General features: G+C 36.2%; 5 protein-coding genes and 1 pseudogene across 12 annotated transcripts; 3 read left to right on the top strand and 3 right to left on the bottom strand.

The window, feature by feature from the left end:
- Positions 1-3243: 3243 nt before the first annotated feature.
- On the bottom strand, positions 3244-7543 carry LOC113732315 (uncharacterized). Of its 5 annotated transcripts, none has more exons than XM_072080275.1 (6): positions 7155-7543; positions 4717-6142; positions 4324-4601; positions 4129-4247; positions 3724-4021; positions 3244-3602 (listed from the first exon to the last, which is right to left on the bottom strand). In XM_072080275.1, the coding sequence occupies exons 2-6, from the start codon at positions 5076-5078 to the stop codon at positions 3406-3408; spliced, it is 1254 nt and encodes a 417-aa protein (XP_071936376.1). In that variant the 5' UTR covers positions 5079-6142; positions 7155-7543; the 3' UTR covers positions 3244-3405. The 5 variants fall into 5 exon arrangements, with proteins under 5 accessions (XP_071936376.1, XP_071936377.1, XP_071936378.1 ...); XM_072080276.1 differs by having other exon boundaries at positions 4717-5069; XM_072080277.1 differs by having other exon boundaries at positions 4717-4792.
- LOC113728901 (uncharacterized) lies at positions 5166-6135 on the bottom strand. The gene is made up of 2 exons (XM_072077513.1): positions 5536-6135; positions 5166-5444 (listed from the first exon to the last, which is right to left on the bottom strand). Exons 1-2 carry the CDS (start codon positions 6133-6135, stop codon positions 5166-5168), a joined length of 879 nt encoding a protein of 292 aa, XP_071933614.1.
- A 20572-nt stretch (positions 7544-28115) lies between the features above and the next one.
- On the top strand, positions 28116-37272 carry LOC113732311 (phenylacetaldehyde reductase). Of its 4 annotated transcripts, none has more exons than XM_027258010.2 (7): positions 28116-28403; positions 29585-31286; positions 32473-32642; positions 34386-34574; positions 35342-35504; positions 36266-36452; positions 36923-37272. In XM_027258010.2, the coding sequence occupies exons 2-7, from the start codon at positions 31163-31165 to the stop codon at positions 37071-37073; spliced, it is 984 nt and encodes a 327-aa protein (XP_027113811.2). In that variant the 5' UTR covers positions 28116-28403; positions 29585-31162; the 3' UTR covers positions 37074-37272. The 4 variants fall into 4 exon arrangements, with proteins under 4 accessions (XP_027113811.2, XP_027113812.2, XP_071936380.1 ...); XM_072080279.1 differs by having other exon boundaries at positions 28131-28403; positions 36926-37272; XM_072080281.1 differs by lacking the exon at positions 28116-28403 and adding an exon at positions 34321-34348 and having other exon boundaries at positions 29871-31286; positions 34492-34574.
- A 2572-nt stretch (positions 37273-39844) lies between these two features.
- LOC140036203 (uncharacterized) lies at positions 39845-40624 on the top strand. Its single transcript, XM_072077512.1, has 3 exons — positions 39845-40006; positions 40115-40267; positions 40388-40624. The coding sequence occupies exons 1-3, from the start codon at positions 39845-39847 to the stop codon at positions 40622-40624; spliced, it is 552 nt and encodes a 183-aa protein (XP_071933613.1).
- A 9246-nt stretch (positions 40625-49870) lies between these two features.
- On the top strand, positions 49871-53529 carry LOC113732307 (cinnamoyl-CoA reductase 1-like; annotated as a pseudogene).
- A 4945-nt stretch (positions 53530-58474) lies between these two features.
- On the bottom strand, positions 58475-59423 carry LOC140036202 (zinc finger BED domain-containing protein RICESLEEPER 2-like). The gene is made up of 3 exons (XM_072077511.1): positions 59189-59423; positions 58849-59132; positions 58475-58711 (listed from the first exon to the last, which is right to left on the bottom strand). The coding sequence occupies exons 1-3, from the start codon at positions 59421-59423 to the stop codon at positions 58475-58477; spliced, it is 756 nt and encodes a 251-aa protein (XP_071933612.1).
- Positions 59424-72089: the final 12666 nt, after the last annotated feature.

Here is a 72089-nt window from a genome sequence, read left to right as displayed (position 1 = left end):
CCAAATGTAATCGACTAGACTTTTGACAGTTGTATATTTTGGAAATTTGATGTATTTTGGAACTCTTGGTGTAAGTTTGAATGTTATTTATGGAAGTGACTTATCTTTCTTACTTTATCTTGTCTTGATAGCTAGTATTGTAATAAGTTTGAACGGAAATTGTACCGAATCCTGGCAAGAGTTGGGCAGGCGTCCCGTGGATATCTTTTGGTTCGTCTTAGGGAGAAGTGGGGGCGTCACAATACTTACTTTCCTCTAAATAAACATCTAAATCTGATTTTTCTGGTGGAGCCCTGTTAATTTCACTCACATGCATGTGCAACTTTTCTTTACCAGTTAAAATGACAGGTCCAGTCATTTTCTGTTTCTTACTAAAAGAACTAGAACCTTCATTTTGTTTCCCTTTTACAACCTGCCTCTGTTGTTGTTCAGAATGGGAAACAATGTGACAATCAACATATTCATTGTAAAGCTCATAAAGAGTGTCTCTAATTTCAGCCACGAATCTAGGAGCTGCATCCTCACCATAAATCACCGGAAAAGCATGATTAATAAGAAATATTTTGTATCTCGGATCCAAAATTGCACCCAAAGATAGCAGCACATTACTTTTCCCCCAATACTTATCAAATTTAGCAGACATACTTCCAGCCATAGCCCGAATATGCTAAAAAGGGTCAAGAGCTTTTTCATTTAAAAGCTCTTTAATCCTATAGAGCTCCACAAGAAAATGTTAGCTGTTGGATACTCGGACCCGGAAATCATATCAATGATTTCATGAAATATTCCTAGAAATTTGCACACTTCTTCCACTTTCATCCACTCAAAATCAGTAGGAACATAGTGAAATCCGGGGTCAATGTCTGCATATCTTGGAAAAATATCCTTGAACTCTAAACCCGAAACTAACATCAAATAGGTGCTATTCCACCTTGTTGGACAGTCCAAAATTAGCTTTCTAGAGGGCAACTGAAACTGTTTTTTAATTTTGGCAAATTCAAGAAGCCTAGATTCAGAATTGTTCAAGTACTTTATCCCTTCTCTAACAACATCAATCACACCACCAAGTTGACCAAGACCATTTTGCACTAAGAGATTAAGTATATGTGCACAACATCTAACATGAAAATTTTTTCTCCAATACTTAATCTTTTTTTTAGAGAAAAATCCTCTCTAAATCTCCTAATGCACACATCATTGTATGAAGCATTATCAACAGTTATGCTAAAAACCTTATTCTCAATCTCCCAATCAATAAAGCACTTACTTAGAGTATCAGCTATAATAACTCCAGTATGAGGAGGAGGAACATTGCAAAAATTCAACAAATATTTTTGTAGCACCCAATCAAAATCAACAAAATGACCAGTCACAACCATATATTGAATTTTTTGACCAGATGTCCACAAATCTGTGGCAATACTAATCCTACCAGCACCTTTCAACAATGATTTCAGCTTCCTTTTTTCAATTGTATAAGTACTAATGCAATCTTTCTTAACAATCTGCCGATTAATCCTTTTATAAAATAGAGAAGTTGCTTTCATGAATTTGTTGAAAACTACATGATCCATTATAGAAAAGGGGTACTCATGTGCAAGAATCATGTGTGATGCAAGTTCTCTTACCTTGGCATGATCATACAAGAAATTTGTGATGGAAGTGATACAATTACTTGGGCCTTCGATGAATGACAGCACTTGTTGCTTTTGTTTGCTTTGCTCTCCAATGACTATTTTTCTTTGTAAGCAAGAATCAAGTGTCTCTTGTGCTGAGATGTGGCTCCGGTTGCACTCTTGACAAAAAGTCCCTTGCAATTGTTGCACTTCACTTTGACCGTCCCATTATCTAGCACTATTGTTGTCATTTCATCCCATATACTAGATTTCTTCTTCCTTTGTTTTTTCTCAAAAGGACCAGCTCCTTCATCTCCATCTCTTGCTGTCCTCTTTCATTGCCCTCATTTTCTATCATTTCTATCTCTTCTTCACTCATCTCATCAGCTCTTTCTTTGTTGTAGTTCAATTGTTCCACGTCTTCATTGTTTTGCTTCATCACAGGACTTGATGATGAATCTTGAAATGAGTTGAATGGAGAGTTGTACATTCCTTAGTCAAAACACATTTAATAACCAATACAGATTCTGATTAGCTAAAACAGAAATTTCGAATAACATTTCTAAGAAATAAGGTACAAAAGTAATAAAACAGATTCCAAGAAATAATGCCCACTTCAAGCCAGTTTTAACATTTCTTTAACTTGTTCCTATCTCAATTCTCAAGCTTGCACTCAGATTAATGAAATAACAGTGAAAAACTCTTAAAATGGTAATCCAAACAAAAAGTTAGTTTTGCTGAAATGAAGAAACTAAAATGAAGAAAGTTTTGCCTTGCAGAATCTTCTAGGTTGAAAAATGCTTTCACTGTCAAGCTTAAACAAAAGTGCAAAACATGAAGAAATATCACATGCTAAAGAAAAGAAGATGACTAGCTTTATTAAAGTTTTGTCCATTGTTTGTTATATGGCTAGCGCTGTTAAAGTTCTGTCACTTATGGTTGACTATTACATCTTTTCCAGGTACTACGAAGAGAGACAATATTGAGCTGATACGTACTTTTTAGTGTTCATTAATCAATAAGAAGTTGCAGATCGTGAAAGCTATCATTTCATTGCTAGAAACTGGCATTTTCATTGTCCAAGAAGTTTGCAGCTCATCAAAGCTGTAATTGATTTCTGAAAATTGGCATTTTCATGGTCCATGATGCATGCCTACTTGCCCTTCCTGGTAGTATAACTGTACTTATCAAGGTTTGTAAAATCGGGATCCCACGTCGGATCGATTTTAGTTTCACAGAATCGGATCGTAGGATCGTAAGATCCTACCAAAAACTCCTAAATTTACTAAATTAATGAATTTGAAATTCATATATCATTTTGTACATCCTAAAAGATATCAAATAAATAAGTTACTCATAAATATATAGTATTTTTTACTTACTATCTGACAAGTAATAAAGAAGAGAATGTAAACCTGTTATCTGTCATGATTTCAAATCTTAAAATCAAATGCTTCACAGTTTACACAATCATAATTTCAAATATAAAATAATCATCAACCTTCACAAATACTAAAAAGCAAAACATCCAAAAAGATTTTCAAGATCAAAATTAACTACTAGAATGTCATCTGTCATGTTTAAACAAACATGAAAAAATAAAAAATAAAATAGCAACAATTCATCATTTTCAAGTATCATAATAATTCAGAAATACATTAATTTATAACCAATCATTTTCATCGTTTGAATCAAATTCATTATTCCCATAATCCATATTATCAAAATCATTATTTTCCCAATCATCTTCACCATCCCAATTCTCTTGGAATTCATCTTCGGCATTATCTTAATCACCATCCAAATTAGTATCATCCAAATCATTAGTTCCCATTTGAAGATCAGTTTCGGGAACCATATCAAGATAATCATCATCTTGGCGGTCGAATTCAGTTGAAGGCCCATCATCCTCATCAATAACATGAATCTCTTTCATTTTATTAACTTGTCTTCGACGGACATGGGTTTGACGATCTTCATGATCATCTAAATAAACAAACAATAATAATGAAAGTTACCAAAAACAAGAGAACTTGAAAAATAAAACTATAAAAACAAAAAAAAGGATAAACTTTATACTTAAATTGGAAGAAAGAAAGAAACTTACAAACTCTCTGCACATTTCTTGTAAGTATTTCAATTTCATCATCTTCATTTCCCTCTTCATCTGAAGTGTCACATTTGGGATTGTCATCTAGAACTCGTAACCAGCTATTTTCTCTTGGAAGAGTTGGATTTTCTCTCTCTGTCACCCATTCATCATCTGAAGGCAAATTCTCAAAAGGAATTTCTTCAATAACACGTTGCCTTTGCCTTTGTCTCTCTCTCAACTTCAAGTTGTACATCACAAACACAAGGTCATTCATTCGTTTTTGAGCCAAACGGTTTCTTCTCTTAGAATGTACCTATTGAAATTGAAAGAACTTATACAGTTATACTACGAACTTAAATTCAAATGCTAAACAAAATATTATACTAAATGAGATATTATATTATATGAAAACATTATTACCAATTCAAATGCGCTCCAATTTCGCTCACATCCAGAAGAGCTACAAGTTAAACTGAGAATTCGAATGGCAAAATTTTTCAACTCTGGACACTCATCGCCATAAGATTCCCACCAATCAGCTGTAGGAAATTAAAATAAATAACAAATTAGTAAAGGTTTTAAAAATAAAAACACAAAGTTCAACTAGTAACTAACCAGGAGATTTCTTGTTTCTTGTTAGTACAGCATTTTCATGACCAAATAATCCATTTGCATGTCGAAAATCATCTAATTGCAAATCAATCTTCACCCTTTCACCAGATTCGGGAACCATCTTAGCAATGCAATCATAAAGGCCACGTTTTATATTTGCATCCGACTGAAAATCTGGACTATATTGAAATTGAGGATTCAAATAATAACCCGTGGCATGTAAAGGATGACTCAATTGATCTTCCCATCTTTTATCAATGATAGCAAATGCCGATTCAAATCTAGCACATAAACATGAGTTTGGTTAAAAAAATAACTAAAAAAATTCATTCTACTATCCAACACAGAAATTATAAATGAACTCATAATTAATATGACAATTTATTTAAAATTCACCTCTTTCGAATATTGTTCACATTTTGTTTGATTTCTTCTTTTGCCTGATCAATAGCTTTATAGAGAAAGCCCATGGCTGGTTTTTCATCAGAATCAACCATCCTCAATACTTTGATAAGAGGCGAAGCTATCTTTAAACATAACTCCACATTTGGCCAAAATTGTTGATTATCAAAAATGATGCTCTCAATTTTTTTCCCCTTGTTTCTCCTAGCATACATGCTTGTTTTCTTTTTATCCGAACAGAAAAAGTTAAACAAATTCCCTTTCAGCTCGCTAAGACGTCTCATGGTCAAGTATGAAGTAGCAAAACGAGTAACTCCAGGTCTAATCAACTCCTTGCCATTAGTGAACTGTTTCATCCAATTAATAACTGTACCCCATGAATAAATATATGTAACCACTGATTTCGCTTTTTGTATAGTAACTTTGTGGAGAGAATCAAACTTTTAAAAATCTTCTAACATTAGATCAATACAATGAGCAGCACAAGGGGTCCAAAACAATCTTTTTCTCTTTTCCATCAATATTTTTCCAGCTGCCTTATAATTAGAAGCATTATCGGTGATGACCTGCACAACATTATCCTCTCCAATTTTTTCCACAATACCATCTAACAATTCAAATAATTTTTGAGCTGTTTTTGAAATATCAGTGGTATCTACCGAAGATAAGAACACAGTACCAGCTGGACTATTCACAAGAAAATTGTTCATTGTTCTCTTTCTCTGATCAGACCATCCATCGGACATAATAGTATAGCCAATTTTTTTTCCACTCTTTTTTGTACATATTGAGCAAATTCAATGTCTCTTGCACCTCTTTTTTCAAAAAGGTCACTCTCATTTCATGGTATGAAGGTGGTTTAAATCCTTTTCCATATTCTCCCAATTTCCTAATCATTAAAGGAAACAATGGGCTATTTACAGCATTAAATGGAACGGCACTTGTATAGAACCACCTAGCCATTATTTGACAAACTTCATCTCTATCTTGTTTCTTCCATTTCTCATTTATGGTTGTTTGTCTCACATTCAACCCCCCAGATTTTCTCACAACAAAGTTGTCCATAGAACATTTTTTAGCCTGCTGCTTAACTTCACCTTCTTCTTCTTTTAAATCATACATGGTACTAACCCTTTGTTTTTTTTTCCTTGATTCCTCAGAACTTGCACTTAGTAAATCAAACATTTGGGTTCTAACATCTTCAGGAACGCTAGGACATGGTTCAACATTTGTATGTGTACAAGCTAAATGATGCTTAAGCCTATACACACCACCAGCTCGAGTAATTCCACAGTATTTACACTGAAATTGTTTTTTATTAGAATCAATTTCAATTCCATGATCCCACCCGGGATCCAATCGAGCACCCGGTGCATTTTTTCTACTTTGTTTCTTTGAAGCGGATGAAGACATTTAAGCACTGCCAAATATATTAGAATATTCATAAAAAACCAAGAAATTCAGACCAGACCAGCACTTGATAAAAGAAAATAAAGCTAGCATTCAAAAAATAAGCCAGACCAGACCAGCACAAGAAATTCAGTCTTATTACCAATGATTTTTGCAAGGCCGAGTGCAAATCCAATGAAAACATAGGTAAAGGACATAACAGCAGCAACAATAGAAGTTTAGAAATTAATGCTTGAACAGCAAACATTTGTATTTGTGTGAATTTTTCTGGAAAATAAAACTTTGCTATGCGTCCTACCAGAAAAGGGAATTCTTTTATGTGTCCTTAGTGATCCTTCATACCCTGTACTGATGTCTAGATCAGTACAGAGTTCTTATAGTACATGAAGCATCTTTGGGATCACAACTTAATATAGCTTAGTCAAAGGAATAACCTGGACTAGAGTAGAACAGAAAAACAATCCTGTGAAAACAGATTATTAAGGAGTCATGTAACAGAAAGAAAAATTATCAACTGACATGTTTTACTGTAAAGATAACAGTTGAAAAATCAACTGTCCAACTGCTGCAAAATGCATGACAAAATGGGAAGATTTAAACGATGTTATATTAAATAATTTTATGAGTTCTCATTAATTCATTATTACAAAATAATAATACTCCTAACTTTGATTTCTTCAACAAGTTCAATGGGAAGATTTATGTGGTAGCAGAGTCTCGATTATCAGAGCTTCCTATGGAGAAGGCAAAAAAAAGTGTACCTAATGGACCCGTTAATGATTCTGAGAGCACAAATCCTAAGACAAAGTGCTGGTGCTTCAGAACCGTCAATAATTTTCAAGCAAGAAAACCAAAATTTCACAAATCCTAATGGACCCGTTAATAATTCCCTTCAACTTCAACTCAATTCAATCAAAAGCAATATATGTTCAAATACCAAGAAAACCAAATACAAATCACAACTTTATCAATCACTATCTCCCCAAGTATCAATTTTTAAGCAAGAAAATAACCACACTCACATATGACTTTAATTGAAGTGCTGGTGCTTGAGCTTCAGTGTGGTGGCAGGCTGGCAGCACGAAAATTGGAGAAGAACGGGTGCTGGAGCTTCAAGCTTTGAAGCTTGAAACGGCCAAAATCCAGCGGCAACAGAGGATTTCGTAGCTTGATATTCTTACCGAAGCAATGGCTGCTGGAGCTTGAAGCTTTAAAGCTTGAAGCCTTGAAGCTGTCGGCTGTAGCTTGTGGGTTCTTGGTAGAAGCCGCAGCAATTTGTCTTGTTAGTACTTGGTCTTGGTAAGAGCTGTAGCCGAAGCTTGAGATGGTTTGATGGTTTAAATTAGGGATTTGATTTGGGCAGCGGAGAGGAGAAGAGAAATGACAAAGGTCTGCTTGAGGAGAAGATGAAGAAGACCGAAGCTTTTTGACGGAACCTTTTGACTTTGAGGCAAAATTTGTTAAAACATTGCAACTAAGGCCTGCAATTTCTTGATAAACTACAAGCCTACCCCAAATGTTGATTTTTACTTGCAAAATGAACCTTGTATTTCACAAATTAGCCCTTTTTTGTGGGATCGAAGTAGGATCGTAGGATCGTACGATCCTATGCGATCCTACCGATCCTACCTTGATCCTACGTAGATTCAAGGAGTTTGCGATTCTAAGTGCGATCCGGATCGATTTTGCCTTTCCAGATCGTAGGATCGTACGATCCTACGATCCGGATCGCAATTTTAACAACCATGGTACTTATCAGAAGTATCATAGCAGACGGTTTAGAATGCCATTTTAAGACGACTGGTGGAAACTTTTGCAATTCGCAAGCTCTTTCGAGGAAATTTATGGACATCAATAGAGAAAGTTACATTTTAACCAGGAAGAGTTAAATGTATGGGAATTGAATACTTTGGCTTTCTTTTAACAAAATGTTTGGTATCATCAACAGTCAGTTCTATAACATGGATTAGAAAATGTAGAAATCAAAGAGCACAGAGACAAAAAGTGATGTTTCCTTCTTTATTTTCTTAGAGACACAAGTTTAATCGCAGCAACTATTCCATGGTCTGAACGAAATGAAACATCAAACCCCGCTTCAAGTGTCGAAGGAAGGTAACGCAGTAGTGATGCACGTAATCGCATAAAAGAATATGTGAGCATTTCAGGCGAAATTTGACACTTATGCAACAATCCAGAACAATGGGTAAAAAAAAGGCTATTTAACTGGTAAAAGACATGCTATTTGAAGCCAAAAATCCACTAAGCGGTCCCTAAGCAATCCGTGCAGGTGAAATTCGGGATAAAACACAGAGATAAAACACAAGAAGCCAACAGGATACGGGGAAGCCATACGGGATACGGGGCTATCCACCATTAACCAAAACCCACACAACCTCTTAAAACCAAAATAAATTGCAAAAATTGAGAAGAAATGGTTACCAGATTATGCAGCGAATCGGGATATGGTAGAAGCCCCTGGCTTTACCGAGGTGGCTCCGTATGGCGTTGCTCACGGATTCACGAGAAGTGGATTGAATGATGGTGGTGAGATGGTGGACGGATTGGTGATGGAGGTGAGATGAATGGATTGGTGAGTCAGTGACGGTGGTGAGAATGGAGGGTGCGGCTGCGGCTGTGGAACGGGAAAATGAAAGATCGAAAGAGGAAAGAAAAAATTAGGGATTGCGCCTGGTGGTGAGATAGTGGACGGATAGATGATGGTCCTGATGGAGGTGAGATAATGGATGAATTGGTGAATGGTGAGTCGGTGACGGTGGTGAAAATGGAGGGTGTGGGTGTGCGACTGTGGCTACGGCTGTGGAACGGGAGAAAATAAGACCAAAAGAGGAAAGAAAAATTAGGGCTACAAACGAGAGAATGACTTAGGTTAGCGTACCACATACACAATGAAATGACGTTAATGCCCCTACTCTTCGAACCTACCGAGCATAGCTCGGCTCGTGTATTAAACGAATATTGAGTAAAGTTCGAGCTCGGATCGTTTCTCTCTGTAAACAAGCCGAGCCGAGCCCTTATCGAGCTGGGTCGAGCTCGGCTCGCGAGCTACCCGGTTCGATTAACAGCTCTAGTTACCTATAAATCAGGTTAATAGAAAATATAGAAAATTAAAAAAAAATATCTAAATTTTCCGATTCATCTCCTCCCTTACTCTCAGCATCCTTCTCCCTCCTCCCCATCCTATTCATAGTTCCTTTATTTTGCCATACATACAAGTCAAATAATGTCAATTCGGTGCTGCACAAATACAGTGTAATGTCAATTCAGTGCTTGAGTATTTATTTGTTGATTGGATTGTTTTTGTGTAATTTTTGTAAAATTTGATGCTAAATTTTGAGGAGAAAATTGAAAATTGGATTTTGCAAGTTCAAGTTGCTATTTTATGATTATTAAGATTTGTTTTGGGTAGGGGTGGGTACAGGTCAAGTAGTACTCGTTCTATGCTTCATTTGGCTGACTAGACCCGTACCTTGCAAGACAGCTATCTTCTGATCTTTAACCATCCCGTATATGAGTGGGTTTCCATTAAAGTAGGGTTGAGTCAACAGATATCTGCATCACGCTGGTTATCATTTAATTTTTTTTAAAAATAATTTATAGTAATTTAATTTTGTATTTTGAATATTCATCTAAAACTTAATAAAGATTTTTTCTCAATAAAAAAATGAACATGCAAAGAGAATACGAGAAAAGAAAATTAAAAGAATTCAAAATCAATGAAAATTCAAATAAATAATACCTCTTTCCAAATATATGTTCTACATTAATTAAACTGTTTCCTTAAAAAAAAAAAAGAAATCATGACATCTATAAATGAATCTTATAAATAAACTTTAATTTTTCATATTTATAATGTATTTTGTTTAATGAAATTACTTATTTACCTCCAAAAGTATTATTTTGTAATATGTGTGTAAAAATAAAAAATATATATGTGGGAAGAATCGGGTTCCCACGGATTCTTAATCAGGTGACTCCAACTAACACCGCATACAAGTAATTATCCAACTTTCTTTTGACTCGATCAAATAATACACACCGGAACCCTATTTGTTGAATCGAATCGAATCGGATGTGGCAGATTTTTGGATTAACAGGTATTTTTGCCCAACCCTAGTTTCAGGTGTCTTCAAAATTGTTTTAAAGGGGTTAATTAGATGCCCCAAAGGCAAAGTGAGTGTTGGTTGATGAATTTGTTTGGGCATATGATCGAGTTTGAGAAAAGCCCATAGCAGAAGGCAATCCCGAAAGTTTCAAATTTTCGAATCAGAATTTCAATTATGACCTTATTTTTGTATCGTCAAAGGGTTTAAACTGAAGAAAAATGATGCCATAATCATGACTCAAGCGAATAAAATGAGTGTTGGGCAAAAATTGATCTTGAAAAGAAGTGTTAGATGGTGGTTGAAGATAGGCAACTAGTGTTCGTGTTACGAGGTGTTTACTCTTGATAGCCAAACATGCACGTAATGGCACTGGTAAGTCGCATTACCAGTCAGCCCTCACACTCATACTTGTGCACAAGTATTCAACGTAGAACACTCAGACAAAACAAAGGAACAACACGCACAAGTTAAAGCCAAGCGGCCAACCTTGTATTTCACAATAGAGATTACAAGGACAATTCTACAAACACTTAGCGTGCAGAACATCTAAGGATGTTTCTTAGTATCTGCCCTTAGTCTCTGCCTAGCCATTTATTTATAGGCATTGTTACGGTTGACAAGACCCAACCATTGGTCCAATCCAAATGTACATGAGTTAGGAAATCGATAAGAACGTGTCTGAGTTGGCTGGTAACCTTTCGCAACTTCAACAACGGCTAGCAACTGCCAGACAGTCCCAACGTTCGTCTTTCCGAGCACAGGCAACGGTCGCACGATTTCGCGCGCCCAGCTTCCCACCATTTGCTACGTTTCGTGCCCAACTTGCTCCAACACCTAGCAACTTTGTCACCACGGTTCCAAATGCTTGGAACCATCTGAAATAACCCACAAAGTCTAGTCGTACCACGCCCTTGGCCCCCGGCCTTGACTTGGCTTAGTCACAGTTATTCCTCTATATAGTAGTCCTGGCTAAAAACTTCGGACCATTAGTAGAGACACCTCTCATTCCCCCACTAACTTAGAGACATCTTCTATCCCTGAAACTTTCCCAAACCCATACATAGGCATGAAAAATATCATCAAACATGTGTCCAAACTTTTCTCGACCCATTTATCTTCGGCCTTCCAACTTGACCATGATTGGCCGAAATCTGCCACGGTCGTGCACTTTTCGTTTGGACCGCACCCTAAGGGGCTAATAAACCACCCCACCTAAAGAGGTTGACACCCTCGTCAACTTGGTTTGCTTTCGCACGTTCTTCAAGTACTCAGCAATCTTATCTTGAAACTGTCACAAGGTAACATTCCATTCCCAAGTAGCATCTAATTTTGTTTCACCGTTCCAATGGATCAGATAGTTTGTCCATCTATTCTTTTTTCTTTGTCCCATCATTCTGTAATCCAGCACAGCCTTCACATCTTTCTGAAATTTCTTACGAATCACTGGCGGGGCACACTTTGCTTGCCTCCGTCCTCCATCCATCGCGTCTTGGTAAAAGGGTTTCAGAAAACTCACATGGAAGGTCAGGTGGATCTTGAGCTTGTCAAGTGGTTTCAAACGATAAGCTATATGACCCACCTTCTTGATTACCTTAAATGGTCTATTGTACTCAGGGATGATCCCACGATGGACTGTCTTGTTATTTACTTTCTTTCAAATCTGGGGAGTCAGTTGGAACTCTAAGTCCGATCTATGTTGGTTTGCGTACTTCTTCATGCGTTGTTGTATCATCAACAAACTATCTCTTGAAGAGCAACTTCAGGTGGAGTCAGAGGTTGTTGCCTATTCATTAACTCAAATGGACTCAACTTAGTTGCGAATGACTTGTGCAGGTTGTAGTAAAACTATGCAGCATCCAGCAACTCCAACCAATTTTTCTAACTTGTCGTCACGTAATGCCTTAAGTGTTCTTCTAACAAGGTATTGATCGTCTCCGTTTGTCCGTCGGTCTAAGAATATGCGGCAGTTGAGAACTTCAATTTGAAACCTAGCAACCTGAACATCACGGTTCAAAATCTACCTATGAATCTCATGTCCCTGTCACTTATGATATCTTTGGGTAATCCGAAATACATCATAACATGTTTGAAAATAACTCAACGACAACATCAACCGAGCACTCCTTTGGTGTACCAACAAACACAGCATACTTAGAAAATCTGTCAATAATTACAAAGACAAAAGCCATACCATCGACCTTAGAGAATCTCGAAATGAAGTCCATAGAAACTAATTGCCATGGTCGATCAGAGATTGGCAAAGGCTGCAACAAGCCTGACTCCTTCTTCCTCTCCACCTTGTCTTGGTGACAAACAAGATAAGTTTTCACGTATGCTTCAATATCCTCTTCCATCTTTGGCCAATAGAAGCTACGCGACAGTAATGCCCGCATTCGTTCAACTCCAGAATAACCAGTCCAAGAAGCATCGTGAGTCTCTCGTAGTAACTTTCGCCTAAGTCCCCCTCCTGCTGGAACATATGCTTGACCACTATTGGCAAAGAGTAAGTCATCCTCCAGCCAATAACGACGAACTTTGACTTCACGAACACCAAGTTTTGATAAACTGGGTCACTCGGGGACTCCCACTTAATCTTGTCCCCGAAGTCCGTCTCAACAGTACTAAGCACAACAATGTATTCTTTGACATACTTTCTACTAAGTACGTCGACCACTGCATTCTCCCTTCCTAACTTATGAATCCAGTCAAAGTCAAACTCAGCCAGAAACTCTTGCCAACGAGCTTGCTTTGGGGTCAACTCTCTCTGTGTCTTGAAGTAAATATTGTCCATGTTATTAGTCACCACCACAAACTTGGTTCCTAATAGATAGTGCTTCCATATCTTGAGGCAATGCACAACAACTGTCATTTATTTCTCATGCGTACTATATCTTTGCTCGCATTCTTTCAGCTTTTTAGTTTCAAATGCAATCGGGTGCTTCTCCTGCATAAGTACTCCTCCAATCGCACGATCTGAAGCATCAGTATGCACTTCAAAAGCTTTCGAAAGTTGCAACACTGGCACAGAAGCAACCGCTTTCTTCAGCATTCTGAATGCATCTTCGCACTCATAATCTCACAGCCACAGTCTATCCTTCTTTAGTAGGTCATCTTTGAGTATCCCTGGATGAAGTGCCTGTAGTAGTTGGCCAAACTAAGGAATGACTTTAGTTATGCGACTTTCTGGGGTGCAAGCTAGTCAAGGATCGCCTCAACCTTTCTGTGATCCATCTGGATCCGACCATTGTTCAATACATGGCCAAGAAAAATGATTTGCTCCCTGCAAAACTCACACTTTTCTTGCTTTACATGGAGTTCGCATTCCCTCAACTTGCAGAATACTACCCTCTGATCTATGTGGTCCTTCAAGGATTTCGAATACACAATAATATCATCTAAGTACACTATGACAAACTTATCAAGAAAATCGTACAAGACATCATTCATTAGTCCACAAAAGGTAGCAGGTGCATTCGTCAAACTGAATGGCATAACGAGAAATTCAAAGGAATTATAGCACGTCACTACCGTCGTCTTTTCCTCATCTCCTGGGGCTATTCAGACTTGCCAGTACCCAGACCGCAAATCAATTTTAGTGTAAAATCGTGCCATCACTAGCTCGTCGAACAAGTTGTACACATTTGGGATGGGTACTTGTTTTTTATCGTGATCTTATTCAAGGCACAATAGTCTACACAGAACCTCAGCGTTCCGTCAGCCTTCTTCTGGAATAACACTGGAGTACTGTACGGATACTTTGACGGTCTCAGCGCTTGGCTATCTAGCAATTCATTAAGTTGGTATCGCAACTCAGCCAACTCTATCGGGGACATGCGATAAGAAGTTTGGGTAGGTGGTTGGGCTCTTGGAACCTACTCGATCTTGTGTTCCACAGCACAGGATGGAGGAAGCTATCTCGAAAACTCTGCAGGCATGATATATGTAAACTTCTCTAGAACATGGGCCATGGCGTTGGGTACTTCCTGGTACATGTTAGGTTTGGTTTCCACCAATGCAGCAATATGCACAACTTCACCACGCCTCAGAAGATATGACTCAATCTCTATCGTTGATACCATGTTCTTTTGTTGATTGTTCTTTTGTTTCTGCAACTTTACTGCAGGAACAAAGCCTGGACTCTAGCCATCATTCACCATGACGCCATCCAAGTGCGGAATTGGATAGATCCTATTTGCAACTATGAAATCTTTGTCTAGAATCAAGTCAAAATCATCCATTGACTTGCCATGAAATTGCACCAACCCTTCCATGGCCCCAACTCCAATTCTACAGTCGCCATGCCTAGCACTGGCTTGATTTTAGAGTTTACGGCCTTCAATTTTGAAACCCAAGTCTTTCAACTGTAACCGGAACCGACTCACCACTTTTTCCATCATAGAACTATATGATGCTCCCGTTTCAACCATCGCCAATATATGGTTACCATTCAATGTAACTTGCACATACATCAAACCATTGTAAAGAGTACGGACATTAGTATCTGTGATGGCGTTCAAGAATTACATGGGGTTGACCCGTGCATCCTGGACCTCCAACTGGTCACTATTGCCTTCTGCCACCAAGGCACTAATGTTCTGGTCCTTTTTATTGGATAATTGCGAGTTAAGTGTGGTCTTCCACAGGTATAGCAGCCATCCTTTTTAGGGTTGGATGTTTGCTTCTTCTTAGAAGAGGAAACACCGCTAGTTTCGGTCGTTGTCACTGTCTGTTTCTTTTTATTCTTCTTTGAGAATTGACCACCTTTCGAGCCCTTAGCCTTATCCTTGCCCTTCTTTTTTTTTCACTTTTGGATCCTATGGACTTGAAGTCTATCAACTTCTCGACAGTAGCAAGTGATTGAGACACGGTCTGAACATTTTGTCACTGCAACTCCATCTGTACCCACGGTTGAAGTCCATGGATGAAGATGTAGAGTCTGTCTTCCTCAGACATTTCCCTTACATCTAACATCAAGGCTTGGAACTCTGTAAGTACTCGTGTATGCTCTTATTCTGCTTCAAGTTTCACAATACACCTCTAACTTTTCATGAAACATTCGTGGGAAGGAATTGTTTCTTCAATTCCTCCTTCAGTACTTCTCAAGTGCCGATCTTGGATTTGGTAGATCTGATTGCACTGTTCTCCACCATAACTTTACATCACCACTAAGGTACATTGATGCAATTGATACCTTTTCTACTTCAGGAATGTCAATAGCCTTGAAGTACTACTCGACAATCCCACAGAAAGTTTTCCAAATACTTAGAACTCCTACTACCTTGGTACGGTTTCGGATCTAGGACTTTCACTTTTCCCTTCGAAGATTTTTGAAAGGTCTGTGTGTTACAAGAGCCGACTGCCTTCTTTAACACATTGATCTTCGATTGTAAAGTCACGATCTTTGTATGGGACGAAGTCATTTCATTCCTTAGTATCTCAACATCTCCAACGAAAGAAACTGTCTGCTTGGTTTCATCCATCTGTGCAGTCAGGGTGTTGATCATCTCTCTAGTCTGCAATAGAACTTCTATGACGTTGAAGCCTTCTGGGCCATCTCCCAGACACTGCATCAAGTCCTCAAATGCAAATTCCTAACATTGCAACCATTCCTAGCATTGCAATAGAATTCCTGTGTCCAACCATCATTAACCAACAAAACACATAACAAAAGCACAGTCTAATAGATCAAAGCCGTGCTTTGATACCAAACTATTACGAGGTGTTTACGCTTGCTAGCCTAACAAGCATGTAATGACATTGATAAGCCGCGCTTCCAGTCAGCCCTTACATTGACACTTGCATACAAGTATTCAACTTAGAATACTTAGGCAAAAACAAAGGAACAACATGCACAAGTTACAACCAAACGGCCAACCTTGTATTTCACTATAGAGATTACAAGGACAATTCTACAAACATTTGGCGTGCAGAACATCTAAGGGTGTTTCTCACTATCTACCTTTAGACCTTACCTAGCCATTTATTTATATGCATTGTTATAGTTGACAAGACCCAACCGTTGGTCCGACCCGAATGTACATGAAGTCAGGAAACCGATAAGAACGTGTCTGAGTTGACTGATAACCATCCGCAACTCCAGCAAACGACTAGCAACTGCCAGACAGTCCCAACGTTCATCTTTGGAGCGCATAGGCAATGGTCACACAGTTTCGCGCACCCAGCTTCTCGCCATTTGCTTAGTTCCGTGCCCAACTTGCCCCAACACTTAGCAACTTAGGCACCACGGCTCCAAATGCTTGGAACCATCCGAAATAACCCATAAAACCTTAGCCCCCAGCCCTTGGTATTGACTTGGCTTAGTTATAGTTATCCCTCTCTATAGTAGTCCTAGCTAAAAATTTCGGACCGCTAGTAGAGACACCCCTCATTTCCCCACTAATTTAGAGACATTTCCTAGCCTTGAAACTTTTCCAAACCCATACATAGGTATGGAATACATCATCAAACACATGTCCAAGTTTTTCCCCACCAGTTCACCTTCAGCCTTCCAACTTGACCATGACTGACCGAAATCTACCACGGTTGCGCGCGTTCCATCTAGAACGCGTCCTAAGGGGCTGACAGTTCACCATTGCAACTGTGAGGATCAGGGAAGATGATTAATTTTTAAAATTATATTTTAACCCACTAAACTTTTGGCCAAGTTTTACTTTGACCTAAATTGTGGTCAATCATTACACCTTAACCTCAAAACTCAAGACTCCATTTGGACTAACTGCTTTTGGGGTATCTTTTAAAAACTTTACGGTAACTATATATATAAATAACTTGTATTATAGATGTTTTTGGGGGGTTTTTTAAAAGTATTTTTAGGGCTTTTTAAAATACATTTTTGGGATATTTTTATAATTTACAACTTTTTTGGGGTATTTTTAAAAAATTTTACGCCACCCACCACCACCACTCACCGCCATCACCCCCTCCCTCCTCTCTCTTGTCTCTCCCTCTTTTTTCCCTCTCTTTCTCCCTTTCTTTCTCCCCTTCCTCTTCCTTCTCCCTCCTCTTTCTTCTCCTTTTCTCCCCCGTCCCTCTCGTTTCCGACCCTCAAACCCCTCTCCTAATCGTGGATGGTAACCGCGACTCCATCTGAGACCTCAGCTGTGACCTTCTTGGTTGCAACCAGAAGCCACTAGTCGCGGCTTCTAGCTGCAACCTTTCTGGTCACGACCAAGAAGCCCACAGTCAGTAGAGGGAAGGGGGGATTAGGGGGTGGGGAAAGGGAAGGGAGAAGGGAGGAAAGACAAGGGAGAGGAGGAAGGAGAAAGGAGAAGGAGAATAAGAGGAAGGAGGGAGGAGAGAAAGGGAGAAAAAGAGAGAGAGAGGAGAGAGGAAGGAGGGTCATGGGTGTGGGGGTGATGGCGGTGGTAGTGGACAGTGATGGGTAGTGGTGGTGGTTGTAGTGGGTAGTGTGGGGAAGAAGAATTAGGGAAATTTTTTAATTATTTTTTTAATGTATTTGAGATATGTTGTATTTTTAAATTATTTTTGAGGTTATTTTTAAAGTTTATCACTGTAGACTTGAACAACAAAAATAGTTTTTTCAAAATACTGTTGAATCCAATTGGATTCCAATTTAATCAATTTTATAAATATTGAGGTATCCGAGTAATAATAATAATGTCCCACATTGTATTCAACCGTTTTTGGATATGTTTACATCAAAATAACATAATTGGTTGTCATGAATAATGACAAACCAAAAAGTCATATAAACAAATTGACAGCTACTATAATATTATTTCTTCTTAATTTAAGAATTTACTCTTTGTCGTGTAAATATATTTCATTTATTTATGGGAATATCCCATGCATATAATTTATTACCTATACATCATTGTTAGTTGGAAGTTAAATGTATGATAGTTTTTTCTTTTTGTAGTGTAAGTGAGAGAATTCAAACTCGGAAAAAAATGTGTACGCTAGATAAGTTAGCTATGTTCACAATTCTCTCAATATTTGCCGCCGATTTTATGTCTTCACTCCAAGATAGTTTAATTTAGCTAACAAAAGTCAGTACACGGGCCAAAATTTCAAGGCTAGTAAGATATTTTCCTTTCACTATTGCAAGAATTTACCCGTATACACATTAAGTACTTTACAAGTTTTTGAGGGAATATCTCTATTCGCATTATTTAGTATTTAGGGGGATTCTATAGTCATTTTTAGTTATCATACCCTCATATTAAATTTATATTTGGATGGCGATAGATCTCAATCATTTAAATTACATAACACTATCATCGTTGAGTGATAAGAATATAAACAGCTATCATTTTGTTTTTGGGTTGTATATGCGTATTCAAAGTTATTTGGACAAACTACCACACTTATACTACTATCTCCTAAAAATGAACTAACTTAAAATGGTGATAAAATATTGGAAGATGTTGCTTAAATTAAAAAAAAAATCATAAATGGTAATAAGGTAAACTAAATAAGAAATTAAAAAAAGGGAATATAATGCTTGCAAACTATCTAAGAGGTCTAAACTAGGGATGAATCTTCATATGCAATCAGTATATATATTAACGGGTTTTAAATCATTTCATACAGTATCAGTGTATACATTGGGGACTATCTAAGGTCTAGGTAATACTCGATTTTTTTTGGCTTTTCTAACCATATAATGAATTATTAAAGGTGTTGCAATACAATATGAATGCATATATGCAAAATTATTAAAATTGCATTAGTTTGTGCTTATGATTGCATAATTATTGTACACATAACAAATATGTGACTAATTGTAAATCTCCCTAATGATGGATAAAAGAAAGATCGTGTGATTGAAAAGAGAATTAAAATCATGGGTTGATTGATCGATTGACTAATTGATTAAGTAAAAGGAAAGCTATAATTAGCACAATCAAATAAAAAGTAAGAGAGTAATACATTTATTGGTATTTAGAAACATGAAGGTATAGTAATAAATAATAGGAAAAATGGTAGTAATGATTGCAATGAAAGGAAAAAAAAATTAATCCAAATTTTGATGAGTATTTCTAATGGGTGACCTATGGGTAATCGTTAACACACCTGCATTCCATCTAACCTGCCATGTATATACGTAACAATTACTACTTTTTCTTTTATTTATATATTTTTCTAATTAATTCCCTTACATTTATATGCTTTCCCTAATTCATCTTATATTTCTAAAAATTTAACACCTAATATATATATTAACGAGTGCCTAATTAAAAAGGAAAGCTATAAGTTGATTGAAAAAAATAAAGGTATAATTAATAGAAATGCATATAGGGTAAGTAATTGATGATTGATTGAAATTTACTATAAATAATGAAGTGAAAATGAATAGTAAATTAATTGTTACCAAAAAAGAAAAAGAATGAAATCTACCAAAAAAACAAACACAAATTTTTTGCCACGTTTCGAAAAGATAGGGCATTTACTTGGTAGAATATAAATATGCCCAACTCGGCAACCTACTATATAGGGAACTAATATTACAAATATAACACTAATATAATAATTGACCTTCTTTTTTTATGTTTTAGTTCACATAACTGTTGAGTAAACAAAATAAGTAGATATATTTTTTTAACTATTTAGTTATCAATCAAAGGTGTTTTTGGTAGTAGATGGTGAGATGGAAACGGGAATCATATCAAAATTTGGAAAGATAGGTGGACTCCACGTCTTTCTAATTTCAAAATTATATCTCGTTTTGATGTGCTACTAGAAATCTCCACTATAGATTGTTTAATTGATGAAAATAGCAGGAAATGGAAATATGATTTGCTTCAAGAGCTTTTTTGGCAGGATGTGATTAGGGGTGACCCCTCCCCCACCCCCGCCCCGTTGCCTATTAATTCCCCCCGTCCCCGTCCCGTCCTCCGCCCCCGCCCCGCTTCCCCCACGGGGTTAAAATAATTATTATATAATTTCATTATAATTAAATTTGAGCAAGTAATCAAGTACTAAAATATCAACACATTACCAAATTATTATTCATTGTAACTTTACAATTGAAACTCATAAAAATAATTAAACAAAAGTTATTTGAATACAATCTAATATGATAAAACCAATATAACTAAAATAATTATTTTTACTTTTGATACAAATACAATCACTAAATTATTATTGTGTTTTTTTTTAGAAAAAAGTGTTATTGTATTAAGTGTAGTTAGGAATTTAATATAAATGTATTAATAAATTTAGTATAAATAATTAATAATTTTTATTAATAGACATGTATAATTGATAATATCATTAGATATATAATTATGTACATATATATATATCTCTCTTTTTTTTCCAAACGGGTGGGCCCCCTGCCCCGTTTCTAAATGGGGGGAAAAATTCCCCCCACCCCCCGCCCCAACCTCTGCCCTAATAGCCCCCCGCGGGCACCGCCCCCGTTGCTATCCTTAGATGTGATCGAGTTGATTATGAGTATTCCATTGGGTGATAGACGAAATCAAGAAAAGCTCATTTGGCACTATTCTAAAAATGGCTCCTTCACAGTGAAAATTGCCTATCATCTTATCAAAATATAATCTACAAATTGACAAGATGTAGCTTCATGTAGTAATGGTTCTATGGATGATATTTGGCCCTGCTTGTGGAAACTCAACATACCAAGTAAAGTTAAAATATTCTTGTGGTGAATTTGCAAAGACATTCTACTTATAACTTCCAAGTTGAACAGTCGTGGAGTCTATTTTGATCCTACTTGTTCTTTATGTAAGGCCCCTATTGATGATGTTAATCATCTTTTCTTGTGCTGTCCAGTAGCAATTCAACCTTGGGCCCTTAGCTTTCTTACACTAAAGATAAGATTAGACTCTACCGATCAAATTTCGTCTTGGTTGTCTGGCCTTCTTCATCTTTTGAAAAAGCAGGACATGGAATTGGTAGCCATAATTCTTTGGAATCTATGGTTTAACCGAAATGATGCATTATTTGATGGTTCCTCTCGTGATCCTCTCAGTTTGGTCTCTCCCTCTCTATCATTTTCTTATAGAAATACCATGAAATAAACACATTTCCAAACATTCCAATATGCTCTTCCACTGCTCAACTTCATTGGATAAAGCCCTCTGCAAGATTTCTAAAGGCAAACTTCGATGGTGCAATATTCTATGAAGACGACAACTTTAGAGTTGGAATTGTTGTGAGGAATGAATGGGACAAATTTGTTACTAGTATTTTTCACAAAATCTTAGGTATCTTTTCTCCTAAAGTAATTGAAACCTATGTTGCAATATCTGCAATTTCCTCGTTACTTCAGTTGAAGGTTCCTAAGATTGTTTTAGAGGGTGACTCTTTGAAGATCATCAACATGCTTAAAAATATAGAATCCGATGATTTAGCTTATGGAATGCTATTAGATGATATCTTTTTTAGTTTACAGAATTTCATCACTTGGGAGGCTGATTGGATTTCTAGGAATCTAATTGTGCCTACTCATTTCTTAGATAGTAATGCTAGTTCTATTTTAGGTATTTATAGTTGGAGATTTTCTCCACCAATTTTTCTTTCTTTCGCAATTAATACGGATCTATCCTCTTCTTAATAAAAATTTTCCAGTTTTTCTATCAAAAAAAATTATCAGTCAAAGGTGTTATTATGCAATGTTAGTAAAATTTGAATTCAAAGTGTCAAGCTTAATTTGTCTTAGTAATTCTAGTTGTATTGTATCCCCCAACATTCATATCTTATTCACTAACCATATCCAACCATGTTACGAGTTCTAGTTCCTAACTAACTTTATTTAAATTGAAATATTTCTTAACTGACATATCTAATTATTTTTCCAACATAAGATACAACTCCAAGTAATCGACACCCCGTTTACTTATTTGTTGCAAAACCGCCTCCTTAGAACCGTCTCCCAATCAACAAATAGTGCGCACAAACATCTGCTAACCGGTAAATTTTTTTTTTCTATATTGAAATATGTTTGACATAAAGTACTTCAAACTTGGACCCTATTTCAGATGTTGTCCTGCTTCTCACTTTTTGGGAAGTCCTTTGGCATTTCAGAGTATGTTATAAACACTTTCTACCGATTGGTATCCGTTTCTTTACTTCAAGTAAATATTCATTTAATTTTTTCCAATTGCATATTAGCATATTGGGGGTTGGGGTTGATAATTTCTTTAATTTCTTTATTATAGGCCTAAATCTTGTTCAGAAATTGCCTTAAATGACTGAGAAAATAATCTTTCACAATTTATGTGGGTCAATTCCACTAGAAATTGGGTCAATACCATTGTTACCGGTGGTTTTTGGGCTTAAACCCACTACTAAAATACCACCTTTGCACCCCACTCCCATCTAGTAATCTCCAACCAACACGTGTCACATCTGCAGATGAAGTGCAGAGCATTTGTCAGAATCAACGTACGGTGCATCAACGCAGTATAGAAGTTCCGTTGAGAACTTTCTGCTTTTTCTATTTTTTTTTGTTAATGGGATTTGTGGATTAATTTGTGAGTGAATTTTTGAACCTATTAAAAGTGGAATTTGTGCTGGTGGAAATTTTTTAATAGGCTTTCCGATATGAACGTTAAAAATGAAGGTGAATTCACTATTAATGCTTTAAAATTACCACTCATTTCATGATGATGAATTGCGACACCTTACAAAACAGGTTTACCCTTTTCACAAAAATAAATAATGGTACCAAGTCCACATTTTATTGTGTGCCTTAGGCACCATATAGTCACCTATTAATTATTGTCTTCAGTCCGTTACTAGAATTAATGCAGGCAATGTCATCATTTTTTTTTATGAGAATTGGCGAGCTTAGTGTTATCAATTTAACTTCCATTTTTGTATACACCCATTATTGTATGCATCTTCTAGAGTGAAAGCAAAAATTACAGAATGATTCTCTAAAGTTTGTTTTGGCAAACGCAGCTTTGAAAGCTTACTCAACATAAATCATGATCTGCAGTTATTTTATCTATAGTCTATATTTTTAGGGTACTTTGATAAAATTGAAATCTAAAATCTGAATCCATTAAATTATTAGATTGTTAAGTATTAGATCAAGTATATTTAAGTGTATATCACATTCAGTAATAAATGCGTAGTTTATCACTTATTTTTTTAGAGCAATTTTTGTTTAGAAAATGCAGTGGCACTTAATTAATTCAGATGCCCAATTTTTAGTTATCAAACGCATTTGCACATATTAAGATCTAAATCCATTAAGTTTAGTGTGATCTTTTATTTTCATCATAAAATCTTGAACTTTCAGTCCAAAAATCTTAAATTTTCAATCCAACGTCTTACTCAACATAACTTGTTTTTTATGCTTATATATATATATATATATATATATATATAACATTGAACTTTCATTAACTTTCTAACAAATCCGCCATTAGAAATGGCACAACAAACTCTGGAGGATCTCTCCACCAAAAGACATGATCACATATGAATTTTGCGATCTTAGCTAATATATGAGTGATTTTATTGTGATTCCTACTCATCCCTCAAATACTAGACGTCTCTAAACTAGTTAAGTCCCTCGTGACGTCCACAATTGGAGGGCCTAAACTAGATAAATCAACACCGCACCGTCATCTAAACCATTAGATTGAGTTTCCTTAAACACCACACCGTCAAAATTAAACCTTAACTTGCCATCGCCTGGAGGTTGCCACAAGTGAGATTGATTTGATAAGGATGGACATTTCTGAGTAACATTAGCTTCTTGGAATTGTTGGAGCGCACCCGAAGCAAAGCTAACTAAACTCAAAGGGTCCACTCGTTTATCTTCATGCAGCTTTTGGTTCCTCCCAAGCCAAATAGCCCAAGATAACATCTCGAACAACTCTGCTTCATGATTTTTCAACGTAACTAACAACTCCAGAGCCCACTCTTTGGGAATTGATTGCTGCCACTTACGTACTCAAAAGAGAAGAGACCTTCGACATGGTTTTCTATCCATCTACCCGTTTTTTTATTTGCATTCAAATTATTGCTCTTCACATTTTCACTTCGTATGTTTGGCTTTTTGGTCCTTGAGCTTTATGGGCATGTGGACGCAAAAAATCACATTGACTAAATAAAAATAAATCTTTTTCACTTTTAATATATTTGGGTGAAATATGCTCTATCGCACTTGGTTTCCTAATTTATTTTGCTAAATTTTTGGGCTACCAGCAAGCTGAGATATTGTTATAACCAAACTACAAGTAATATGTTGGCTTTGATTTGACTGCTTCTGATGGATGCTAGTTTTCAGTATCTTATATATATTCTCTCCATCCTTTTGTTTCATTGAAAATGTCATATATTTTTTTTATTTTGAAACGTTCTAAAATATTTATCATCTTATCAAAATCAAAATAACTTTGAATCTCTTTTTTTCAATGTTATTCCAATCTTTATCTATATTTCATACTAAATTCAATTTAAAATTTGAATTTTTGATGACAATTTTTAAGACAAATCTACAAATATCATCATCAAGCTGCTATTTTTAAAAAGTTGGGTTTCGAAATACGACAAACAATTTTAGGATGGAGGTGTAACTCTTTTGCCAAGTTTCACACGACTGGCGTGTGCAGTGAGCTCTCTATCGCACTTGGTTTCCTAATTTATTTTGCTAAATTTTTGGGCTACCCAAACTACAAGTAATATGTTGGCTTTGATTTGACTGCTTCTGATGGATGCTAGTTTTCAGTATCTTATATATATTCTCTCCATCCTTTTGTTTCATTGAAAATGTCATATATTTTTTTTATTTTGAAACGTTCTAAAATATTTATCATCTTATCAAAATCAAAATAACTTTGAATCTCTTTTTTTCAATGTTATTCCAATCTTTATCTATATTTCATACTAAATTCAATTTAAAATTTGAATTTTTGATGACAATTTTTAAGACAAATCTACAAATATCATCATCAAGCTGCTATTTTTAAAAAGTTGGGTTTCGAAATACGACAAACAATTTTAGGATGGAGGTGTAACTCTTTTGCCAAGTTTCACACGACTGGCGTGTGCAGTGAGCTCTCTATCGCACTTGGTTTCCTAATTTATTTTGCTAAATTTTTGGGCTACCCAAACTACAAGTAATATGTTGGCTTTGATTTGACTGCTTCTGATGGATGCTAGTTTTCAGTATCTTATATATATTCTCTCCATCCTTTTGTTTCATTGAAAATGTCATATATTTTTTTTATTTTGAAACGTTCTAAAATATTTATCATCTTATCAAAATCAAAATAACTTTTCATCTCTTTTTTTCAATGTTATTCCAATCTTTATCTATATTTCATACTAAATTCAATTTAAAATTTGAATTTTTGATGACAATTTTTAAGACAAATCTACAAATATCATCATCAAGCTGCTATTTTTAAAAAGTTGGGTTTCGAAATACGACAAACAATTTTAGGATGGAGGTGTAACTCTTTTGCCAAGTTTCACACGATTGGCGTGTGCAGTGAGCTCTCTATCGCACTTGATTTCCTAATTTATTTTGCTAAATTTTTGGGCTACCCAAACTACAAGTAATATGTTGGCTTTGATTTGACTGCTTCTGATGGATGCTAGTTTTCAGTATCTTATATATATTCTCTCTATCCTTTTGTTTCATTGAAAATGTCATATATTTTTTTTATTTTGAAACGTTCTAAAATATTTATCATCTTATCAAAATCAAAATAACTTTTCATCTCTTTTTTTCAATGTTATTCCAATCTTTATCTATATTTCATACTAAATTCAATTTAAAATTTGAATTTTTGATGACAATTTTTAAGACAAATCTACAAATATCATCATCAAGCTGCTATTTTTAAAAAGTTGGGTTTCGAAATACGACAAACAATTTTAGGATGGAGGTGTAACTCTTTTGCCAAGTTTCACACGACTGGCGTGTGCAGTGAGCTCTCTATCGCACTTGATTTCCTAATTTATTTTGCTAAATTTTTGGGCTACCCAAACTACAAGTAATATGTTGGCTTTGATTTGACTGCTTCTGATGGATGCTAGTTTTCAGTATCTTATATATATTCTCTCCATCCTTTTGTTTCATTGAAAATGTCATATATTTTTTTTATTTTGAAACGTTCTAAAATATTTATCATCTTATCAAAATCAAAATAACTTTTCATCTCTTTTTTTCAATGTTATTCCAATCTTTATCTATATTTCATACTAAATTCAATTTAAAATTTGAATTTTTGATGACAATTTTTAAAACAAATCTACAAATATCATCATCATGCTATTTTTAAAAAGTTGGATCTCGAAATGCGACAGACAATTTTAGGACGGAGGGTGCAACTCTTTTGCCAAGTTTCACACGACTGGCGTGTGCAGTGAGCTAGGATATAGAAGAAGCAGTCGTCAGAAATGATGAAATGGTGTTATTAAATTTAAACCACATTCAAGGGTGTGGACCAGTTTTCTAAATGGAGTTGCCATCATCAAGTCAATTCCCATTTCTCAATCAGAGAAGGATTTCTAGCCAATCAAAAGCTTTCTTAGATGCAAAAAGACCGCTGCGTGTTAAAGACCGCTGCGTGTTCAAGGGTGTGGACCAGTTTTCTTACTTCAGTAAGAAAATGTCAGAAAAAAAAAAGTTAAAGACCGCTGCGGTCCTTTTCGTTCTTTATTACGAAGGGGGTTTGTTGACCTGGTATTCGGTGGATATTTCTTGAAATGGGCTTCAGATTTAGTTTTGCCAGAAAAGTAAAATTAAATTGAAAAAAGTATTTAAATGTAAGAAAGGCAATAATATAAGTGCATGCATTATTTTTTAAAAGTGTGCATGCATTTACATGATAAAATAGGTGCAAATTAGGCGAAGTAACCAATATTTAACTAAAACTCTTGCAAAAAACCCACAAACTTTGTCAGGACTAGTTTCTAGTTCAAGTAGTTTGTACTTTTTAACCCGAAAAAATGGAAAAAAAAAAGGAGAATGGTTTATCCTGGTAGTGAATTTAAAAATTGTGTCTCTAGACTTGGAATTGTATTGAGCAAAGTCAAGAACCTTGTTATTTTTTCATATGCAACCGCCAAATTTTGGATTTAGGCTAAATTGCATTTTAACCTCTATAGTTTGGTATTTTCTCACATAACCCCCATAGTTTAAAAACTATATATAACCCCCTCATGATTTGAGTTAATGTGTCATTATTAGTTTTTTCGTCAAAACTAACAGTTAATATTAAAAAGTCAAACTAATAAATTGACAAATTTATCCCTTCATTACTTGTTTTTTTTTTTCCTCCAAACATCAAAAAGAAGAAATTGGAATAAAAAATAGATAAATAAGAACTAGAAAATACTATTAAAGATTTGGTTTAAAAACCTATAATGATATTCATAGTAAAAAAGATTTGGTGTTTTTTTGTTTCTTATTTATTTGTTATATCTTTACCTTCCATATTTTTTGTTTCTTGTTGATTTATTTTTATTTCCCTTCTGTCTCTTTTGTATTTGGAAACAATTAAGGTTTTGTAAGCCAAAATACAAGTTTTCAAAGTCATCTCTTCTCTTTCCAAGAAAAAAAAAGGAAAGAAAGAAAAGGAAAACAAGAAAAAAAAAGTAGTGAAATGGTGAATTTGTCAATTTAGTAGTTTGAATTTGACTTTTTACTATTGACCGTTAGTTTTAACAGAACAAGCTAAAGTGACACAATAACCCAAACTACGAAAGGGTCATATATAGGTTTTTAAATTATAGGGAGTTATGTGATAAAACATCAAACCATAGGGTGTAGAAGGTAATTTACCATTGTATTTATTGTTCATTTCTATTTTACACTGATCAATTGACCTTGATAAAATGGGATGTGACGCGATTATACCATACGTATGTCAGCGATGATGCATGCAAATTGCAAGAATACATATGGATCTCCCCAGTCTCCCAGTAATCTCATATCCAATCTTTCGTCTTCTTCACCATAGCTATATATACACCATATATGCCTCCCTCCATTAAGTCCAGAAGTAAGGCAAACAGGTGACAGGTTCACACACAAAAATATTAACAAAATGAGTGGAGCAGGAGAAGGGAAAATGGTGTGTGTGACCGGAGCTTCGGGTTACATAGCTTCATGGCTGGTGAAGCTGCTGCTCGAGCGCGGTTATACTGTTAAAGGTTCAGTTCGAGATGCCTGTAAGTCCAGTTTTTGTTCTTGATCAACTATCTTAGTGGCTTGTGCAGTTTTTGATGCCCTGTTCTGATTGTTGTTTAATTGCTCCTGGAATCTAACATTTTAGGGTAAATTACTTATAACTATATTTTAGGGTGATTTTATATAATGCTAGTTGGTCCCCTAAGATTTCAAAATAGCCACATACCCCCATAGTTATATGTAAAGCGGAAAATGATGGAATGCACAATTAGTTACGGCATTTATACCAAACGCGCTCTAAAAGCGTGTGATAAAGTCTTAATTTCAATGTAATTCTCTTATATATAATTGTCCACTTTATCCCTCCTGTGATTTTTATATTTATCCATATAATCCACTTATACTTTTATAGAAGGTAATTAAATTGTCGATTTAGCATTTAAGTAAAAGTACTAATGGTATTTCAATTAACGACATTATATAGGCTATTCTCCATCAAGTTTCCGCTTTACATAAAATCATAGTGGGTGAATTGGATATTTTAAAATGTTAGAAGGGTCATGTGGCAACAAACAAAGCCACAGGAGGATTATATGTAATTTGCCCAACATTTTTATTCAACTCTGCAGTGTGAAATTGTTTTGTAGCTCCAGATGATATTCTTGCAACGGCTAAATGCTCCCCATGTTCTGTTTGCTCAAAAGAAAATCACATGCAAAAAAAAAAAATTGATGTGGACCAACCTAATTGATATTTGAGTAGCTGAAACTATATAATGTATACCTTAACAGTAATGTTTCATGCTCCAGATACAACGATCAAGTTACACTAAAAAATCTTTAGCCTATCGAATCTATATCCTTCTTCTGAAGGACTGAGTTTGTTATAAAAATAGTGGTAGATGGCATACAATTGTCCCTCTGATAATTATCTCAAGAATTAATTGTTATCAAGAAAGTTACAAATGTACACATCTTAAAACCAGAAATCATAGGGCTATGATATTATTGTGGTCATATTATGTTGCCCGTCAATTTCTTTTCGTTTTTCCCCGCTTGCCTTTAGCTAGTCAAATTTATCATTGCTTTGAGGTTCGTTTATTATTGCTCTAAGTCCATTGCTTCTTGAGTTGCGCCATAGTGAAAACATAGTACACTTTACCAAGGCGGCATGGTTTTGACTATAGCTGTCTGAACATTCTACTGATGCAATCATGACACAGATGATCCGGAAAGGACACAACATTTGACATCACTTGATGGAGCTAAGGAAAGGCTTCAGTTGTACTCGGCAAACTTACTAGAAGAGGGATCGTTTGATGCAATAGTCGAGGGATGTGAAGGGGTTTTCCATACTGCATCTCCAATCAAACTTTCATTCAGCAATCCAGAGGTACATTTGCTTTACAAGATTGGAAATTCTCTACTGTCTACAAAATCTGCTATTTATCTCTTGAAGTTTGAAAATCGTAGCATACTTTCTGATTTATAATTGTGCGACTTCTTTTAGTATCTTCCTCTGTTGCATTTTTACTGGCTTTTTTGGGTGATAGTCTACTCCTCTATATGTGATTTATGACAAGGTTATAACTGTAAAGGCAAAAAAAAAAAGAGTTAGACTCAAATGTTTCCAATCATGGTTCGCCATATCGGCCGATACCGATACGTATCGGCCGAGTCGTATCTGGAACAGAAGAGACCGATACGATACCGATCCCCGAATCGCGGATATCACCATATCCGCGATGACTCGCTCTGACTCGGCCGATATTGATCGATTCGAATTCGTGATGCATGATATCGGCCGATATATCCGAGTCAACTCGGAGTCGACTCCGATATTTTTTTAAATTGTGTCTTTTTTAGTATTTTCTAATTTTAGTAATTTTTTCAAAATTTTTGAAAACTTTAATGTGTTATATTGTTCGTATCACCCGATATTCAACCGATATATCGCGACGGATGTGGAACAACTGAGACCGTGACGCGACCGCGACCCGCGATGGCGAACCATGTTTCCAATTCTATGGCTCTACGTTTTCTTTTATTAACCAAAGGGAGGAGATTAATGTAGCAATCAGGTCAAACACCTGAAGAATATTTCTTTACATTTGGTACATACAAAACTAATCTGTTCCTGCAGGTCATTCACAAAAAAGACTGTCGTGTGTTATGTGCTTTAGTCTCTTTTTAATCAGTATACATGATGTTTCTATGAAATGATCTGGAAATTGGTACTTCAGAGAAACAATTCAAAGGGTGTAATGTTGTGAAATAAAAACATTAAGAGCCATAAACATAGCAAATGGTCCACAATTGGGCAGTAGATTGGGTCCGACTAACTATTTTCCTGGGTAAGTCAGTCAGGGTAAGGTTATAGAGCAAGCTATAAGCTTGTCCTGGAGCAAATGAATCCCTGCTTTGACCAACTAATTATTCAGCCAGTGTAGAGCCAATAGCTTTTGCGTGCCCATACCAGAATGAATAAGAAGCTTATAGAAACTACAATATATGTTCAAGCATCTGCAAATTATATGTATCTTCATTTGTAAGTTGATTAACTTCTATTAATGATTGTGCCTTAAAATGGGATGTGACGCGATTATACCATACGTATGTCAGCGATGATGCATGCAAATTGCAAGAATACATATGGATCTCCCTAGTCTCCCACGTAATCTCATATCCAATCTTTCGTCTTCTTCACCATATATATATATATACACCATATATGCCTCCCTCCATTAAGTCCAGAAGTAAGGCAAACAGGTGACAGGTTCACACACAAAAATATTAACAAAATGAGTGGAGCAGGAGAAGGGAAAATGGTGTGTGTGACCGGAGCTTCGGGTTACATAGCTTCATGGCTGGTGAAGCTGCTGCTCGAGCGCGGTTATATTGTTAAAGGTTCAGTTCGAGATGCCTGTAAGTCCAGTTTTTGTTCTTGATCAACTATCTTAGTGGCTTGTGCAGTTTTTGATGCCCTGTTCTGATTGTTGTTTAATTGCTCCTGGAATCTAACATTTTAGGGTAAATTACTTATAACTATATTTTAGGGTGATTTTATATAATGCTAGATGGTCCCCTAAGATTTCAAAATAGCCACATACCCCCCATAGTTATATGTAAAGCGGAAAATGATGGAATGCACAATTAGTTACGGCATTTATACCAAACGCGCTCTAAAAGCGTGTGTGATAAAGTCTTAATTTCAATGTAATTCTCTTATATATAATTGTCCACTTTATCCCTCCTGTGATTTTTATATTTATCCATATAATCCCCTTATACTTTTATATAAGGTAATTAAATCGTCGATTGATTTAGCATTTAAGTAAAAGTACTAATGGTATTTCAATTAACGACATTATATAGGCTATTCTCCATCAAGTTTCCGCTTTACATAAAATCATAGTGGGTGAATTGGATATTTTAAAATGTTAGAAGGGTCATGTGGCAACAGACAAAGCCACAGGAGGATTATATGTAATTTGCCCAACATTTTTATTCAACTCTGCAGTGTGAAATTGTTTTGTAGCTCCAGATGATATTCTTGCAACAGCTAAATGCTCCCCATGTTCTGTTTGCTCAAAAGAAAATCACATGCAAAAAAAAAATTGATGTGGACCAACCTAATTGATATTTGAGTAGCTGAAACTATATAATGTATACCTTAACAGTAATGTTTCATGCTCCAGATACAACGATCAAGTTATACTCAAAAATCTTTAGCCTATCGAATCTATATCCTTCTTCTGAAGGACTGAGTTTGTTATAAAAATAGTGGTAGATGGCATACAATTGTCCCTCTGATAATTATCTCAAGAATTAATTGTTATCAAGAAAGTTACAAATGTACACATCTCAAAACCAGAAATCATAGGGCTATGATATTATTGTGGTCATATTATGTTGCCCGTCAATTTCTTTTCGTTTTTCCCCGCTTGCCTTTAGCTAGTCAAATTTATCATTGCTTTGAGGTTCGTTTATTATTGCTCTAAGTCCATTGCTTCTTGAGTTGCGCCATAGTGAAAACATAGTACACTTTACCAAGGCGGCATGGTTTTGACTATAGCTGTCTGAACATTCTACTGATGCAATCATGACACAGATGATCCGGAAAGGACACAACATTTGACATCACTTGATGGAGCTAAGGAAAGGCTTCAGTTGTACTCGGCAAACTTACTAGAAGAGGGATCGTTTGATGCAATAGTCGAGGGATGTGAAGGGGTTTTCCATACTGCATCTCCAATCAAACTTTCATTCAGCAATCCAGAGGTACATTTGCTTTACAAGATTGGAAATTCTCTACTGTCTACAAAATCTGCTATTTATCTCTTGAAGTTTGAAAATCGTAGCATACTTTCTGATTTATAATTGTGCGACTTCTTTTAGTATCTTCCTCTGTTGCATTTTTACTGGCTTTTTTGGGTGATAGTCTACTCCTCTATATGTGATTTATGACAAGGTTATAACTGTAAAGGCAAAAAAAAAAAGAGTTAGACTCAAATGTTTCCAATCATGGTTCGCCATATCGGCCGATACCGATACGTATCGGCCGAGTCGTATCTGGAACAGAAGAGACCGATACGATACCGATCCCCGAATCGCGGATATCACCATATCCGCGATGACTCGCTCTGACTCGGCCGATATTGATCGATTCGAATTCGTGATGCATGATATCGGCCGATATATCCGAGTCAACTCGGAGTCGACTCCGATATTTTTTTAAATTGTGTCTTTTTTAGTATTTTCTAATTTTAGTAATTTTTTCAAAATTTTTGAAAACTTTAATGTGTTATATTGTTCGTATCACCCGATATTCAACCGATATATCGCGACGGATGTGGAACAACTGAGACCGTGACGCGACCGCGACCCGCGATGGCGAACCATGTTTCCAATTCTATGGCTCTACGTTTTCTTTTATTAACCAAAGGGAGGAGATTAATGTAGCAATCAGGTCAAACACCTGAAGAATATTTCTTTACATTTGGTACATACAAAACTAATCTGTTCCTGCAGGTCATTCACAAAAAAGACTGTCGTGTGTTATGGGCTTTAGTCTCTTTTTAATCAGTATACATGATGTTTCTATGAAATGATCTGGAAATTGGTACTTCAGAGAAACAATTCAAAGGGTGTAATGTTGTGAAATAAAAACATTAAGAGCCATAAACATAGCAAATGGTCCACAATTGGGCAGTAGATTGGGTCCGACTAACTATTTTCCTGGGTAAGTCAGTCAGGGTAAGGTTATAGAGCAAGCTATAAGCTTGTCCTGGAGCAAATGAATCCCTGCTTTGACCAACTAATTATTCAGCCAGTGTAGAGCCAATAGCTTTTGCGTGCCCATACCAGAATGAATAAGAAGCTTATAGAAACTACAATATATGTTCAAGCATCTGCAAATTATATGTATCTTCATTTGTAAGTTGATTAACTTCTATTAATGATTGTGCCTTAAAATTTTATGCAGTACACTTATCATTGTCTGTTTCTCAAATTGTGTTTATGGATTTTTATTTAAGTAACTTTGTAGAACTTTGATTTTAGTCATTTCAATGAACAAGGTTGACTCATAGACACTAAAAGAAATTGCAACATGCATTATGTGTTCACGCTAAAATCTGTTCGCAGGATTCATGGGAGCTACACCTTTTATATTTTCTGTCTGTCCTGTTCAAGCCAGAACAGAATTTCATCGGTTGATATTTGGTACCAAACGGTTTAATTGGTGACCACATCTGAGACTTATTTCAGTTGTTCCTCTATCGGTCTTAAGTAACTAATATGGGAAAAAACAACAATAAAGGACCTGAGAACTTATTTTTGCAGCAAGAGGAGATAAGACAACTATATGCATCCTTTAGCTAAGTAACTAAAGCTGTAGGTTTACAGCATTTGTGGTGAAATTCTCAAACATAATACCAGAATGATAAGTTTTTTGCAGGTTAAAAGCATAGTCTTACCTATGACTGGTAATGACTTCCTTTTTTACTTGGTTTGATTTCATAGGCAGAACTACTGGAACCTGCAGTAAGTGGAACACTGAATGTGCTGCGGTCATGTGCAAATTCTTCTTCTGTCAAAAGAGTAGTTATAACATCCTCTATGGTTGCAGTTTCAGAAAACAGAGAATTAAAGGAGGATGTGGTAGTTGATGAAAGTTGGTTTTCCGATCCATCATACTGTGAGGAGCAAAAGGTACACATATTATCTGTCTTCTTCCAGTAAAATCTAATATGGAATGCTGGAATTCTTTAGTTTTAACTTGTTATTGGGACACATATGAGGAGTTAGCCCAGCTGTGGAGATAATTAAGTTAGGATCTTCATGACTTGGTGGTACTTTAATAGGCAAAAAGAAGGATATTTTTGTGACCAGAATGGTCAGTCCCTTTCTTTCCTTCTATCTAAGTAACAACTTAACTTTAATGAAAAATTAATAATGTAGTGTGGAATAGTCGAGGAAAGAGCAATATGAAAGTTTTCCTACTCAATTATGCATCTCTTGCATTATCAAACTCTATACTATTGTCTGAGAATACACACCTAGAATATTTGGTTGGTCAGTTGAAAAGGAACTTCTGCTATAATATCATGAATATGGCTCTATGTGTTCAAGTGTCAAGGTCCCTTGTAGTTTTGCTGTTAACTTGTGGATTAAGAGATCAGATGATCAGGATATGTCGACACTCTGGTGCTTTGCATCATTCCTTGAATATAAAAAGTTTACACCATTGCTAGGATCCTTGAGAAATCTACTTATTCACTTAGAGCATAGCTTGTCCTAGGAAATGAGGATACTTTCACTCTGTGGTCTGTAGCTACAGCAATAATAGTTCCAACTGATGTTAGCTGCTGGTTTTGTCAAATTTGTATAAATTTATAATGTTACTTCTTAAAGTTTACAAATCTAATTACTTTCTGCTACCATCTTACCAACATTTACTGATTTTTTGGTGTTGATAGTCTTGGTATGAACTTTCAAAAACCATGGCCGAGAATGCTGCATGGAAATTTGCAAAGGATCATGGCATTGACGTGATTACAATTCATCCAGGATTGGTCATTGGTCCTCTCTTGCAGCCATCTGTTAATTCGAGCGCTGTTTTGTTCCTCAACCTATTAAAGGGTTTGTTTCAAAATTTATTGAATCACCTTAGTAATCATTGTCTAACTGACTCTTCCATCTATGTTAGTTATAGCTTTATTATGCACCACAACTTTCTTTGTTACAGTAGAACAAAAAACTTATGACTAATAACATTTCAAGGCACTGCTGGCTAATCACATGATTGACAGACATAGGTCAGAATGTGAACTGATATATCAAGCTATAAACTCTGACCAGCTTATGATGTTTTAAAGGTTTGCAAGACAATCTTTCATCTGAAATTCACGTTGTGTGCATCTTCCTTTCAACAACATTGAGGTTCTATGTGATTAACAGGAAGGAAAAGAAATTTTTGGGTGGTAATTGTGAGGAAAAATTTGTTAGGAGTAGTCACTGTTTATGTTGTTCAGACTTGCTAAAGCTTGTTTATTCCTCACATAAATAAATAAACTATCCTTTGAAAGAGAAACCTAACTCTAAATCTGAGAAATTCCAGGGACAGATTAGCTAGTAGATTGTTGGGATTAATCTTTCTTATTATTCACCAATTATCTGAATTGTCTCAACTAGTTCATTCCTCACATCTCCCTCCCCTCTGTGGCTTTGCTGATACTAAAACAGAACAAAGTAGTACATACAACACATTTCTTCTGGAAGGCCTCTAAATTTGACTCTTTTCATGGCAAACAACATTGTATTTAATTGTATGCACAGTTTCACTTATGTTGCTGAAGAGCCTGCAAAAAAATGTGTTTAAAGATCTTAGGTGCCAAATGCAGGGGTTGAACCATTTCCTAAGGCAACATGTAGCTGGGTTGATGTTAGAGATGTTGCCTATGCACATGTTCTTGCCCTTGAAACCCCTTCTGCAAGTGGAAGATATTGTCTGGTTGAAAGATGTGCAAATGCCTCTCAGATCATCAAGATTTTGCATGAGCATTACCCAACTCACCAATTTCCTGATAAGTAAGTCTTGTTTTCCTTGTTTAGGTCTTTACAGGCTTTTGCTGATGGCCTTGTATACGTCCAAAATGTATCACATATTTTTATACTCTCTTTTAAAGGACACTAAATCCTAAATTTTCTGCCTTCTTTTTTTTTTTCTTTTGGTCTCATGTTCCATAAAAAATGAGCTCTTTCTCAGGTTGATTTCTAGAAGATGGTCTTCTTTGGACTAGGATATATCACCAAATTGGCTTTGTCTCCAAAATAGAAATTCCGTTTTAGGCTTTTTTTTAGAAAAAAATAAATTTCATTCATATCACAACTAAAGTTATCTTTTAAAAGGTCTTTTGAAACTTCGTAAAAAAGGCACAATTTACAGTAGATATGAGGCAATTGTCCAGTAGATTTTCAAGCATTTGAATTTACATTTGCATTTTCATTACCTAAGCTTTATTTATGTTTGCCATAATTGTGTATTGTCCCGCATACAGCAGAATGTCAAACAATACCAACCTTATCAGCCCAAACTACAGAGCCTCCAATGAGAAGGCAAAAAGGTTGGGAGTTCAATTCACTCCTTTGGAGGTCAGCCTAAAAGATGCTGTTGAATTCTTCAGGGAGAAAAATTTAGTCAGTATCTGAGCTATGGCATTGATTTACTATTGTATTCAAACTATTAAATTAAATAAACCAGCTAGTTATCTCAGCTGGCAGGGGTCACCCTGTATGTTTATTTGTCCCACCATATTTGAGTTATTATTCCCACCATTTATGTGGATTTATTTGTAATATATTTCTCATAAACTGTGAAACATGGCGAAATAGCAGACTATTTCTTGCATGTCATTATTCATTTTTTGCATGTAAATTTGAAAATAGGAAATTCAACTTTTCATTTTTTCAGAGTGGGCATTTTCTTACAAGCCTGTTGTATGATTTAATCATGGGTTTTCTTCCGCCTCTGTGCTTTTGTTATGCAAGCTGTGGAATACCTAGGAAAAAATGGAAATCCCTTTTAACTCCAAAGCCAAATTCCAACTAATTGAACACAATCTGATTCTGAATACAAAGCCGGGGGGGGGGGGGGGGGGGGGGGGAATAAAAAAGAAAAAAGAAAAAGGAGGATGCAGGTATTTTAGAAGTTCCCTTCTAGCTTTTGAAATGATTGAATTTTGACAAAAAGCATATATGCATGCTAAATTTACTGTAACAACTAATAAGAAATGGCAAACCATTTTCAAGAAAAAGCTTGCGAATCAAGATTAAAATGAACTTACATTTATTAAAGAGAAGCATTTTCTAAAATTCAAGAAATACTAACGTATCCAAAACAAATTCAGTACTAAAAAAAATTAGGCCTCCATGGGCAGCATGTCAAAAGTGGATAGCTTTTGGCGCTAGTCAGAATGTAGTCAAAAGGTATTTTTCATGTCAAAAAACGGGATACCTATTAAAAAAGTTTTTTTCATGTAGAGACATATATGCTACATAAAATAGGACCTGTCTAACGGATGTCCTCTTCGTTAATATATATTTTTAGATGTTATATTTTTAAAAATATAAAATTAATTAGAGAAAGTAAATAAAATAAGAAAGAATTATAGGTAAGATTAAATAAGAAAAATATATAAATATAAAAATTATTAGTATGTGTATATATGTAGACACCAAAAAAATTTCATAAATCATTTTATGATTTGTTAATAACTATTATTATTTATTTTTATTTATTTATCTCTATTTATATTTTTACCTTTTTTTTAAAAAAAATCATTCCATCTCATTTGATTTCTATTTGATTGTTTTTGCAGAAAAATTAGAAAGAAAAGAAAAGGAAATACAGAAAAGGAAAAAGAAAAAAATCAAAATCAGATGTAAAAAAAAAAAAATTTCCGCGCTTGCTGCATCTTCAAGCTTCGTACAAGAAGCAAAGTAATAGTACAAAAAACCAGCTCGGATTGGAGCAATTCCCATTCGTATTTCCCTTTTCTTTTCTCTTCCTTTTCCTTTCTTTTTCCTTTTCTTTTTCTTTCTTTCTTTCTCTCTTCTTTTTCTTTCTTCTTTCTTTCTTTCTTCCATCCGAACTCCACCGCCGCCAACCATCAACATACGTCGAGCTCCACAGTCATTCGCCCCTCACCTGTAGCTGTCGACGGCCCCCTCAGTTATCAAGGAAGTTTCGTTATCCCCATTAATTTTCTTTTATTCTTTATTTTACATTGGGGACAATGTAAGATTTAGGTGTGTGGGGGAATAGCATATGATAGTATATTGGAAAAGTGCAAATATTGGCCATAGTTGCTGCTGTATAGAAGTGGAGACCTTATCTACCTGGAAGGTACGTTATCATTAAAAATGACCATTAGAGCATTGAATATATGATGGAACAAAGATTGAACACTCTTATGTAGGCTTGTCAACGGGCTGGGTCCGGGCCGGAATTCATTATTCCAGACCCGGACCCGGCACACTATATCGGATCCGGACCCGACTCGTTTACCCGATGAGTCTTTACTCTATGTTCCGGATCCAGATCCGACGGGTCCCGGATCCGGATCCGGGTCTACCCGAAAAAAAACTAACAAAATTTATAATTTCTAACAAAAATGAGAAAAAACATATATTTATAAACTAATTTCTAACTAATACAAAAAAAATCAAATAAGAAAAGAAATCAAATTAACCTTACTCAAATACATCATCCTAATCAAATTATATTGATTAGGATCCGGGTCCAATTATATTGATTACTCAAATACATCATCCTAATCAAATTATATTAATAAATATATATATTTTAAATTAGTAATCCATTTATATCCGGATCCGGGTCCAATACGGGTCGGAATACTATATTTCGTATCCGACCCGTTTTTTTGTTTGGCAAAATGGATCCGGATCCGGGTCCGGGTAACGGAATTAAATCCCTACCCATACCCGAATAAATTTGACGGATCCGGTTCGGGTCCGGGTCTAGACCCGGACCATTGACAGCCCTACTCTTATGCAGCAGAAATGGATGGCTAAGCTAGTAAGATTTTATTATGAGCTTCACTACAGGAAAGAAGCATATAATATGGTGAGAGATACTCTCTTTAGAAAACTAGCAGAACCAAGAGAAGCTCTTGCCATCATCATTGTTAACAGTGATCTTTGATAGTGATTAAAAAGGGATGGCAAATAGATATAAGGCTATAGAACTTCATCACTCAATTACAATTTGATCTTTCTAAGGTCTCACCTTATTACACATGGAGCAACTTGCAGTTAAGGAGGATGGGGAGACTAGTGGTAGAAAATGACTGCCAATTCAAGAATAATATAATTCACTTGTGGCATTCTAGTGCTGTTGGAGGCATTCAGGAGTTTATGCTGCCTAAAAGAAGTTGAAGTCAGTGGTTTATTAGAGAAGAATGTATCAAGACATAGTCAACTATGTGGCTGCATGTGATGTCTGTCAGTGCAACAAATATGACAATACTGCTGATTTGGGTTTATTACGACTTTTACGTGTGCCTCAAAAGGTTTGGAGTGAATTTCCATGGACTTTATGGAAGGTTTACCTAATGCACATGGTAAACAAGCCATCTTGGTGGTGGTTGACAAGTTAGGTAAGTATGCACACTTCTTGGCATTGTCACATGCTTATTCAGCATTTATATTTGCACATATTCCTGGATCAGATCTGTAGACTTCACGGCTTGTCTCAGAGCATTGTTAGTGACAAGGATGTGGTCTTCATTAGCACTTTTTGGCAAGAACTTTTTAAGTTACTAAAAGTGCAGATTAATACCTCTTCTACCTACCACCCTCAGTCAGATGGTCAAACTGAGGTGGTAAACAGGTGTTTGGAGTAATATTTGAGGTGCATGTGTGGAGATTTTCCAAAGCAGTGGTCTATCTAGTTACCCTTGGCTGAATATTGGTACAATACCAAATTTCATGCTGCCACTAAGGTTATCCAATTTGAGGTGGTGTATGGTCATGCACCATCTCTGCATATGCCTTGTCTACTTGGGAATTCAGTAGTGGAAGTGGTGGATAGAATCTTGGCAGCAAGGGAGATAGTTTTGCATCACTTAAAGTACAACCTTCATAAGGCACAAAATAGGATGGAGCAACAAGCTGACCAACACAGGTCTGATAGACAGTACTCAGCAAGAGATTGGGTATATGTGAAACTACAACTGTAGAGGCAACACTCTTTGAAGGTACACTCTTGTCAGAAGTTAGCTTCTAAGTTTTTTGGACCTTTCCAAGTGATCAAAAGAGTACACCCTGTTGCATATCAGCTTTAGCTGCCTAATATGGCAAAAATACACTCTATTTTTTATGTATCTCTTCTAAAGAAGAAAGTGGGCACTCACTAGTTACCTCACACATTCCTTTTGCAATCAATACACAATCAATACACAGGGATAATTATTAATGGAGCCTATAGCCATACTTGATCAGAAATTGGTGAAATGTGGTAACTCTCTTGCTACAAAAGTTTTGGCATAGTGAAGCAATTCTTTTCTTGAAGATGCTATCTGGGAATTCTGGTTTGACCTTAAACAACAATTTCCTGAATTTAATCCTTGAGGACAAGGATTCTCTGAGGGGGAAGTATTTGTTACCAATGTTTTTAAACTCGGACCGGTCAGTGAACCGGAGAGGTGGCCGGTTCGCGGTTCGACCGGTCCGACCGGTCCAACCGGCCGGTTCAAAGGTTCACTGTTTTTTTTTTTTTTTTTTTTTTTTTTTTTTTTGTTAAGTACTAAGTAGGTTTCATTCTACACTTGAACTTTACCAACATAACTTAATTTAAGTTATGATAATAATAAATTTTCTAAAAATTATACATAAAACATGGAATGATAAATATAATTAAAATATCATAATTCACCATAAGTTTTCATAAATTCATTATAAACATAAATAGATACAATCCAAATGTTCACCAATTATCACAAATAAAAACACAAAAAATAAATAAATTAAATATTGAAATTCTTTTACAACCCTTAAAAAAATCCATAAAAGAGTTCAAGTTAAGACAAACTATTTGAATAGCAAACTTTTATCAGTGGCCTGATAAGCAACCACACCACCTTCACAATTTCATCAACTTAAGATGAAAAAGTTAAAATTTTATTATAAAAATATAAATCTAATTGCTCAAACTAAAAAAAACTAAAAATTTTTGAAAAACAAATATACAGTTAAACACATAAAAAATTAATTGCTACTAAACATTACTAATTAACATGTTATATTAAATTCAATGATCCTATACCATTAATTATTTTAAATTCAATTATCAATAGCTTCGATTATGTGCCAACTACCATATTTTTTACCAGCCCAATGTTATTATTTGTAATTCCTACCCAATTCCTACACGGATGTGCACTACTTTTGCAAAAATTTCATCCTTAATTAATCGAATAAAAATAAAACAAAAATGAGGGAAACATATGAAAATTGAGGGGAAAAAGAAGAAAATGCAAAAAATCAACTAAAGATAATAATATAGAAAAAAAAACCTTGAAAAGAAAAAAATTAAACTTACTAAGATGTTGGAAAACAAGAAAAGTTGAAATTTTCAACTTGTTTACAATTTGCTAAAGATAATAACCTGATAATAATGGTGAAGACTTGAGAAAATCTTGTTGTGGATATTTGGGTTAAAAATGGTTAAGAAGAAAAAATTGAAAAAAAAAAAAGAGAAGAACTTGATGTTTTAATATATTTTTTAGTCAAGTAGAATTCTCAACAAATTTAACTACAGTCTAGCGGTGAGATTGTCATATCCAAACTTGGAGACCCAGGTTCGAATCTTAGCTACACCATTCTTGATATTTTGTTGAAGAATTTAAAAAACCGCCGGTTCACGGTTCTTAACGGTTCGCACGGTTCGTCCGGTTCGTCCGGGTTTCAACGGTTCTCCATGAACTTCCGGCTTTAGCATTAGACCGGACCGGTGACATGGCCGGTTCGCGGTCCAACCGGTCGAACCGGCCGGTCCGGTCCGGTTCTGAAAACATTGTTTGTTACCTTAGTTTTATTGATAGGGTTTTTTTTTTTTTTTTTTTTGTAATAAAGCGAGTATGATAGGGACTTAATGAATAAATCCTTATAATTCTTGTATGTCGGTTGGTTGTAATGAATTAGCTGACTTGGACAAGTGTAGTAGCCGAATAAAAGAGAGGAGGGTGGTAAGTTGAAGGCAGTTCTTGGATTTCCGATTTCCATTACTTGTAATTGATTATCATCTTCATCTACATTCTTCCTACTCATTCATCAATTAATAACAATCCCTAATTCTCTGAGTTGTCTTCTTTCTTTCTTAATTACAGCTCCTTGAATTAGTAAATTGTAGTGGGATCTTCTACTTTCTGCAACATTCACCTTCAAGTGCTTCTTGTTTCCTAAATAACGATATAGCCTTTGATACTATTTTCTTTGTTTTCTGTCTTCGACAGAATTGTTCTTGGAAACTAGTTTTAGGGTTTCCTTTGTTTCCTTTAATTCCCATTTTCAGGGATTTTCTCTGTTCTTCCCTTAATCAATTGAATTGCAAACTCTCTTACAGGACGCAATTACATCAATCTTGGTTTAGCAGTCTGTTAGGATCCAAACATGGAATAAACAACTATTGAGATATCAAGTACGCTACAATTTAATGAGAAACAAGCCACAAACATGAAAGATAAATGACACACTATTTTTTAATATGGTTCGGCTCCACCATTGAACCTACATCTACAGAGAGAAACTCGTTCTTTATTATAAGAGAAAAATTCTATACAAGAACACAACTTGAACCCCAATTCAACCTTTGTATACCATCTCTCATCTCCTAAAAATCCTCTCTCACCACCCATGTATAAGGCTACATGTCGTCTCTTGTGTGCTTTTGTGTGTCTCTTTGTAGTATGCCAACCCACCTATTTATAAAGAATATTATTTGGCCAAAAAATTAAATAATAATAGGAAACCAATTCTAATTTCTAGACTTGTATAGAATAGGAAATAATTTTTAATCCTAAACAAAATAGGAAATTCCTTGGCTACTATTTCAAGTAACTAAAACCAATTAGGAAACTAGTTACTTCTACACAAAACAAAAACCTGTCTGAAAAGAAATTAAATCAATTTCCTAACAAATCTCTATCTTGGCGAAAATTTCTTTTAACAATTATTTACTTTCAACTACCAAATAATATGGTACCGAACTACACACCCGAATCAATACAGTTCTGATACCAAATTGATTTAATTGCCAAATGAATATGTGTATTTACACCTAGTACAACCTCCAGTTGATTCGTGAGAAGATGCCTCAATTCACCATTTTTCTTTACAGGATTTCTTCTCACCACCACTTGCAACCCAAAATCTCCTTGTATGAGCTCTAACCTTAATCATTGAGGCAACCAAGTGATAAAATCATCATACTTCTTCCCTTCCTCAAGACTATCTCGCCACGTGTGGTTTCCAAAAATTCACCTGAAACAAAAGACTCGTAACTGTCAGAGTCTTCTAGCGCATAGAAATTAAATCTCTTTATTTTTTTGGGACACGTGCCGTACCACTCAAAAAACATAAGCGAAATCTAAAAATCACCGAGATGAAGTATCAACCGTTGAAGTTGTAAGAAAGTCTCCACCGATTCACGTCCAAAATCGATATTGGATTCCACATTTTCCTTGACTCTTGAATCATCTGCCTAGATTCACCGTCAAGTATCTCCATGCTTTTCGACTTTTCATCATTCACCGTCAATGCTTTTTTGCCAAACTCTTGAAATAAGGATACCGCCCATTAAATTGTTCAATTGGTAACAGTCACCAACCTACTTGATCTCAATAGCTAACTAGGATCCATCCTTGAACAACCAAACTCTTGATCCAACTATTCAGTTTGTTGGGATCCAAGTGCTTGTGAGCAGCCCAATCTCGCAATCAAGTTCTGATACCATTTGTTAGGAACTAAATGCAGAATAAATAACTATTAAGATATCAAGTACACAATAATTTAATGAGAAACAAGCCACAAGTATAAAAAATAAACAACACACAATATTTAACGTAGTTTGACTCCATTGAACCTACGTCCACGGAGAGAAACTTGTTATTTATTATGAGAGAAAAACCTTATACAGGAATACAACTCGAACTCAAGTCCAACCTTTGTATACCATTTCTCATCTCCTAAGAACTCTCTCTCACCACCCATGTATAAGGTTACATGTCGTCCTTGTGTGCCCTTATGTGTCTCTTTTATAGTATGCCAACCCACCTATTTATAAAAATATTATTTGGTCAAAAAATCCAAATAACAACAGGAAATTAATTCTAATTCCTAGACTTGTAGAAAATAAGAAATAACTTCTAATTCTAAACAAAATAAGAAATTTCTTGGCTACTATTCCGAGTAACTAAAACCAATTAGGAAACTAGTTACTTTTGCACAAAACAAAAACCTATCTAAAAAGAAATTAAGCCAATTTTCTAACACAACCAACTTATGAATTGAACTTTAACAATAATGACATCGGAGAAGAATGAAAATAGATTAAGTAAATCTAGCAATATAAGCCAAACACCTTAAGAAATCTTAGATGAGCCTTTCGTTATCTTCTGAACCTCCTGCAATTGCGACATCAACAGAACCGTAAGCCTAAATTATTTTTGAAGGGGTTAGTAGCTAAAGAGCCCATTTGAAGAAGTTTGATGATACTGGATTAATGCAAATCCAAAAATAAGAGGGCTAGTGATCTCTTAGTTCTAGTCAAAACCAATGTGGTTAACCTTTAATTAGATCATTATAAGTTAGATGCTAATTTCAGTGAAAATAGTAATGGCATGCATATTTTCTGTTTGGTAATTGCCAACGATGATGCATTTGCTTCCAGCAGCTAATACACATTCTAAACTGAGTAATTCAAGAATAATGTCAAAAGTAGACAGCCCAATGATGTTTGGTGTGCATATACACAAGTACAAAAAGGTAGATTTCTTCACTATGGCCAGAATAGAGGAATCGAAAATTATGATTAAAAATTACTAATCTTTGCTCATGCAAAAGGAAATAAAAGGGTAAATTCCAAGTTCCTATATGTATGGACCATTGAAGCCAATTAAATTGTAAACAAAGCACCAAAATCGATGAACTGCTAAGATACCAAATCACTTGCCAGTCATAAAATAGAAAATTCTTCTAATGACAAATGTAAATTTCTTTAGCAGTAACATCCACATACCGGTGAAGTATCAAAAACCAAGATAAGAGCTTGAACAATTGTTTAACCAGCATGCAAAACCAAAAAAATCATATCTCATTAGAATCACACGGTTATTATGCATAAATTCATTCTTCGCTTGTGCTAAAGAAGTAAAAAGAAGATGGGGCCTCTCAGTTAGCCAAAATTCACCAACTGAGTTATTTTACTTTTGCAGGAGATTTTGCAAGTGCATCAAAGAAAGAACAATTGGAAGATTTCAAGTTAGTGCAAAGAACTAGGTCAAAAGTATCCTCAATCTTTTTTGGCATACAATAACATTGATCATGTATTCAAACTAAATTGAATAGCAAATTAATATATGATGAACTATGAGTTATTTCCACTAATATGATTAAGCCTATCTTTTGAAAGTGTAGACATAATCAAAGATCGACAATTGGCCTATTATTTTTTTTTTTCATCACAGTGGGTATCTGGACCCATGGACTGGTTACCGTACGGCCCAACTAATCCCACTGCGGGCTGGGAGCGGCCCGCCTCAAGCATCACCAGCCACGGTAGAACGGGGACTCGATCCCTGGACGTGGCTCTCCCCCAACTGGGGCTACAACCACGGAACCGAACCCCGAGGGGCTCGACAATTGACCTATTTGATGTACATTTTGCCTCACTACCCTGTTTTACTGGAGAACCTACTTGGGGTGACTACATCAGACCGTGAAATTGCTGGATTCAAATTCTCAGACTGTAATGTGATTAAATTTTTTCCCTCAATACTGGATATAAGGCATTAAGATGCTAGTAAAGAGATTTTCTTCATCTTATCAGGCTTTGAAGAGGTGTAGGATAGTTATTATAAAATAGGATACTTATTGAGTAGTCGGATGAATATAAGAAAATCCTAACGATTATAGCGTAAGTGAAGTTCTAATACAACTGTGAGTTGGTGCTCTATCTCCATCAAAAGAGACTAATGTAGCAAAATTGTGGGAAGCTAACGGAGAAATCCCTTGAGTTACGCAAACAACAAAAATTAATTAATCTGGTTTCTTATCTCCAATGTATTAACAAAATAGTCCCTTTGTATTATGGCGAACCAATTTTTCTTAAATTTGAAGAATTTGGTCAAGGCTAATTTAGAGTTGTTAATGGAGTTAAGAGACCTTAGAGGGTACTTCGTGCCATCTCGCAGAAAACACCAAGCATTCAAATAAAATCCTAAAAGCCTAAACTCACCCAAAACTCTTCAATATAATGAAATAAAAGTTTTTAATACTATGTCAAACATAAGTTTATGCATTTTTCTTTCACCTTTTGGTACTCCTTTTCATGATATTTCAACTCGAAAATGGCACAAATTCCATAATTATGTTTAAGGTATTGTGTTTGATTTATTTTAAAGTTATAAAAATTTATTTTCTTCACGATAAAGAGTTTTGGGGTTTGTTTTATGAGTTTTATGACTTATTTGAGATTTTTTGAAACTTTAATATAGTGTTGAGACGGATGTGACACGAAAGGCACTAAATGGTCTCTTCACTTCATTAGCAACTCAAATTTCCATCAAAAGGATCTCCTTAACCATATTTTTAAATTTAAGAGGCAAAATTGGCTTGTCATGATACCAAGGAACCAAAACGATCAAAACCTTAAAAACAAGGGATCGAATTGGTTATAATTTGTGGGAGTATTGTTTTAACCATGCATATGCACTCACATGACATTTCTTTTTCAGTTTCCTTTCAGTTTCAGCCATCAATTCTACAATCGTCACATTTAAATGAAGATAAGGTATTAAACTGATGCGTGGTGATAGATGAGCAATCACATTAGTCAAGAATCATAAATATAGTAATTAAATTTTCCCTTACTACTCATATCAGACGAAACCCAAATTATCTTATTTTGCAAGTTGACGAGTTCAAATTATTTTATTTGAAGTTTGGATTTTCATGCGCATGGCGTGTGCAGTTAGCTAAGGTTTAGAAGAAGTTTCATGCGCATGGCGTGTGCAGTTAGCCAAGGTTTAGAAGAAGCAATCATCACTAATGACAAAATGGCCTGACTAAAGGAAAACCCACAGTCAAAGTAGACCAGTTTTCTGACAACTAGAGTTGTGCCTAGAAAAGTTATCTAAGAACTGGATATTCCTTTTAACCAATGTTTTAAAAACCGGACCGTTAATTGAACCGGTGACGTGAAAGGGTCGAGATTTAACCGGTCGGACCGGTTCAACCTCGGTTCAATGAATTTTTTAAAAAATAATTTATGTAAATATTTATGCACAAAATAAGACATGTAATGGACTAATTTAATACATTATATGATGAAAAGTTTACTATTTTTGAATAACTTGATTTTTTAAAAATAAAAATTTTAAATTATAAGTTAAAACAAATAAATTTCATTTCAATTTCAATTATATCTACCAAAAAAATCTTAGATCTAACCCAAAAATATCATAATATTTTAAAATTATACAAAATTCATGTCTATGAGAATTTAGATTTTGTGAACTTAAATTTTAATTTACGTTTTGGGATTTAGAAATTGCAATTTAAAAAAGGAATTTTGGAGTTCGAAAGAAGTCAAGAGAATCGAAAATAGAAATGCAAACTTGATAAGAAATAAAAAATGAGATAAAAGTGAGTGGTTGTGGCATTAAATAATTTGGGTTAAAGAAAAATAATTCTTTTTTAACCTTTTTCAATTTAATGGACAAAAATAAAATTAAAAGATGGAAGAAAACATCAATAAATTAAAAATAAAGTGGTTTGATTAAAAAGAGAGTGACAAAAAAAAGAGGAGAGAGTGAGAGAGAGAGAGAGTGTGTGTGTGTGTGTTGAAGATTAAAAAGAAAGAGCTATGAGAGGATTAGATTTTGTAAAAAAAATGACAAAAAGAAATATGAGTTTTTGTTTTATATAAACAAGTTATCAAAAAAAACTAATAAGATGTGATGGTGCAATGGTTACTATGGTTACTACATTGGTCTTCTATTACAAAAGTCTTGAGTTCGAATCTTGATAGCTGTATTTTGCAAAACGTAAAAAAAAGAAAAAAAAAGAAAAAAAAGGGAAATCTCGAAAACCGAGAACCGCCGGTTCAATCCGGTCCGGCGGTTTTCATGGTTTAACCGGTTTTCTAACCTGGTCAACTATAGCATAGAATCGGACCGGAATCATGGCCGGTTGGCGGTCCAACCGGTCGAACCGGCCGTCCGGTCCGGTTTTCAAAACACTGCTTTTAACCTGCAATTAGGCGCGAGGGGGAGAGAAAAGTTTATCGGTCTCCTATCCGAACACATCCTTTAGTTTTTTTTTTCCTATAAAAGCCAGAAATAAAAAACAAAGATTTTAAAAAATGATAAACATGTCCCAAAATTCAATGGCAAAAATATATGTTATCGAGCATATGAAAAACAGGGGTGTGAATGTGTCTAATCAAACCAAGTATCTTGTTATTTATTTTAAAGAATTTTGAAATAGTATTCAAGATTGGCTTTTTTATTTACTAAGTCACGTTCAAAAGAATTTTTATTGAGTCGAGTTCGAGTAATTTTTATCTATAAAATCCAATTTTATGATTATTGAGCTAAGCTTGAGCTGCAGTTAAAAATTTTTTCAAACATAAAATGTTATTCTAACTTGATTAGATTAGTTTGCGAATCAAATTCGAACAAACTGTTATTGAGCGGAACTTGATTTGAATATTAAATAGTTTAGTTTGTGTTTCCGTTATAATGGAGTGATTTGGGGTTTGGTTCGCATTATAGGATTTGAGTCAGAAGTAAAATCCCATTATGGACATGAGTTTTTGTCACTTGTCCAATTTAGCAACGGGATGAGTTTTTTATTCTCTAATGAGTTAATCAATTTAAAATCTGAGTCATAAATTGGGAAAATATGAGATAAAATGTAACACTTTAATATCCATTAATAAATAAATTTGTTAAACATCCGACAATGGTAAAATCATATTATACTATTGTATTCAAATGCACAGAATATCTTGTTTTATTGATATGTGCATCAAGTTTTACTATAACTTAATAATATTATGCTCCTTTACTCCTTTTTTTTTATAAAAATAAATTTTACTAACAGATTGCTAGAAATATCTCAAATTTCATTATACATACATTTATCATTAGTACCGTTTCCCCACCCAACCCAGCCCAACCCTGCGTTGAAACCATACGTCTTCCATGAGCCGTGCAAATCGCAACAGGACCATTGGTCTGCTGCTATATATAAGCCCCCAAGCCTGCCAGCTGCTGATTACTCCTAGTATTGACAGAGGCTGCTGGAATCAGCTAGCTCATACATACAGGACTCGTCTATTCAAAATTCCAACACCACCACCTCCGCCTCCTCCTCCTCTTCCAACCGCCCTCTTCTTCAGTCCTCCTCTTTAAGAATCGACGAAATCTCTGCCTTGTCCAACCAAAAAAGAATTAATATTCATAAAAAAGAAAAGAATAGAACTTCACCCACCTTCTTGATCAGTCTATAGTGAATTTGGTGCTAAAATACTAATCCCGCTACTGCTACTGGTAAGCAATCAGACATGGCAGCGTGGGAGGCTAAGAAGGACAGGACAGTGTGTGTTACAGGAGCAGGGGGATACCTGGCATCTTGGGTAGTCAAGCTACTCCTTTCCCGCCATTATACTGTTCATGCCACCCTCAGAAATCCCAGTACGTATTTCATCCTCATAACCCTTCCTTCCTGATTTACTACTCATTTTTTTTTTGTTTTTGTTTTGGGTATTGTATGATTGTTTCATTCCCTTTAATACCGCAATTGATTTTTTGCCTGCTGTCAATTGGCTGTTTCCTATTTGATGTAGTGGGAATTGCTGTAAATGTTTTGTGAAGGGTGAGAAATATGTTTAATTGAAGAAATATATAAAAGCACCTGCTGTGAATTGTGTGCTTCGTTACTTGATGATGTGGGCATTGCTGTGTATGTTTTGTAGACGATGAGAAATATGTTCATCTGAAGAAACTTGACAAAGCAGCTGAGAATTTGAAACTCTTTAAGGCTGATTTGCTGGATTACAACTCCATTTCTGCAGCCATCAGGGGTTGTGATGGCGTATTTCATGTAGCTAGTCCTGTTCCTTCAGGCTCTGTTCCCAATCCTGAGGCAAGACCATTTTCAATCGTTTCAATTGCTATGATATTTCTTCCTTTTGGTTTCCCCAGAATAACATTTTTAACATATCTTTTGTTTATGAGACAGCTTTTGTCATAACAGATAATATTTTATTGCGTTTTGCCAAACATGAGCTAAAGTTGGGTATCGTTTAAAATAGAACCTTGTTAAAGCGTTTGTACAAACTTATGAAGTCACTGGGGCTCTTTGTCTTTCTATCATTTCGTGGAAGGATTTTTCAAATGTTGAAATGAGTGAATAAATGCATATAATAATAACCTATGCTGGTAACCAAGTTAAATCACAGGCATAAGCAGTCATGAGTCTTTTAACTATGTACTCATTCACTCTAAAGATGTCAGGTTAACTGACACTACTTAGCTGTCTATCTGGATATATTTTACGCAAAAACAAGCAGTTTAGCATGCAGAGTTGAGTGCTAGTACCTCTGCCAACATGATGATTTGTTGCAGGTTGAACTTGTTGAGCCAGCTGTAAAGGGTACCCTTAATGTACTGAAGGCTTGTTCTGAAGCAAATGTCAAGCGCGTTGTAGTTGTTTCCTCTACTGCAGCTGTTGTAATGAGTCCTAATCTGCCTGAAGGTGAAATCATAGATGAGAAGTGTTGGTCAGACGGCGAATACTGCAAGGCAACAAATGTATGCATCAACATAATTTGACTTTTTGCAGTTGCACCTTGGTGTTGTAATTGTGCAGAAAATTCACTGTCTTATTCATACTGTTTCTAAGATTGCTGAGAAATCAGATTTTTGCAACTACTATCTGTTTCTGGCTGACCATCTAGTACTAATATTGCTCCAGAACTGGTATTGTTACTCCAAGACGGTTGCTGAAAGTGAGGCATTACAATATGCAAAAGAAACTGGCCTTGATGTTTTAACTGTATGCCCATCCTTTGTTCTCGGCCCCATGCTTCAGCATGATGTGAATGCTAGCAGTCTGGCTCTTATAAAGCTGTTGAAAGGTGATTTATTAGTGCTTTGTAGTCAATTGGAGAACTTATTCCGTTATGTTATATTTTATTTTTCTTTCTTTCACCTTCTGCATGGAAGTGGTCGTAAATGATACAGTTTTCTCCTTGATATTGGTTTGTGCCTAAGTGAGCATGGATGTCACTCTAGAACTCAGATGACCTCTAAAGCTTAGCAATTTTTTCCTTTTTTTGTACTTGAAAGGTCAAACAATTGAATTTCTTCATGTGGTTGATCAGCTAATTTTCCAAGTAACCCATCATTTTTATGCTTCTGGCTTCCAGTGTTATTTACATGATACACAATGAATTGATGCCAATAAAATTTCACAAAATCCGTCTATCTGGTTGCGGTTGACCTTCTAGGAATGAAACTACATTCATGGAGATAACTGCTTTGCCGTCTTTTGGCATTTTTATTTAATCTTCAAGCCAGCTGAGGTTTTCAGATTCTAAACCTGTAAGCTATCTGCCATTCTGATAGTTTTATGATTTTGGCAATGCTCTAAAAACTTGCAAAGTTATCTAAAAAAAACTAAGATTGTGGTGTTTGGCTTTTACTGTTGGAATGGAATTAAATTTTCTGCTTGATGGCAGGGAAATTTAAACGAGCAGTGCTGCCAAAAATACTAAATTGTGCTAATGTAATCTTTCCAGACACATGCACAAGCGATTCAAATTTTATTGATGTGAAAATTGTGTGAGTTTGACCTAATGGAAGATGAGACAGACAATAGGCATAACATCTGAAGAGGTTGCATCTTTCAACTGTTTGCTTGATTTGCTTTGGAGCATTGTTGAAGATATAAAAGGTTAACATTGTGACCTGTAGGTCCTTTGCAATTCAAAAGTCCCATGAATTTATTGCTGTACTATTTGTCAAAGGGATTGTAGGTTTCATATATGCAGTAAAGAACTCAGAGATTAGCACAGATAACATCTCCTTTTTTGAGATTAAACTGCTCTTTTGTTTCACTCCTTGGCTGCACAGACGGATGTGAAGAACAGAAAACAAATTCTACAACACAGTAGATGTGCGTGATGTGGCCGAGGCACTGCTTTTGGTTTACGGGAGACCTGAAGCTGAAGGCCGGTACATATGTTCACCTCACGTCACCACGACAAAAGATATGGTGGAAACTCTGAGGAAAAACTATGCCAACTACAAGTACCCTAAGAGGTGGATTACCATCTTTGAAATTAATTGTCTCATTTTTCAGACACCCCGTTTGTCCTGATTTTCTTGTTTGTTCATGTCCGTCATGATTTCCATTTCCAAAAGTGTGGCATCTACGAGTCTCTACAAGAACCATTTATGTTGTCTGCATATTTTTTTGATATAACTCATTTCTTCGCAGACTTATAGAGGTGAAGGATCAAAGCCGATGGAATATTAGCTCAGAAAAATTGGAGAGGCTGGGCTGGAGGTATAGGCCAGTGGAAGAAACTCTTGTTGACTCTATCGAAAGCTACAAGCAAGCTGGGATCTTAGATTGATAGGGTGCTTCTGTCGTGCGTTAATGCACCTGTGTTTTATAAAAAGAAAAAAAAAAAAAGTACTAAGAGAATAAGCCTGCTTTGATGCATGTTACCTTAGCTGTTAAACTAGCCGAGTCGAGCTCGAGCACACGACAATCGAGCTCGACTCGAACATCTAATCGAGCTAGTTCGAGCTCGCTCGATTAGTAATTCGAGCTTCATAAGTCGTTTACGTAAGATAGCATATCAGCTTCTTCTACACTCATATTTAGTTTGACAAAAAGAGAACAACACATTCCCTAATATATCATCCACTCAATTCGACAACGCAAAACAGAAGCATCATAAGCACGAGTAGCAAAAAAGAAGTTAAAATTGCAGCTCAAACTATCAAATGGAGGAATAAAATGTCCAAACTCGGCAGCAGACCAGATCAGATTACAAAATGAAAAATTACATAAAAGAGTCCAAACAATTAAAGATCAGCCATCAATACGTTTTAAGCAGTTTCTAAAATGTCCACACTCTAGACCAAGAGTTAAAAATAACTTTCTTGGGTGAAAACTACTTGTGAACGATGCAGCTTTTGAACGAAATCAACATGTGAATGAATCAGTTTGCACCAAGCAACATCAACAGCCACCAAATCAGGTTGTGAATGATTCGGAAAGTTTAACTTCCTCAAATGTGATTGATTCGGTCGCATCAAGTGATTCCTACAAAACAAAAGTATGAAAGTTATAAAATTCTTTAAAATCAGATATAAAGAAACTGTAACAACAACAAAAACATCTAATCAATTACTTAACGCGAGACTTATTCTTTAGGTCTTCAACGAAATCAACATGTGAATGAATCAGTTTGCACCAAGCAACATCAACAGCCACCAAATCAGGTTGTGAATGATTCGGGAAGTTTAACTTCCTCAAATGTGATTGATTCGGTCGCATCAAGTGATTCCTACAAAACAAAAGTATGAAAGTTATAAAATTCTTTAAAATCAGATATAAAGAAACTGTAACAACAACAAAAACATCTAATCAATTACTTAACGCGAGACTTATTCTTTAGGCCATGAAGACTGCGGATCCAATCGTTGCCGCAAAGCAATATTTGCACCGTCTCAATTGACATAGAAGCTCGTCGATCATCAATTACTCTACCTCCGGCGCTGAAGGTAGATTCTGAAGCCACAGTTGTAACAGGAACGGAGAGTATATCGGCAGCCATCCTCGACAAGATAGGAAATCTCAATCTTTCCTATTTCTACCAACCCAAAACATCCAAATTTGCATTTGCATCACAAGCATACCTGTAAGGACCCGCAAATTTACTTATTTTAAATTTCTATTACTAGCTTATTTAAATATTTAATTGTCTGTTTGCTCCGAATATTTTATTCCAACCTTTTTAGACTCAATTACATGGAATTATGACTTATATATATATTTAAAATGACTTGTTGCAAAAATTTAATTTTTAGAAACTCGTTTAGTGAGAATAGTGAATGTGCGTTTGGAGACAATAATCGATTTGAGGGTACAGTGAGTTTGGAGATTGAAGACTCATACATTAGTTTCAAAATAGGTATTTTTATGTTTAAGTACTCAAGTACTAGTCAGTTATAATATCATTGTAAGAATTTCTTAGAAATTTTACTCTATCGCGCACAAAACGGAAGTACGTGTTTTCGCGCGCGCGATTAATTGAGGGACTTTAGACCTTTATTTTTAGACTATTAAAAGTGAATAATAATAGTATGAATGGAAGTGCATTAGAGGTTTAGTGCACAAGTGAAACAAATCCAAGAGGAAACGAGCACGAAACGCGCGCGTACATGCACTATTCTTAGTTGACTTTTGGAGTAATTTTGGCCACAAACTCTTAAGCTTCCAAGAGAAGCTTTCCATCAGCCACAACTCTCTCTTTCTCTCCCTCAAGCAGCCGTGCAACACCAAGGAGAAGAAGACCAAGTTTTTTCACCATTTCGTCTCTCAATCTTGCACCAAATCCTCTCAAATTCATACCACACCTTGCAAATAACTTGGAGATCATCTTCAGCTAGGAGAAGAGCTTCATTCTCACGGTTTTCTTGGAGCTCTAAGGACCGAAATTTCTGCTCTAGCAACATCTAAGAGGTAATGATCATCCACCCTTTAAATCTTAGCTTTTGTAAGTTAGATTTCACTTAGAAGCTTGTAGCTTCATGTGGGTAGCTTTGGATTGTTGAAAATCATGTGAGTAGGCTCTATGAAATCCCACAATGGACTTGATCATCTGATTTGATGATTTTGAGTGTTATTTATGTTGATTAAGTGTTAATCTAGTGGATTTAAGTTGAAAGAGTGGAAAGAAACTCAAAGGAAGTTGAAATGGAAGAAGGGCCAGATCTGCCCTGTCATTGCCGCGCCTCTTGGTGCAATTTTTTGTGATCTAATTGACTTGATTTCGGTGTATATATGTTTTATAGGTTGTGTGAAAAGTTTCCACCAAAAATCACTTGATTTGGTTGGGTAAATGTTTGGATTTCGAAATTTCTTCATGGTTGGAAAACATGTCCAGAGTTGCTCTGGCAGCGAATTTCAAACGACAATAACTCTTTCTCCGACATCAAAATCGAGTTCCATTTGCGGAATTAGAAACTAGATACTTCCAGTTTTCTAACAGTATAAAATGCATCCCCTGATTCCACTTGAGTGAACCGTACCAGCCTTTCAAAGTCACCTGCCCTGTTTCTCGTCTGTGTTAGAAAACCTGTTGTGTGCTGCAACTTGTTGCTAGAATATGAACTAGTTATGGACAGAATTTCAAAATGATTTTTTCTGAGAAATTATAGCCCTATGAATTTAGTTTCCAACGCCACTGATCATGTCTAATTCCAAGTTGAATTGAGTGAGTTGTGGCCAAATTCCAGACCTGTGTCAGTGAAAGGAAACCCTAATCTTGGCTAGTTGAATGCCTTAACTCGAATTGGGAGTCATTATTTTGGAACTCTTGGTATTAATCACCTACCAAACACATTTTGGATGTTTCTTAGATCTTGTCTTCATAAATGAACCATGTTTGAGAAGATTTCATTGGCCAAATGCTTGAAAAAGTAAAACGGAAGTACAAGGCAGATTTGCCTTGGAAATTCTTGGAACTTTAGCGGCTTTGTTAACTGACCTTCCATAAGAATTTTTGTATGAAATTTGACAGAGGAATAGCCCTTCTATGGTAGGGTAATACTACCAAATTTGGTGCCATTCAAAGTCCATTTCGATACTCAACTGAAATCCCAAATTTCATGTTTCAAATCTGGAAAATCCTTATTTAGTGAGAAAATTTCAGCAAATTTGAGCTGCTATATCTTGGCACTCAAAACTCCGATTCTTGTTCTGTTTCTTGCGTTTCAAACTTTGTTTGTAACTATAATTGAATTCCAAATTGCAGAGGCTAGTTCACATTTTGCCGAATTTTGCCGAAATTGTCTTGGTAGCCCAAAACAGCAACTTTGAACCGAATTTTGAATGTCATCCATTTGGAATCATGGAAAAATGTCTTCTAAGAACTTTTAGTACTTTGGAAGTAGTTTCCAACGGTACCAAGTTTTCCAATTTTGGACCTATAGAGAATGAGATACGATTTTTCAAAAATTGCTTATCAAATCTGAAATTTCCGAACTTAAAGAAAATTGAGTTTTTAGAACTCACCATTTTCCCTCGATATTGCTTGATCGTTTTACATTTGATTTCAAAGATGAAAATCGAATTTCCTTGTATTATTAAAACCCCACTTTTGAGCCTCGATTTACGAGTAATTAAGGCTCATCCTCATAATATCTTCTTAAATTGTACACGAGTGCAATCTTTCTCGATAAGTAGGGGTTTTAAATGATAGTGTGTAATAGTTCATTATTATTACTCAGGCACTCAAGAGGACCTTCAAGAGGATCTCACAGGAGACGCCTAAACAACCGCTTGTGCTTTACTTCTTGAATTACTTGGTGAGTGTCAAGTGTATGGGAACTTGATACATGCTTAACTGTTATTAATGATTGGAGATTTTGAAAATGGAGTCGAGTGTGTATTTTACCGCACCCGTTCTCATTTGAAATGAATGACTCATGATTGAATTAATTGAAATGAAATGAATGGATCATGAATGGCTTGAATGGGATGAAATGAATGATTGAATGTATCGAATGCTTGAATGACATGAAATAGTATGCTATGACTGCATACATCGTTGGAGTGAATCTCTTCCACTCACAAATGTTACATGGGGGTCCAAACTCATAGGTCGACCTTGGAACTCGAGCCGGCATGGGTTTGGTCGGGAATCTCGATGAGTCATGAGAATAACATGATAAGTTTGATCTATTTGAAAGATCTCGCTTGACATACTCGTGGAGTATCACCTTGTAAATGATGTTCGGGCCCGGTGCGGTATGTATGGTGGACGGGGAACGCGTAAGTGAAGCTTCTACGGACTATGACCTACCCGATTGACGGAGTGTCAACTCGTGGAGGTTCTTGATCGTGCCAGTGGACAATAGCTCCTGAGAGCTCCCATATCCTTGAATTGTTTCTGTTTACATTCCGCTTGAATTGTTAATTACTCGAATATTATCGTTTTCTTGTTAATTGGACAACGTGCTTGTATGTGTGTTTTTTGGCCTCACGAGCAATTGATCACCCCGTAGATTTGTTTTCCTTAACAGGCATAGATATGGAGTGAAACTCGGAGAAATCCTTTTGTTGTACTTTTGTATTAGGGTTCCAAATGTAATCGACTAGACTTTTGGCAGTTGTATATTTTGGAAATTTGATGTATTTTGGAACTCGTGGTGTAAGTTTGAATATTATTTATAGAAGCGACTTTATCTTTTTTACTTCATCTTGTCGTGATAGCTAGTATTGTAATAAGTTTGAACGGAAATTGTACCGAGTCCTGGTAAGAGTTGGGCAGGCGTCCCGTGGATACTCTTTGGTTCACCTTAAGGAGAAGTGGGGGCGTCACAATACCTACTTTCCTCTAAATAAACATCTAAATCTGATTTTTGTGGTGGAGCCCTGTTAATTTCACTCACATGCATGTGCAACTTTTCTTTACTAGTTAAAACGGCAGGTCCAGTCATTTTCTGTTTCTTACTAGAAGAACTAGAACCTTCATTTTGTCTCCCTTTTACAACCTGCCTCTGTTATTGTTCAGAATGGGAAACTATGTGACAATCAACATATTCATTGTAAAGCTCATAAAGAGTGTCTCTAATTTCAGCCACGAATCTAGGAGCTGCATCCTCACCATAAATCACCGGAAAAGTATGATTAATAAGAAATATTTTGTATCTCGGATCCAAAATTGCACCCAAAGATAGCAGTACATTACTTTCCCCCCAATACTTATCAAATTTAGTTCCAGCCATAACCCGAAGATGCTAAAAAGGGTCAAGAGCTTTATCATTTAAAAGCTCTTTAATCCTATAGAGCTCCACAAGAAAATGTTAGCCGTTGGATACTCGGACCCGGAAATCATATCAGTGATTTCATAAAATATTCCTAGAAATTTGCACACTTCTTTCACTTTCATCCACTCAAAATCAGTAAAAACATAGTGAAATCCGGGGTCAATGTCTGCATATCTTGAAAAAACATCCTTGAACTCTAAACCTGAAGCTAACATCAAATAGGTGCTATTCCATCTTGTTGGACAGTCCAAAATTAGCTTTCTAGAGGGCAATTGAAGCTGTTTTTTAATTTTGGCAAATTCAAGAAGCCTAGATTCAGAATTGTTCAAGTACTTTATCCATTCTCTAACAACATCAATCACACCACCAAGTTGACCAAGACCATCTTGCACTAAGAGATTAAGTATATGTGCACAACATCTAACATGAAAATTTTTCCTCCAATACTTAATCTCTTTTTTGGAGAAAAATCCTCTCTAAGTCTCCTAATGCACACATCATTGTATGAAGCATTATCAACAGTTATGTTAGAAACCTTATTCTCAATCCCCCAATCAATAAAGCACTTACTTAGAGTATCAGCTATAATAACTCCAGTATGAGGAGGAGGAGCATTGCAAAAATTCAACACACGTTTTTGTAGCACCCAATCAAAATCAACAAAATGATTAGTCACAACCATATATTGAATTTTTTTGACCAGATGTCCACAAATCTGTGGTAATACTAATCCTACCAGCACCTTTCAACAATGATTTCAGGTTCCTTTTTTCAATTGTATAAGTACTAATGCAATCTTTCTTAACAATTATAAAATGGAGAAGCCGCTTTCATGAATTTGTTGAAAACTACATGATCTATCATAGAAAAGGGGTACTCATGTGTGATGCAAGCTCTCTTACCTTGGCATGATCATACAAGAAATTTGTGATGGAAGTGATACCATTACTTTGGCCTTCGATGAATGACAACACTTGTTGCTTTTGTTTGCTTTGCTTTCCAATGGCTATCTTTCTTTGTAGGCAAGAATTCAAGTGTCTCTTGTGCTGAGATATGGCTTCGGTTGCACTCTTGACAAAAAGTTCCTTGCAATTGTTGCATTTCACTTTGACCATCCCATTATCTAGCACTATTGTTGTCATTTCATCCCATATGCTAGATTTCTTCTTCCTATGTTTTTTCTCAAAAGGACCAGCTCCTTCATCTCCATCTCTTGCTGTCGTTCTTCATTGCCCTCATTTTTTATCATTTCTATCTCTTTTTCACTCATCTCATCAGCTCTTTTTTCGTTGTAGTTCAATTGTTCACGTCTTCATTATTTTGCTCCATCACAGGACTTGATGATGAACCTTGAAATGAGTTGAATGGAGAGCTGTACATTCCTTAATCAAAACACATTTAATAACCAATACAGATTCTGATTAGCCAAAATAGATATTTAGAATGACATTTCTAAGAAATAAGGTACAAAAGTAATAAAACAGATTCCAAGAAATAATGCCCACTTCAAGCCAGTTTTAACATTTCTTTAACTTGTTCCTATCTCAATTCTCAAGCTTACATTCAGATTAATGAAATAACAGTGAAAAACTCTTAAAATGGAAGTCCAAACAAAAAGTTAATTTTGCTGAAATGAAGAAACTAAAATGAAGAAAGTTTTGCCTTGCAGAATTTTCTAGGTTGAAAAATGTTTTCACTGTCAAGCTTAAACAAAAGTGCAAAACATGAAGAAATATCACATTCTAAAGAAAAGAAAATGACTAGCTTTGTTAAAGTTTTGTCCACTGTTTGTTATATGGCTAGCTCTGTTAAAGTTCTGTCACTTATGGTTGACTGTTAAATCTTTTCCAGGTACTACGAAGAGAGGCAAGATTGGGCTGATACGTACTTTTCAGTATTCATTAATCAATAAGAAGTTGCAGATCGTGAAAGCTATCATTTCATTGCTAGAAACTGGCATTTTCATAGTCCAAGAAGTTTGCAACTCGTCAAAGCTGTAATTGATTTCTGGAAATTGGCATTTTCATGGTCCATGATGCATACCTACTTGCCCTTCCTGGCAGTATAACTGTGCTTATCAGAAGTATCATAGCAGACGGTTTAGAGTGCCATTTTAAGACGACTGGTGGAAACTTTTGCAATTCGCAAGCTTTTTCGAGGAAATTTATGGACACCAATAGAGGAAGTTACATTTTAACCAGGAAGAGTTAAATGTATGGGAATTGAATACTTTGGCTTTCTTTTAACAAAATGTTTGGTATCATCAACAGTCAGTTCTATAACATGGATTAGAAAATGCAGAAATCAAAGAGCACAGAGACAAAAAGTGATGTTTCCTTCTTTATTTTCTTAGAGACATAAGTTTAATCGCAGCAACTATTCCATGGTCTGAACGAAATGAAACGCCAAACTCCAGCTTCAGGTGTCGAAGGAAGGTAACGCAGTAGTGATACACGTAATCTCATCGAAGAATATGTGAGCATTTCAGGCGAAATTTGACACTTATGCAACAATCCAGAACAATGGGTAAAAAAAAAGGCTATTTAACGGGTAAAAGACATGCTATTTGAAACCAAAAATCGACTAAGCGATGCATAAGCAATCCGTGCAGGTGAAATTCGGGATAAAACACAGGAAGCCAACGAGATACGGGGAAGCCATATGGGATACGGGGCTATCCACCATTAACCAAAACCCACACAACCTCTTAAAACCAAAATAAATTGCAAAAATTGAGAAGAAATGGTTACCAGATTATGCAAGGAATCGGGATATGGTAGAGGCCCCTGGCTTTATCGAGGTGGCTCCGTATGGCGCTGCTCACGGATTCACGAGAAGTGGATTGAATGATGGCAGTGAGATGGTGGACGGATTGGTGATGGAGGTGAGATGAATGGATTGGTGAGTCAGTGACGGTGGTAAGAATGAAGGGTGCGGCTGCGGCTGTGGAACGGGAAAAGGAAAGATCGAAAGAGGAAAGAAAAAATTAGGGATAGCGCCTGGCGGTGAGATAGTGGACGGATAGGTGATGGTCCTGATGGAGGTGAGATGATGGATGAATTGGTGAATGGTGACTCGGTGACGGTGGTAAAAATGAAGGGTGCGGGCGTGCGACTGTGGCTACGGCTGTGGAACGGGAGAAGGTAAGACCAAAAGAGGAAAGAAAAATTATGGTTACAAACGGGAGAATGACTTAGGTTAGAGTACCACATACACAATAAAATGATGTTAATGCCCCTACTCTTCGAGCCTACTGAGCTTAAACGAGCCGAGCATATATTAAACGAATACTGAGTAGAGCTCGAGCTCGGATTGTTTCTCTCTGTAAACGAGCCGCGCCGAGCCCTTGTCGAGCCGGGTCGAGCTCGGCTCGCGAGTTATTCGGTTCGATTAACAGCTCTAGTTACCTATAAATCCGGTTAATAGAAAATATAGAAAATAAAAAGAAAAAATATCTAAATTTTCCGATTCATCTCCTCCCTTACTCTGAGCATCCTTCTCCCTCCTTCCCATCCTCTTCATAGTTCCTTTATTTTGCCATACATACAAGTCAGATAATGTCAATTCGGTGCTGCACAAATACAGTATAATGTCAATTCAATGCTTGAGTATTTATTTGTTGATTGGATTGTTTTTGTGTAATTTTTGTAAAATTTGATGCTAAATTCTGAGGAGAAAATTGAAAATTGGATTTTGCAAGTGCAGGTTGCTATTTTATGATTATTAAGATTTGTTTTGGGTAGGGGTAGGTACAAGTCAAGTAGTACTCGTTCTATGCTTCATTTGGCTGACTAGACCCGTACCTTGCAAGACAGCTATCTTTTGACCTTTAACCATCCCGTATATGAGTGGGTTTCCATTAAAGTAGGGTTGAGTTAACAGATATTTGCATCACGCTGGTTATCATTTAATTGTTTTAAAAAATAATTTATAGTAATTTAATTTTGTATTTTGAATATTCATCTAAAACTTAATAAAGATTTTTTCTCAATAAAAAATGAACATGCAAAGAGAATACGAGAAAAGAAAATTAAAAGAATTCAAAATCAATGAAAATTCAAATAAATAGTACCTTTTTACAAATATATGTTCTATATTAATTAAACTGTTTCCTTAAAAAAAAGAAATCATGACATCTATAAATGAATCTTATAAATAAACTTTATTTTTCATATTTATAATGTATTTTGTTTAATGAAATTACTTATTTAGCTCCAAAAGTATTATTTTGTAATATGTGTGTAAAAATAAAAAATATATATGTGGGAAGGGTCGGGTTCCCACGGATTCTTAATCAGGTGACTCCACCTAACGCCGCATACAAGTAATTATCCAACTTTCTTTTGACCCGATCAAATAATACACACCGGAACCCTATTTGTTGAATCGAATCGAATCGGATATGTCAGATTTTTGGATTAACAAGTATTTTTGCCCAACCCTAGTTTCGGGTGTCTTCAAAATTATTTTAAAGGGGTTAATTGGGTGCCCCAAGGGCAGAGTGAGTGTTGGTTGATGAATTTGTTCGGGCATATGATCGAGTTTGAGAAAAGCCCATAGCAGGAGGCAATCCCGAAAGTTTCAAATTTTCGAATCAGAATTTCAATTGTGACCTTATTTTTGTATCGTCAAAGGGTTTAAACTGAAGAAAAGTGATGCCATAATCATGACTCAAGCGAATAAAATGAGTGTTAGGCAAGAATTGATCTTGAAAAGAAGTGTTAGATGGTGGTTGAAGATGGGCGACCAGTGTTCGTGTTACGAGGTGTTTACTCTTGCTAGCCAAACATGCACGTAATGGCACTGGTAAGTCGCACTACCAGTCAGCCCTCACACTCACACTTGTGCACAAGTATTCAACGTAGAACACTCAGACAAAACAAAGGAACAGCACGCACAAGTTAAAGCCAAGCGGCCAACCTTGTATTTCACAATAGAGATTACAAGGACAATTCTACAAACACTTGGCGTGCAGAACATCTAAGGATGTTTCTTAGTATCTGCCCTTAGTCTCTGCCTAGCCATTTACTTATAGGCATTGTTACGGTTGACAAGACCCAACCATTGGTCCAACCCAAATGCACATGAGTTAGGAAATCGATAAGAACGTGTCTGAGTTGGCTGGTAACCTTCCGCAACTCCAACAACGGCTAGCAGCTGTCAGACAGTCCCAACGTTCGTCTTTGCAAGCACAGGCAACGGTCGCACGATTTTGCGCGCCCAACTTCCCACCATTTGCTACGTTTCGTGCCCAACTTGCTCCAACACCTAGCAACTTAGACACCACGGTTCCAAATGCTTGGAACCATCTGAAATAACCCACAAAGTCTAGTCGTACCACACCCTTGGCCCCCGGCCCCCGGCCCTTGGTCTTGACTTGGTTTAGTCACAGTTATTCCTCTACATAGTATTCCTGGCTAAAAACTTCGGACCGTTAGTAGAGACACCCCTCATTCCCCCACTAACTTAGAGACATCTCCTATCCCTGAAACTTTCCCAAACCCATACATAGGCATGAAAAACATCATCAAACATGTGTCCAAACTTTTCTCGACCCGTTTATCTTCGGCCTTCCAACTTGACCATGATCGGCCGAAATCTGCCACGGTCGTGCACTTTTCGTTTGGACCGCACCCTAAGGGGCTGATAAACCACCCCACCTGAAGAGGTTGACGCCCTCGTCAACTTGGTTTGCTTTCGCACGTTCTTCAAGTACTCAGCAATCTTATCTTGAAACTGTCACTAGGTAACATCTCGTTCCCAAGTAGCATCTAATTTTGTTTCACCGTTCCAATGGATCAGATAGTTTGTCCATCTATTCTTTTTTCTTTGTCCCATCATTCTGTAATCCAGCAAAGCCTTCACATCATTCTGGAATTGCTTGTGGATCACTGGCGAGGCACACTTTGCTTCCCTCCGTCCTCCATCCATCTCGTCTTGGTAAAAGGGTTTCAGAAAACTCACATGGAAGGTCAGGTGGATCTTGAGTTTGTCAAGTGGTTTCAAACGATAAGCTATATGACCCACCTTCTTGATTACCTCAAATGGTCTATTGTACTCATGGATGATCCCACGATGGACTGTCTTGTTATTTACTTTTTTTCAAATCTAGGGAGTCAGTTGGAACTCTAAGTCCGATCTATGTTGGTCTGCGTACTTCTTCATGCGTTGTTGTGTCATCAACAAACTAACTCTTGAAGAGCAACTTCAGGTGAAGTCAGAGGTTGTTGCCTGTTCATTAACTCAAATGGACTCAACTTAGTTACGAATAACTTGTGCAGGTTGTAGTAAAACTATGCAGTATCCAGCAACTCCAGCCAATTTTTCTAACTTGTCGTCACGTAATGCCTTAAGTATTCTTCTAGCAAGATATTGATCCTCTCCGTTTGTCCATCGGTCTAAGAGTATGCGACAGTTGAGAACTTCAGTTCGAAACCTAGCAACCCGAACATCACGGTTCAAAATCTACCTATGAATCTCATGTCCCTGTCACTTATGATATCTTTGGGTAATCTGAAATACATCATAACATGTCTGAAAAATAACTCAACGACAACATCAACCGAGCACTCCTTTGGTGCACCAACAAACACAGCATACTTAGAAAATCTGTCAATAATTACAAAGACAAAAGCCATACCATCGACCTTAGAGAATCTCGAAATGAAGTCCATAGAAACTGATTGCCATGGTCGATCAGAGATCGGCAAAGGCTGCAACAAGCCTGGCTCCTTCTTCCTCTCATCTTGTCATGTTGACAAACAAGATAAGTTTTCACGTATGCTTCAATATCCTCTTCCATCTTTGGCCAATAGAAGCTACGCGGCAATAATGCCCGCATTCGTTCAACTTCAGAATGACCAATCCAAGAAGCATTGTGAGTTTCTCGTAGTAACTGTCGCCTAAGTCCCCCTCCTGCTGGAACATATGCTTGACCACTATTGGCAAAATAGTAAGTCATCCTCCAGCCAATAACGACGAACTTTGACTTCACGAACACCAAGTTTTGATAAACTGGGTCACTCGGGGACTCCCACTTGATCTTGTCCCTGAAGTCCGTCTCAACAGTGCTAAGCACAACAATGTATTCTTCGACATACTTTCTACTAAGTATGTCGACCACTGCATTCTCCCTTCCTAACTTATGAATCCAGTCAAAGTCAAATTCAGCCAGAAACTCTTGTCAACGAGCTTGCTTCGGGGTCAACTCTCTCTGTGTCTTGAAGTAAGTATTGTCCATGTTATTAGTCACCACCACAAACTTGGTTTCTAATAGATAGTGCTTCCATATCTTGAGACAATGTACAACAACTGTCATTTCTTTCTCATGCGTACTATATCTTTGCTCGCATTCTTTTAGCTTTTTACTTTCAAATGCAATCCGGTGCTTCTCCTGCATAAGTACGCCTCCAATCGCACGATCTGAAGCATCAGTATGCACTTCAAAAGCTTTCGAAAGTTGCAACACTGGCACAGAAGCAACCGCTATTTTCAGCATTCTGAATGCATCTTCGCACTCATAATCTCACAGCCACGGTCTATCCTTCTTTAGTAGGTCATCTTTGAGTATCCCTGGATGAAGTGCCTGTAGTAGTTGGCCAAACCAACGAATGACTTTAGTTCTGTGACTTTCTGGGGTGCAAGCCAGTCAAGAATCGCCTCAACCTTCCTGCGATCCATCTGGATCCGACCATTGTTCAATACATGGCCAAGAAAAGTGATTTGCTCCCTGTAAAACTCACACTTTTCTTACTTTACATAGAGTTCGTATTCCCTCAACTTGCAGAATATTACCCTCTGATCTATATGGTCCTTCAAGGATTTCAAATACACAATAATATCATCTAAGTACACTACGACAAACTTATCAAGAAAATCGTACAAGACATCATTCATTAGTCCACAAAAAGGTAGCAGGTGCATTCGTCAAACTGAATGGCATAACGAGAAATTCAAAGGAATTATACCACGTCACTACCGTCGTCTTTTCCTCATTTCCTGGGGCTATTCAGACTTGCCAGTACCCAGACCGCAAATCAATTTTGGTGTAAAATCGTGCCATCACTAGCTCGTCGAACAAGTTGTACACATTTGGGATGGGTACTTGTTTTTTATCGTGATCTTATTCAAGGCACAATAGTCTACACAGAACCTCAACGTTTCGTCAGCCTTCTTCTGGAATAACACTGGAGTACTGTATGGATACTTTGACGGTCTCAGCGCTTGGCTATCTAGCAATTCATTAAGTTGGTATCGCAACTCAGCCAACTTTATCGGGGACATGCGATAAGGAGTTTGGGCAGGTGGTTGGGCTCTTGGAACCTACTCGATCTTGTGTTCCACGGCACAGGATGGAGGAAGCTATCTCGAAAACTTTGTAGGCATGATATTTGTAAACTTCTCTAGAACATGGGCCATGGCGTTAGGTACTTCCTGGTACATGTTAGGTTTGGTTTCCACCAATGCAGCAATATACACAACTTCACCGCGCCTCAGAAGATATGACTCAATCTCTATCGTTGATACCATGTTCTTTTGTTGATTGTTCTTTTGTTTCTGCAACTTTACTACAAGAACAAAGCCTGGACTCTAGCCATCATTCACCATGACGCCATCCAAGTGCGGAATTGGATAGATCCTATTTGCAACTATGAAATCTTTGTCTAGAATCAAGTCAAAATCATCCATTTGACTTGCCATGAAATTGCACCAACCCTTCCATGGCTCCAACTCTAAATCTACGGTCGCCATGCCTAGCACTGGTTTGGTTTCAGAGTTTACAGCCTTCAATTTTGAAACCCAAGTCTTTCAACTGTAACCGGAACCGACTCATCACTTTTTCCATCATAGAACTATATGATGCTCCCGTTTCAACCATCGCCAATATATGGTTACCATTCAATATAACCTGCACATACATCAAACCATTGTAAAGAGTACAGACATTAGTATCTGTGATGGCGTTCAAGAATTACATGGGGTTGACCCGTGCATCCTGGACCTCCAACTTGTCACTATTGTCTTCTGCCACTAAGGCACTAACGTTCTGGTCCTTCTTATTGAGGCAATTGCAGGTTAAGTATGGTCTTCCACAGGTATAGCAGACATCCTTTTTAGGGTTGGATGTTTGCTTCTTCTTAGAAGAGGAAGCACCGCTAGTTTCGGTCGTTGTTACTGTCTGCTTCTTTTTATTCTTTTTTGAGAATTGACCACCTTTCGAGCCCTTAGCCTTATCCTTGCCCTTCTTTTTTTTTCACTTTTGGATCCTATGGACTTGAAGTCTATCAACTTCTCGACAGTATCAAGTGCTTGAGACATGGTCTGAACATTTTATCACCGCAACTCCATCTGTACCCACGGTTGAAGTCCATGGATGAAGATGTAGAGTCTGTCTTCCTCAGACATTTCCCTTACATCTAACATCAAGGCTTGGAACTCTGTAACGTACTCTGTACTTTCTTATTCTCCTTTAAGTTTCACAATACACCTCTAACTTTTCATTAAACATTCGTGGAAAGGAATTGCTTCTTCAATTCCTCCTTCAGTACTTCTCAAGTACCGATCTTGGGTTTGGTAGGTCTGATTGCACTGTTCTCCACCATAACTTTACATCACCACTAAGACACATTGATGCAATTGACACCTTCTCTACTTCAGGAATGTCAATAGCCTTGAAGTACTACTCGACAATCCCACAAAAAGTTTTCCAAATACTTCGAACTCCTACTACCTTGGTATGGTTTCGGATCTAGGACTTTCACTTTCCTCTTCGAAGATTTTTGAAAGGTCTGTGTGTTACAAGAGCCGACTGCCTTTTTTAACACATTGATCTTCGATTGTAAAGCCACGATCTTTGCATGGGATGCAATCATTTCATTCCTTAGCATCTCAACATCCCCAACAGAAGAAACTGTCTGCCTGGTTTCGTCCATCTGTGCAGTCAGGGTGTTGATCATCTCTCTAGTCTGCAATAGAACTTCTATGACATTGAAGCCTTCTAGGCCATCTCCTAGACACTGCATCAAGTCCTCGAATGCAAGTTCCTAACATTGCAACCATTCCAAGCATTGCAACAGAATTCCTGTGTCCAACCATCATTAACCAACAAAACACATAACAGAAGCACAGTCTAATAGATCAAAGCCGTGCTTTGATACCAAACTATTACGAGGTGTTTACGCTCACTAGCCTAACAAGCATGTAATGGCATTGATAAGCCGCGCTTCCAGTCAGCCCTTACACTGACACTTGCATACAAGTATTCAACATAGAATACTTAGGCAAAAACAAAGGAACAACACGCACAAGTTACAATCAAACGGCCAACCTTGTATTTCACTATAGAGATTACAAGGACAATTCTACAAACATTTAGCATGCAGAACATCTAAGGGTGTTTCTCACTATCTGCCTTTACTCCCTACCTAGCCATTTATTTATATGCATTGTTATAGTTGACAAGACCCAACCGTTGGTCCGACCCGAATGTACATGAAGTCAGGAAACCGATAAGAACGTGTCTGAGTTGACTGATAATCGTCCGCAACTCCAGCAAACGACTAGCAACTGCCAGACAGTCCCAACGTTCGTCTTTGGAGCGCACAGGCAATGGTCACACAGTTTCGCACACCCAGCTTCTTGCCATTTGCTTAGTTCCGTGCCCAACTTGGCCCAACACTTAGCAACTTAGGCACCACAGCTCCAAATGCTTGGAACCATCCAAAATAACCCATAAAGCCTTAGCCCCCAGCCCTTGGCATTGACTTGGCTTAGTTATAGTTATCTCTCTCTATAGTAGTCCTAGCTAAAAATTTCGGACCGCTAGTAAAGCCACCCCTCATTTCCCCACTAATTTAGAGACATTTTCCTAGCCCTGAAACTTTTCCAAACCCATACATAGGCATGGAATACATCATCAAACATGTGTCCAAGTTTTTCCCAACCAGTTCACCTTCAGCCTTCCAACTTGACCATGAGTGACCGAAATCTACCACGGTTGCGCGTGTTCCGTCTGGAACACGTCCTAAGGGGCTGACAGTTCACCATTGCAACTGTGAGGATCAGGGAAGATGATTAATTTTTAAAATTATATTTTACCCACTAAACTTTCGGCCAAGTTTTACTTTGACCTAAATTGTGGTCAATCATTGAACCTTAACCTCAAAACTCAAGACTCCATTTGGACTAACTGTTTTTAGGGTATCTTTTAAAAACTTTACGGTAACTATATATATAAATAACTTGTACTATAGATGTTTTTGGGGGATTTTTTAAAGGTATTTTTAGGGCTTTTTAAAATACATTTTTGGGATATTTTTATAATTTACAACTTTTTTGGGGTATTTTTAAAAAATTTTACGCCAGCCACCACCACCACTCAACGCCGTTACCCCCTTTCTCCTCTCTTGTCTCTCCCTCTGTTTTCCCTCTCTTTCTCTCCTTCCTCTTCCTTCTCCCTCCTCTTTCTTCTCCTTCTCTCCCCCGTCCCTCTCGTTTCTGACCCTCAAACCTCTCCCAATCGTGGATGGTAACCGCGACTCCATCTGTGACCTTGGTTGCAACCAGAAGCCACTAGTCGCGGCTTCTGGCTGCAACCTTTCTGGTCAAGACCAAGAAGGCCACAGTCAGTAGAGGGAAGGGGGGATTAGGGGATGGGGAAAGAGAAGGGAGAAGGGAGGAAAGACAAGGCAGAGGAGGAAGGAGAAAGGAGAAGGAGAATAAGAGAAAGGAGGGAGGAGGGAGGAGAGAGAGAGGAGAAAGAGAGAGAGGAGAGAGGAAGACGGGTCATGGGTGTGGGGATGATGGTGGTGGTAGTGGACAGTGATGGGTAGTGGTGGTGGTTGTAGTGGGTAGTGTGGGGAAGAAGAATTAGGGAAATTTTTTAATTATTTTTTAATGTATTTGAGATATGTTGTATTTTTTAAATTATTTTTGAGGTTATTTTTAAAGTTTATTACTATAGACTTGAACAACAAAAATAGTTTTTTCAAAATACTGTTAAATCCAGATGGATTCCAATTTAATCAATTTTATAAATATTGAGGTATCCGAGTAATAATAATAATGTCCCACATTGTATTCAACCGTTTTTGGATATTTTTACATCAAAATAACATAATTGGTTGTCATGAGTAAAGACAAACCAAAAAGTCATATAAACAAATTGACAGCTACTATAATATTATTTCTTCTTAATTTAAGAATTTACTCTTTGTCGTGTAAATATATTTCATTTATTTATGAGAATATCCCATGCATATAATTTATTACCTATACATCATTGTTAGTTGGAAGTTAAATGTACGATAGTTTTTTCTTTTTGTCGTGTAAGTGAGAGAATTCAAACTCGGAAAAAAATGTGTACGCTAGATAAGCTATGTTCACAACTCTCTCAAATTTTGCCGCAGATTTTATGTCTTCACTCCAAGATAGTTTAATTTAGCTAACAAAAGTCAATACACGGGCCAAAATTTCAAGGCTAGTAAGATATTTTCCTTTCACTATTGCAAGAATTTACCCGTATACACATTAAGTACTTTACAAGTTTTTGAGGGAATATCTCTATTCGCATTATTTAGTATTTAGGGAGATTCTATAGTCATTTTTAGTTATCATACCCTCATATTAAATTTATATTTGGATGGCAATAGATCTCAATCATTTAAATTACATAACACTATCATCGTTGAGTGATAAGAATATAAACAACTATCATTTTATTTTTGGGTTGTATATGCATATTCAAAGTTATTTGGACAAACTACCACACTTATACTACTATCTCCTAAAAATGAACTAACTTAAAATGGTGATAAAATATTGGAAGATGTTGCTTAAATTAAAAAAAAATCATAAATGGTAATAAGGTAAACTAAATAAGAAATTAAAAAAAGGGAATATAATGCATGCAAACTATCTAAGAGGTCTAAATTAGGGATGAATCTTCATATGCAATCAGTATATATATTAACGGGTTTAAAATCATTTTATACAGTATCAGTGTATACATTGGGGACTATCTAAGGTCTAGGTAATACTAGATTTTTTTTGGCTTTTGTAACCATATAATGAATTATTAAAGGTGTTGCAATACAATATGAATGCATATATGCAAAATTATTAGAATTGCATTAGTTTGTGCTTATGATTGCATAATTATTGTACACATAACAAATATGTGACTAAATTGTAAATCTCCCTAATGATGGATAAAAGAAAGATCGTGCGATTGAAAAGAGAATTAAAATCATTGGTTGATTGATCGATTGACTAATTGATTAAGTAAAAGGAAAGCTATAATTAGCACAATCAAATAAAAAGTAAGAGAGTAATACATTTATTGGTATTT

The sequence above is a fragment of the Coffea arabica genome, chromosome 2e (genome assembly GCF_036785885.1).
Source record: "Coffea arabica cultivar ET-39 chromosome 2e, Coffea Arabica ET-39 HiFi, whole genome shotgun sequence".
Taxonomy (NCBI): Eukaryota; Viridiplantae; Streptophyta; class Magnoliopsida; order Gentianales; family Rubiaceae; genus Coffea; species Coffea arabica.
Note: the sequence above shows the minus strand (reverse complement) of the source record. Positions and strands in the feature narration are given on the sequence as shown.

Bases quoted from the DNA above. Each gene is read 5' to 3' on its own strand.
- LOC113732315 (XM_072080274.1), bottom strand. From the start codon at position 5,078: ATGAAACAGTTCACTAATGGCAAGGAGTTGATTAGACCTGGAGTTACT. The intron at 4,602-4,716 runs GTGAATTTTAAA...TTTATGTGCTAG, and splicing joins GTGAACAATATTCGAAAGAG to ATTTGAATCGGCATTTGCTA. The intron at 4,248-4,323 runs GTTAGTTACTAG...AATTTCCTACAG, and splicing joins AAGAAACAAGAAATCTCCTG to CTGATTGGTGGGAATCTTAT.
- LOC113728901 (XM_072077513.1), bottom strand. From the start codon at position 6,135: ATGTCTTCATCCGCTTCAAAGAAACAAAGTAGAAAAAATGCACCGGGT. The intron at 5,445-5,535 runs GTGCAAGAGACA...TGGTCTGATCAG, and splicing joins TGACCTTTTTGAAAAAAGAG to AGAAAGAGAACAATGAACAA.
- LOC113732311 (XM_027258010.2), top strand. From the start codon at position 31,163: ATGAGTGGAGCAGGAGAAGGGAAAATGGTGTGTGTGACCGGAGCTTCG. The intron at 32,643-34,385 runs GTACATTTGCTT...TTGATTTCATAG, and splicing joins TTTCATTCAGCAATCCAGAG to GCAGAACTACTGGAACCTGC. The intron at 36,453-36,922 runs GTAAGTCTTGTT...TCCCGCATACAG, and splicing joins ACTCACCAATTTCCTGATAA to CAGAATGTCAAACAATACCA.
- LOC140036203 (XM_072077512.1), top strand. From the start codon at position 39,845: ATGTATCAAGACATAGTCAACTATGTGGCTGCATGTGATGTCTGTCAG. The intron at 40,007-40,114 runs GTAAACAAGCCA...TTCCTGGATCAG, and splicing joins AGGTTTACCTAATGCACATG to ATCTGTAGACTTCACGGCTT. The intron at 40,268-40,387 runs GTAAACAGGTGT...GCTGCCACTAAG, and splicing joins CAGATGGTCAAACTGAGGTG to GTTATCCAATTTGAGGTGGT.
- LOC140036202 (XM_072077511.1), bottom strand. From the start codon at position 59,423: ATGGTTGTGACTAATCATTTTGTTGATTTTGATTGGGTGCTACAAAAA. The intron at 59,133-59,188 runs GTATTGGAGGAA...TTAATCTCTTAG, and splicing joins TTCTCCAAAAAAGAGATTAA to TGCAAGATGGTCTTGGTCAA. The intron at 58,712-58,848 runs GTGTGCAAATTT...GACCCTTTTTAG, and splicing joins AGTGGATGAAAGTGAAAGAA to CATCTTCGGGTTATGGCTGG.